The 72,089-nt window shown below is 44.3% G+C and overlaps 2 protein-coding genes across 2 annotated transcripts in view; both read left to right on the top strand.

Annotated features, from left to right (window-relative positions):
- Window positions 1-1,789, top strand: part of LOC134094463 (histidine-rich glycoprotein-like) — a 7,088-nt gene extending 5,299 nt beyond the window's left edge. Inside the window, exon 2 of the mRNA XM_062547987.1 lies at window positions 1,049-1,789. Within this exon, the coding sequence (XP_062403971.1) occupies window positions 1,049-1,789 (741 nt within the window). The remainder of the gene's footprint in view (window positions 1-1,048) is intronic.
- Window positions 1,790-33,820: 32,031 nt separating this feature from the next.
- Window positions 33,821-64,250, top strand: pclob (piccolo presynaptic cytomatrix protein b). Its single transcript, XM_062547985.1, has 22 exons — window positions 33,821-34,922; window positions 35,606-36,939; window positions 37,124-39,248; window positions 44,173-44,255; window positions 44,458-44,533; window positions 44,830-44,955; window positions 47,411-47,519; window positions 49,852-49,919; window positions 50,807-51,018; window positions 52,731-52,781; window positions 52,993-53,123; window positions 54,072-54,098; window positions 54,767-54,860; window positions 56,097-56,168; window positions 56,413-56,510; window positions 56,604-56,686; window positions 57,257-57,451; window positions 59,961-60,087; window positions 61,133-61,188; window positions 62,518-62,652; window positions 63,458-63,603; window positions 64,095-64,250. Exons 1-22 carry the CDS (start codon window positions 33,821-33,823, stop codon window positions 64,233-64,235), a joined length of 6,591 nt encoding a protein of 2,196 aa, XP_062403969.1. The 3' UTR covers window positions 64,236-64,250.
- Window positions 64,251-72,089: the final 7,839 nt, after the last annotated feature.

Below are 72,089 nucleotides of genomic sequence, written 5' to 3'. Positions count from 1 at the left end.
TCTCCTAGTCAGACAGTGCTGAAAGAGAAAGCCCCACCACAAAAACCCAGTCAACAGTCTCCTGCCAAAATGGCATCACAGCCCAAATCTGAAACACCAAAGCAAGAGTCTGGATTTTTGGGATTTGGTTTTGGCAAAGACAAACTTCAGCCTGCCTCAAGTCCGTCCACAGAGTCTGTATCTGGAAAGGTTTTTGGATTTGGATCCTCCATCTTCAGTTCGGCATCAACCTTTGTGACATCAGCTGTGCAGGGTGAATCAGCCACAACACCTAGCTCCCAGAAAGATACTGCATTACAAGCCTCTCCCAAGAAATCAGAGTCAGAACCCAAACCAACCACAGTACAAAAAGAAGACAAGTCAGGTAAACAGAGCATGGCATCAACTTCTACGCCTACAACAAAAGTGCCTGACATGCAGGAACAAATGGAACAGAAATTACTAGACAATAAACAGGGAGACAGAAAACAAATAATTAAGACACAAGAACTCAAGACAGAGGGTGATAGACAAAAACAAGACAATACCAAAGTAGAAGGCATCACTCAGCAACCCTCGGGTATAACACCAACTACTAAACAAAACAAAGACCTTCCAGAAACAGCTCCTGAGAATAACGATTCTTTAACAACTGGCTCTCCACAAAGAAAGGAGATTGCCTCATCAGCACAACCAAGCAAACCAGTTATGACTCAAAAAGCACAGCCAGGTGACAATAAACCTGAGGATAAAAAATCTCAAGATCCAAAGCAGATTCCACCAGAGCCAAAATGTTCACAACAACACCCTCCACAACCTCATGTGCAGGCTGCAAAGTCACAGCAGCCAGTGCCAAAAATGGTTGTCCCGTCTACAAAACCAGCGTCCTCTGCTCAGTCTGAACCTCCAAAACAAGAATCCAGTTTCTTTGGTTTTGGATTTGGAGGCATGAAAGATACATCAAGGTCCCGTTCACCTTCACCTCAACCAGCAGGATCTGTTTCAGGAAAAGTGCTAGGATTTGGCTCTTCAATGTTTAGTTCTGCATCTAATTTTATATCCTCTGCAGTCCAAGATGAACCATCCTCTGTGCAAAAAGGAGCCATTCCACCAACATCTCAGCAAAAAGGAGCAAGTCAAACACCACCTGGGCAAAAGGCAGTTGCTCCACCACCATCTGAACAAAAGGGAGCTGTTCCACCACCATCCCAGCAAAAAGGAGCTGTATTACCACCATCCCAGCAAAAGGGAACTGCTCCACCACCATCAGAAAAAAAGGGAACTATTCCACCACCATCAGAACAACAGGGAACTGTTCCACCACTACCTGGGCAAAAGGGAACTGCCCCACCACCATCAGAGCAAAGGGGAGCTGTTCCAACACTACCTGGCCAAAAGGGAACTGTTCCCCCACCATCAGAGCAAAAGGGAGCTGCTCCACCACTACCTGGGCAAAAGGGAACTGTTCCACCACCATCAGAACAAAAGGGAGCTGTTCCACCACTACCTGTGCAAAAGGGAGCTGTTCCACCACCATCAGAACAAAAGGGAACTGTTCCACCACTACCTGGGCAAAAGGGAACTGTTCCACCACCATCAGAACAAAAGGGAACTGTTCCACCACCATCAGAACAAAAGGGAGCTGTTCCACCACTACCTGGGCAAAAGGGAACTGTTCCACCACCATCAGAACAAAAGGGAACTGTTCCACCACCATCAGAACAAAAGGGAGCTGTTCCGCCACTACCTGGGCAAAAGGGAACTGTTCCACCACCATCAGAACAAAAGGGAACTGTTCCACCACCATTAGAACAAAAGGGAACTGTTCCACTACTACCTGGGCAAAAGGGAGCTGTTCCAACACAAGCCCCTCCAGCACAAACCATTACAGAAAAAACAGTAGAGAAAGCAAGTGAGGTAAAAACAGACGCTAAGAAAGTAATTACCCCTGATAATATTGGATCTGTTAAGAAGCCAGTGGAGGCAACAGTTAAGAATCAAAAGGAAGTTTTAGAAAAAACAGATGATAAGCAAAAAACACCACAAGAACAAAAAATAGTGTCCATGGAAAAGAAGACACAGAAACCAGAGAAGAAAATTGTGGAAGAACAGGAGGACAAAAAGACAACAGAGGACAAAAACGCATCTGGTGTGTCTTCCACCATGACCAAAACAGACAAGGAGCCTCAGGCTAGACCATCATTAACTCCATTAAATAAAGAGTCTACACCATTACAATCTGTAAATAAAGATGTTCCCTCATCTGCTTCACTTGAAAAGAAGGAACCAATCCACATAACACCACGACCGACCAAGAAAGAGCCTGAGAAAACTATCACTCAAGGTAAAACCATTGCAACAGGTGTCAGACAACCCCCACCACAAATGCCTGACCCACAAAAGATTCTTGACAAACCTCAACAGAAAACACCCAGCATTAGTGACTCACCAGTCAAAGCTAAACCACAAACAGGTGCCGGACCGCCGAAACAGGAGTCCAGCTTTTTTGGTTTTGGCTTTGGCGCGGCTAAAGATGCATTAAAATCACAGTCAGCCTCTGCAGGTGCTGTTTCTGGAAAAGTTCTTGGCTTTGGGTCCTCCATGTTCAGCTCAGCATCAAATTTAATCACATCATCTGCACAGGAAGAGCCTTTAGAAAAACAGCCTGTGGTGCAGAGAGGCCCTACACAATCACAAGTCTCACCCAAAACTCCTGTCAGAGAGACAAAAAGACCTGCTGTTGAGACAGTGATTGACAAAACATCTGAAAAGGTTGTGAGTAAGAAGGCAGTGGAGGGGAAGAAACCAGAGAAAAGTGGTGAAGAGCCACGGCAAGAGGAGAAGGTGGAAAATAAATTAGATGAAAGAAAAGTAAATAAAAAGCTAGATGAGACAACACAAGAACAGGAGAAAGCAAACAATGAAGCTGTGGCCAAGAAATTGGCAGAAAACAGAGAGGAGAGAAAGCAAGATGAAAAGAAAGAAGATAAAATAAATTCTGAAGAAATTAAGCCTGAAGCAAATAAAGACATTCAGACAACAGGGAAAGACGATAAATCAGAGGGGAAGAGCACTGAGAAATCTGAGGAAAAGAAAACTGATAAGAGAAATTTAGAAATGACTAAACCTGAGGTTCAGAAGTTAGTAGAGGTCAAGAAACACATAGACAATGCTGTTGACGACAACAGGCAAGTCAGTCAAACAGATAGAGTGAATCCAGTCGATAACACTTCAGATAAACAGAAGGATATACAGGCCAAACCTCCCACTGTTGCCAAAAAGCCCTCAACAACATCACCACAGCCATCACCTCAGAAAATGCCTGTTTCTACAGATGCCCTAGAAAAGACAAAACCACTTCCTGGATCAGCGCAAACTATGAAGTCAGATTCTTCAAAGCCTGTTCCTAGCACTAAAGAAGGCAGTCCTCAGAAATCTACTGAAGTGCCGAAGCCCTCGGAGGCACAAAAAACACAGGTACAAAAGAGCACAGCCATGACTAAAGAGTCTGATGTTAACCAACTCGTTCAAAATCCTCCACCACAAAAATCTCCCCAGCTGCAAGCATCTAGTAAAGCTCCACAGCAAATACCTAAGGGTCCTGCTAAGCCCTTGCCACAGCCACAGCCTGAACCTCCAAAACAGGATTCTGGATTCTTTGGTTTTAGTTTTGGTGGGGCTAAAGAAAAATCTAGATCTCAGTCTCCCTCGACTCAGCCAGCAGATGTGAGTGGGAAGGTGTTAGGTTTTGGCTCATCCATTTTCAATTCAGCATCCAGTTTTATTTCCACAGCCGTTAAGGATGAGCCAATTGTTATACCTGCATCCACTCAAAAAGAACCAGCACCTGAACCTCCACCAGGTCAGCCTGGTAAACAAACTGTGGGAGACACTAAACCAGTCACTGCACATAAGATAGACAGTCTAAGATCAGATGAGGAAAAAGAAAAGCAAAGTCGTCCAGATGAAGTGAAACACGGTCAAGGAAAACTGGATGATAAAAAAACAGAGGTACAAAATGTTGCACAAGGGAAGGTAGAACAGAACCTTGACAAAAGCAACCCTGATCTCAAAGCCTCTGTGGCAAAAGTGACCACTTCAGTCTCACCCCAAAAAAGTGCTGCACTGCCCGCATCTCCACTCAAAGAGCCAGGAACACCGGCAGAACAAACAGGCAAGGCAGGATTAGCCAAGCCCATCACCAAGTCATTAGACAAAAATATAACACAGGCTGAAAATGATAGTAAGATATCCCAAGACACTGCCAGCGCAGTGGCAACCAAAGCACCCATTGTTGCACCTGATACGCAGCCACAACCACAGCCACAACCACAAAATCCAAAACACGTACCAACAAAGCCTCAACAAATACCAAGTGGAACAAAATCCCCTGCCAAAGCTTTGCCACAAGCACAGCAGGTGCCCCCTAAACAGGAAACCAGCTTTTTTGGCTTCGGATTTGGTGGTAAAGAGGCTCCCAAAACCCCTGCTGCTTCAAAGGCTAATGAGTCCATGTCGGGGATGCTGTTTGGTTTTGGTGGGGCTAAAGACACATCTAGATCCAGATCACCATCACCTCAGGCCACAGGGTCTGTGACTGGGAAGATGTTTGGCTTTGGGTCCTCCATTCTCAGCTCAGCTACAAATTTAGTATCTTCAGCTGTCCAGGACGAAGCACCCAGTACTCCTGCGGCCCAAAAGGAGTCTTTGCCAGTCCAGGCCTCTCCTAAAAAAATGGGGGAGAAACCATCTGTAATACAGACGCAAGAGGGAAAGCAAGCTTTGCAACAGCAGAGTCAGACGTCAACGGTACAGACAAAAGCAGGTCTTGTATTAGGGCCCACGTCATCACCAACTCCGAGCAGAACAACAAAATCCTCTTGCCCACTCTGCAAAGTGGATCTCAACATGGGCTCCAAGGACGCACCAAATTACAACACCTGCACTGAATGCAAGAGTGTTGTATGTAACCTCTGTGGATTCAATCCAGTGCCACACCTCACAGAAGTAAGACTATCTGTTCAACCAAGCAACAAAAGACATTATTTTAAGTTTGAAACATTTCATTTCACACAATAGTGCACAAAGACATTCACCTTCCATTGCCATGGTTATCGCTCATTTACAGATGTTTGATATCCTACTAAACTTTTCTTTCTGATTGGACTAATAGTATTGTGATTTACTTTACACTGTGTATGCCTTTTGTGTGCATGTGTTACTCTACATTAATGTTTTATTTATAGTTTTTTAATCTTGATATTGTGTTATTAGTTGTGGAATTTGTGGTACTTAATTCATTTCGTTAAGGCCTACTGCACAAACAAAAGGCAGATCTGTCAATTTTCACATATAGTAGAGGCTGGTTTCTTTTTTGTCCTTGCAAACGTCTATTGGATGAGATTAATGCAGAATTCTTGTAAAAGGATATGTTTTAGTCAGGTCAAAACAAAAGAGCTGGTTGAAGCTGATATACTGTATCTGGACAGATCTGTCTTGAGGTATTCCTACAATGACATACCTGTGTGCAGTCGGCTATTGTTAGTGATATATAAGTTGCTGTATTATGTTGGGTGGATGGTCCTGTTGGGATTTTTCAGCATGCACACCTGTTCACCTGGTTACCTTTTTTTTCTATATGATGCGTTTAAAAAAAAATGTAATTTTAACTTTGAAGTGAATAATGTATAACTTCAAAGACATTTTGCAATATGCTATTCACGAGCACAGTTCTACAAAAGACAGTGGCTATTGACCCAGAGATTGTTAAAATAGTACCATTGCTATTTTATCAAAAATGCTGGCAAAATAATGTAATTTGCTTCGTCACCTTGTTCTAGAAATACAAAACTTGACAATTGACCAGCTGAAGGAAACCATAGTCAAACTATAGGTCACAATGAGTTGGATTCCTTTTAACTTTTTGTCCTACTGAATAATGTGGGTTGTTCGGGATATGTTTTAAACTGCAACCTTATACAGTAGTTGAAATTATCACATTGTACATTACCCGATGACACCTGTAATATTAGTTGCTGCATGTTCTTGTCTTAAAACTGCCTTAGATTAAAACTGCCTTTGAGCCTGGACTTTCAATGCCAGAAATGCATCAAACTGCAAAGCTTAAAGGGATAATCCGGAGTGAAATGCACTTTAGATCAATTTTTCGGACTATTGGGAGTACATACGTTGAGTTGACACCAAAATCATGTCATTCGGATGTATTTTGAGAAAGTTCGAGTTCACCGTTTTTAGCCAAAACTCGTTAGCCTGTAAGTGACCGGGGCAGGTCCTTTCGCCACTACAAAACGCTATTTTTATACCTCTTCTACTGTTCCAAACAACACTACACTTACGTGGTAGTGAGTAGAGGGTCCCTAAAGCCAAACCGAAGTATCCCCACGTCTTTATGTGGTCGGATAGAGAGTCCAGAATGAATTTAATCGAGTCAGTACCTTTCCGGAAATGTTAGTAAAGTGTTGTGGAAGCGTTGCGCAGCTGCCGCAGCGACATTTCCGGAAGGTACTGACTCAATTAAATTCATTCTGGACTCTCTATCCGACCACATAAAGACGTGGGGATACTTCGGTTTGGCTTTAGGGACCCTCTACTCACTACCACGTAAGTGTAGTGTTGTTTGGAACAGTAGAAGAGGTATAAAAATAGCGTTTTGTAGTGGCGAAAGGACCTGCCCCGGTCACTTACAGGCTAACGAGTTTTGGCTAAAAACGGTGAACTCGAACTTTCTCAAAATACATCCGAATGACATGATTTTGGTGTCAACTCAACGTATGTACTCCCAATAGTCCGAAAAATTGATCTAAAGTGCATTTCACTCCGGATTATCCCTTTAAATGGACAGTACCATTTTCTTACACATTCAGAATGTGCTGCAACATAGATGAGCTGGTCAAATACACATATTTTGTTTTCTCAGAACATGGTAAGGTGGGTATTTCATTGTTTTGTCAGAATCTGGTTTTAAGACACTCTCTTTCATAGTCTTACTTATAGGATATATTGGTTTTTTATTATACACGTTCTTGGCAATGCCCTATCCTGACTAACAAACTGTTACAAATGCTAGCACAGTGGCATTTATTACTATATTTCTGTGTGTTCTTCCATTGTTTATAATGAACCATGCATTGAGAAGCTCTTTGAAAGTTACCTGGAAAGTGCTTTATAATGCAGGCTATTATTCTCTTTGTAGATGTATGTTTTGTTTTCTGTTGGTAGTGTGTTGGTGTTTGTGTTTTTGTTCTTATTCTATTGAACTTTCATTTATTTTGTGGCATTCTAAATAAACATCAATATTCAGACACTTACTCAACAACTTTTTTTGTATCATTAGGTACTGTTTATGTTTATACCATTTTGCATCCAAAACTACTCATTTAATATTGTATAAAACATGAGTTGATATTTGCAGGATGCATGCATTTTTCAGTACTAACACAGTGTAACACTGTATTTGAATGGAGTGTATGTGATGGATGGAATAACAGATGCTGATGACATTGTCTCTGTATCATTGCAGGTGCAGGAATGGCTTTGCTTGAACTGCCAGACACAGCGGGCTCTTGGAGGTATGGAGCCTCCAGGGCCTCCTATGATGAAGCCCCAGGGCAGTAAAGTACCAGCACCTTCTCAACCAGCTGGCAAAGACGCAGCTGTACCAGACTCTGCACAGAAGATGGTGGTACCTCCAGCAGGGGTAGAGAAATCGCCCGCCACTGAAAGCAAAGCTCCTACTCAGCAAGGGTCTGGGAAACCTGCACAGCCAGCTGTGAAAGCTGAGGCTTCTCCGGCGAAATCTCCGGCACCAATGCCACAGGCTGAGCCACCCAAGCAGGATTCTGGCTTGTTTGGCTTTGGCTTAGGTGGTCTGACCGACACCTCTAAATCCAGATCTCCCTCACCTCAGCCTGCTGAGTCAGTGTCTGGGAAAGTGATGGGATTTGGCTCCTCCTTCTTCAGCTCAGCATCCAGTCTGATCACCTCTGCTGTTCAGGACGAGCCATCTCCTCCCACAGCCCGTAAGGAGTCTGTGTCAGCTCAGGGTCCTGCAAAGGCTCCTCCCACAGCCCGTAAGGAGTCTGTGTCAGCTCAGGGTCCTGCAAAGGCTTCACCAGCTGCGGAGACAAAACCAGCTGCTGCAGCACAGAAGCCAGAGGAAAAGAAAGTAGAAAATAAGAAGCCTGAGGAGAAGAAGCCACAGGGTGCCCCCCAGGCTAAGGTGACAACTGAACCACAGAAAAAAGAATCTCAGCAAAGTTCTTTTGGTTCATCTTGTCCACTCTGTAAAGTTCCTCTGAATGTAGGGTCTAAGGATCCTCCGAACTTCAACTCTTGCACTCAGTGCAAGGCTACTGTATGCAATCTGTGTGGATTCAATCCCACACCCCATCTGACAGAGGTAAGCCAAATGCAAACACCATTGAATTTGGCTACATATGAAGAGCTCTTTTCCAAAACACTATAAATCCATTTTTGAAAACTTTAACAGGACATGTTATTTAATTGTGTATTGTATGTAATACTGTATCAATACAAGTGCAGTTGTGTTGTTTGATTGAGTAAAGATAAACCTAATAACAGTAAACTGAATACAGTTCCAGTGAAATTACTTGGAAAACAAAATGGAGAAAAAAATAATAATGAAAATGCATTAAAATGGTGGAGATAGCATTTTGGGAAAGAGCTCTTCATATTGCTACTTCATAATTATGTAAATTATGTAAAGTATGTAAATGAGTTGTGTGCACACATATTCAATTTCATTATTTGATATATGCATGCTTTGATATTAGAGCTATTTGCAAAAGCATAAAATTGTGCATCATTAATATGATATACATTATACTGTTACAGGCCAAGGAATGGCTTTGTCTGAACTGCCAGATGCAGCGCGCTCCAGGTCCCCCGATGATGTCACCCCAGCCACTGCCCAACAAAGCCCCAACACCATCACAGCCCCAAACTAAAATGCCATCATCTCCTCAGAAGAAAGAAGAAGCCAAACTACCAGAGCCCACCCAACAGCAAAAACCTCCCCAAAAAGAAGACCCTGGTAAACAGCAAATGCCAAAAGGTGCAACATCTCCAGCCAAAACTGCTCCACAACCAGAGGCTAAACCACCTAAGCAGGAGAGTGGCTTGTTTGGGTTTGGGTTGGGTGGCATCACAGATACAGTTAGGTCGAGATCTCCTTCTCCTCAACCTGCTGAGTTTGTGTCTGGGAAGGTTATGGGCTTTGGCTCTTCCCTGTTCAGTTCAGCATCAAATCTGATCACGTCTGCTGTTCAGGATGAGCCATCTCCAACACCACCCACTGCCCGGAAAGAGTCTGTGTCAGCCCAGGGTCCTGCAAAGGCTCCACCACCCACAGCCCGTAAGGAGTCTGTGTCATCCCAGGGTCCTGCAAAGGCTCCACCACCCACAGCCCGTAAGGAGTCTGTGTCAGCCCAGGGTCCTGCAAAGGCTCCACCAGCTGCAGCAACACAGAGACCAGAAGAGAAGAAGCCTGTGGCACCCCTTCAAGCCACTGCGCCGTCAGCTACAGAGACCAAACCACCTACTGAACAGAAACAAGACAAGAAACCAGAGGACAAGAAGCCAGAAGTAGCTGCACAGGCTAAAGGACCATCTGCTCAAGTTAAAAAGGAAGAACCTCCATCCAAGGCGCAAGAGACTCAACCTGGTGCATCAATGGCAAAATCATCCTGCCCGCTCTGCAAAGTAAACCTCAACGTTGGCTCCAAGGACCCGCCGAACTATAATACCTGCACAGAATGTAAAACTGTTGTGTGCAACCTTTGTGGATTCAATCCTATGCCTCATCTCACTGAAGTGAGTGTTCAGATCTTCTATTGTTTAATATGAAGTACTGTAGTAGTGTAGTTTTGTAATAGTGTAATATATTTATTTTGTGAATTATTTGACAGTGGGTGTAGTATGACATACCACTACACTGAAACCATTGCATGATTACACTGATGTTCCACAACACAGTAACTGTAACCCTTGTACTGTTGCAGGTTAAAGAGTGGTTGTGTTTGAACTGCCAAACTCAACGAGCCCTTCGTGGAGTAGAACCTCCAGGGCCAGCAGCACCACAGGAGAAGAAACCACAGGACAAACCATCAGTAACTGCCACCACTAAAACCCAACAGCAAGACCCAGGGAAACCTCAACAAAAGATCCCAGAAGGACCTCCTGCTGCTGCTAAGCCGGCACCACCAAAAGAAGCAGAGCAACAAAAGCAAGAGGGTGGTTTGTTTGGATTTGGATTTGGAGGCGCAAAAGACAAAGCTCGGTCTCGTTCGCCATCACCTCAACCTGCAGAATCTGTCTCAGGCAAGGTCTTTGGGTTTGGCTCCTCCTTCCTCAGCTCAGCATCAAATTTGATCACCTCTGCAGTTCAAGATGAGACCCCTGGCCCACAATCCCCCTCCCGAAAGGGCTCCATACAAGCCCAACCCCCATCCGAACCAGCTTCCCGAAAGGGATCTGTCCAAGCCCAACCCCCTTCCCAACCAGCTTCCCGAAAGGGATCTGTCCAAGCCCAACCCCCATCCCAACCAGCTTCCCGAAAGGGATCTGTCCAAGCCCAACCGCCATCCCAACCAGCTTCCAGAAAAGGTTCTATCCAGGCTCAACCTCCATCTCAGCCTCCCTCTCGTAAGGGCTCTATCCAGGCCCAACCTCCTGCAACTGATGCCAAGCCATCAGCCACAGCTGGTCAGAAGCCTGTGGAAAAGAAACCGGAAGCAATCAAAACAGAGGAGCCAGCACAAACCAAAGGACCATCGGCAATGCCTAAAACAGATCCTGCCCCCAAAGCAGTTCAGTCATGTCCTCTGTGCAAGGTGGATCTTAACATGGGCTCAAAGGATCCTCCAAACTACAACACCTGCACAGAATGCAAGAATACTGTTTGTAATCTATGTGGCTTTAATCCGATGCCACATCTCACAGAGGTATGTATTTACAGTTCTTACTCATTTTTTGATGAGTTGTTCAGACACAAGTTCAAGTAACAATATTTAGGCTGATTATTTTAGTGTTTTTCTACACCAGATTTGCTTCATCATGTTTTCTGCATATGGGCACCTAAGATGTATCTATTCAATACATTCCTACAATACTTGATTTTATAACATTAATGAACATTCCACCTGATTTTAGGTCAAGGAGTGGCTTTGCTTGACATGCCAGATGCAGAGGGCAACTGCTGGGATGGAACCACCAGGACCACCAATGGTGAAACCTCCATCACAGCTTGCTAAGGCCCCAGCAATGGCACTCCAAAAAGAGACCCCTGTTACTCCTGCACCACAGCCAGCAGAGAAGGCAGCTCCAGGGTCACCTAAAGTCAAGGTTGCTCCTGTGGCACCTTCTCCCAAAACAGCAGAGGCCACAACACCTGCCTCGCCCCAAAAGAAAGAGGCTACACCACCAGCCTCACCTAAAGTCAAACAGGCTCCAACTCCTGGGTCACCAAAAGTCAAGGAAGCACCAGCTCTGCCTTCACCGAAAAAGAAAGAGGTTCCAACTCCATTGTCACCACTAAAGAAAGATATGGTGGAAGCAGGATCTGCACAAAGACGTCAGTCAACTACCGGTGTTTCAACACCTCCCCTTAGAAGGGAGGCTAGTCAAAGTGGTTCTCCAAATAGGAGGCAGTCCTCACCAGCTGCAACAGTAATACAAGGATCTCCTCTTGCAGGTTCTCCCAACAGACGACCATCATCTCCTGCAGTTGTCACACCTTTAGGATCACCTCTGAGGAAAGCAAGTGTGGATGCTGGTCAGATGCAGAGGAGGCTGTCCTCTGCTGGAGCATCTTCACCTCCAGGCTCACCTGTAAAGAAGGAGACTGTGGCAGATAGCTCTCCACTTAGGAGACAGTCATCTGCCACAGGAACACCTCCAGGGTCACCTTCAGCAGGCCCTCAAAGCAGGAGGCAGTCATCCCCTCTGGTGGCTCCCAGTCCAGGTTCACCAAAGAGCAAGCAGGCTCCAACACCAGGGTCTCCAAAGCTGAAAGAGGCTCCAGCACCAGCTTCAGACAAAAAGAAAGAAGCCCCTGCACCTGGGTCATCATTGAAAAAGGGTGAAGTGGATGCAGGTTCTCCAAACAGGAGGCAGTCCTCTCCTGCAGTTCCTGCCACTCCAGACTCAACTGCTGTGAAAGAAAATGTTGCAGCAGCAGCAGCGCTTAGAAGACAGTCCACACCGGCAGTAGCCCAAGGACAGGTCCAGAAGCCTGCTTCACCCAAACCAACTGAACAACCAACCTCTACAGAAACCAAGCCAAGTGCCACCCCACCAAAGCAACCAGTTACCCAGCAGACGCCTGCACAGAAGGGGCCTGCCACACAGCAGGCACCAAAAATGGAAAAGCCAGCACAGGCACCAGCAGCTCCCAAACAGGAATCTGGATTCTTTGGCTTTGGATTTGGAGGTAAAGCAACACCAAAAGATCAGCCTCCAACATCTCCAAAACCAGCTGAGTCTGTGGCTGGGAAAATGTTTGGCTTGGGTGGTCTCACAGACACAGCTCGATCTCGCTCTCCATCACCTCAGCCTGCTGAGTCAGTGTCCGGGAAAGTTATGGGCTTTGGCTCCTCCTTCTTCAGCTCAGCATCCAATCTGATAACCTCTGCTGTTCAGGACGAGCCAACTCCAACACCACCCACTACCCGGAAGGAGTCTGTGTCAGCTCAGGCCTCCACTAAACTACCAGTGGGAGCAGAAACAAAGCCACCTGCTGCTGCACCAAGTCAAGAAAAGGAGAAACCAGGGGAAAAGAAACCAGAAGTAGCTCCGGTGAAGGAACCACCAGCTCCCACAAAGAAGGATGAAACACCATCCAAGCCCCCAGAGGCACAAGTTCCACCAGCGGCTGTGAAAACATCTTGCCCGCTCTGCAAAGTGGACCTTAACATGGGCTCCAAGGATCCTCCCAACTACAACTCTTGCACTGAATGCAAGAATACTGTGTGCAACCAGTGTGGTTTCAACCCCATGCCACATGTAACTGAGGTAAGTTTAGAGAATTCAAGAGAATATGATTGTAAAGGTGAAAATAACCTTTTGTCAAACAAAAATGAGTCTACAGCAAGATATCACACAAAGACAAATCTTTCTAATAATAGTCCATATATGATGGCAAATAATAATTGAATGCAGACGAATATGGGGAACCACAGACTTTAATTTTGTTTCATTTTTGGTCAATAAAATCACTCATAAGAAAGAGTATCCCATAGAGAATTGGAAATGATCTTGAAAAGGACAGTATATTTTTATGGACAATTTATTGTGTCCTGTATGGTTTTATTTTTATCTTCCAAAAAGTGAATAGTGCTAAATAATTGTCTGCATTACATTGTTGCTGACAATGCTCAGATTTGCATCAACTCAACACACTAGACACACTACCTATTCCCAGTTAGTCTAGGATGATACATTTACTGTAAAAACAGATTATACTCATGGGATACTAATACACCGTGTAAATGAGAGGATATGCTTGTGGATTACACTCTCCTTGGAGAGTAATTGACACGCCTCATTGGAAATAAGGCATTCTTATAATCCAAGCCCTATTTATTGATTTCTGTGTCACAGTAAATATTGAAACAACAGCCCATAAATGATGGAAGTGCACTCTTGTTGACCCCAGTTATTTCTGTATTGTTGCAGGTTAAGGAGTGGCTCTGCCTGAACTGTCAGATGCAGCGAGCTCTTGGGGGCGTAGAGCCACCTGGCCCACCTGTGAAGGCACCTCAGAAGCTGCAAAGCAAAGTGTCTGCTCCACCATCACCACAGAAAAAGGAGATCCCTCCCAGTGCGGAGCCTCCTCAAAGCCAGAAACCCGCAGTTGTTGAGAAGCCACCAGATCAACCTCCTGCTGCAGCAGCTAAGACACCTATTTCTGTGGCACCTCAGCAAAAACCAGCTCCACAGCAGGAAGCTGGGAAACCACCACAACAACCATCCAAAGGGGCAGCCCCTCCTCCACAGACCGAACCTCCCAAACAGGAGTCTGGATTCTTTAGCGGCTTTGGTTTCGGTGGAGCAAAAGAGACTGCCAAAGCTCAGCCTGCACCCCCATCTAAGCCAGTGGAATCTGCTACAGGGTTCTTTGGCTTTGGGAGTCGCCCAGACACTGCTCGAGCTCGATCTCCTTCACCTCAACCTACTGAGTCAGTGTCCGGGAAGGTGATGGGATTTGGCTCCTCTTTCTTCAGCTCGGCATCAAATCTGATCACGTCTACTGTTCAGGATGAGACATCTCCTACGCCACCTACTGCCCGCAAGGCTTCTGTATCAGCCCAGGGTCCTGCAAAGGCTGTGGAGATTAAACCACCAGCTGCGGAGACTAAACCACCAGCTGCAGCACAGAAACCAGAGGAGAAGAAGCCTGATGCTCCTCCAAAGGTCACTGCTTCACCTGCTGCAGCTAAAAAGGAGGAACCTCCAGCAAAGCCCTCTGAAGCGCTAGCCACCAAACCATCTGCTCCACCTAAGTCATCGTGCCCGCTCTGCAAAGTGGATCTCAATATAGGCTCCAAGGATACTCCCAACTACAACACCTGCACAGAGTGCAAGAACATGGTGTGCAACCTTTGTGGATTCAATCCCATGCCTCATCTTGGCCAGGTAAGAAAATGTTTTACATTTACTCTGACTAGCTAATTAGCTGTGCATCTTGTCTCATGTTATGCAACGTATGGCTTGGTTTAAAAGGAGTGTAATAGGAAAGCCGTTGTGCTTTGTGGGAACTGTTAGAACGTAATCCTTAGTGTCCTGTGTTTTAAGTGTTATCTAAAGAAGGATTAAGTTGGTGGCATTTATTATCTGATGCACATGTCGTAAGCTGCAAGCCAAGGCTCAAAATAGTGAGATGTGTCTGCTCATTTCTTGTTTCTGCCTGTGGTCAGTGGATGGGACATTGCTCTATCTACCGTATTAATGTTTTACTTAAAGTGAAATCACTGAGACTATGCGCCTGATATCAGTATTGCCCCAAGGTTGCATCTAGAGTTGCATAAATGTAACCAACAATGCCTTTAGCTATTTTTCACCTCATTTCATTACATTATCTACTCTTCTCTGATGCCTCTCTTCAATTTGTATCCCCTTCAGAGTCCCTGTACTGTTTATCATTCTGGCAGGGACAGACAGAATGGTGTGTGTGTGTGTGTGTGTGTGTGTGTGCGCGCACTCTCCTTGGTAGTTCCCTTGAACTCCATTATGGACCCTCATCATTGTGCATTGTCCATATCATTGCATTCTTGCTCTTTGCAAGAGCTGCCCAAGGAGGGAAGGGCCAGCTAAATTCATTTAAATCCAGAGGGAAACAGTAACCGATTGGGAGTCTTTCTCTGTAGACACTTCTGTCTATTGGCCAGACGTTCAATAAAAGCCTTGTTCTGTGGTGAAGTAATTTTACTTTCCGAAGCCAGACGTGCCACTTTCAAACATTGACTCTAGCTTTGCTTGCAGAATTCTGAGGATTTGTATCGGAGGGAAAGAAAAACTTTAAAATGAGATGCATAGTCTATATCTTGAATTTTATTTGGTTAGCTGCCCAGACCGTGACTTAACATTGTGTGTGTGTGTGTGTGTGTGTGTGTGTGTGTGTGTGTGTGTGTGTGTGTGTGTGTGTGTGTGTGTGTGTGTGTGTCTGTCTGTCTGTCTGTCTGTCTGTCTGTCTGTCTATGTGTGTGCACTTGCCTGCTTGTGTGTGTGTGTGTGTGTGTGTGTGTGTGTGTGTGTGTGTGAGAGAGAGAGAGAGAGAGGATGTGTGTAAACTGTCCAAGCTCAGCTTGTATCAGTTATTTCCCTTAGGTAGTTGCATTGTTTTCATGTAATGTGTGTGTGTGTTCGTTGATAGTGAATATGTATGAGTGTGCTGCTGGGACAGCTTCCTGTAATGTGAAATGTGTTAGGCAGCCTTTCGTGCAAGCGGCCTGCCCTCCCTGCAGCCTCAGCGGCGCATATGAAATTACATAATGGTCCATGCCAAGATCCGTCCAGCAGTGGAGGAGGGCAGGAACTCTATTAAAGTGATTGAGGGTTGTGCAACAGCATTAACGCGATGGGATCTTATGGGTTTGTGTGTGTGTGTGTGTGTGTGTGTGTGTGTGTGTGTGTTTGTGTGAGCATGTGTGTGGAAGCTGTGAGCACATGGGCATTTGTGTGATATACCAATAAGTGGTGGTTAGATTGGGTTCATTGTAACCCCTGTGGGTCTGTGTGTATCCTTTTATGTGTTGTACCGATATGCTGTATTCACCATCTGGTCATTGCCTAAAGCAGGGGGAAGATGGCACTGTTCTTGGAAATCACCAAAACCTCACACAACACTCTCACACACACTCTCTGACACCTACAGCCAGTGACCGCAGCTCATTCCCACTGTTCCAGTGTGATCTTGATTCAGCTAAGAGAGTGGCTGAACAAATACTGTATCACATCACACATCACATTTGTCACTGGTTTCTAGTGATGTGCATTCATGTAAGGGAGATTTCATATCACATATAGGAGCAATGTGACATTTTCACTGTCACGCTGTTCCCTCCATGGCACGCCATTGAGAAGAGACACTCTGGGTTTGAGATTAATGTATGTGTACAGAACAGGATCAATTGGCTTCTCAGCCCTGTCATGCCACAGTATAGCCAAACTTCTCTTCAATGTGAAATCACATAACAAATGTCCATAATCTTATTAGGAAATAGCATTAGTATTTCAGCAACTTATACATCTGATAACAGTAATTCAATCATCTCCCTAGTCCCTAGTGATAATAGTTGCTATAATAGTCCATAATAGTTGTCCATATTTCTGTGCCATTATTTCATTGATTCCAAATGTGTTTATTCCAAGTCTGTTTACCAGTTCCCCTAACACAAGCCATGCTAAACTCACAAATCCTTGCAGTACTTTCTGTTGTGGTCTTCAAGCTAAATGATGGGGGTGGCATAAACACTTGAGCCTTTGAAGTTCTAATTGGCAATTTCATCTAGAACTAAATAATGCTAACAATGTTAGAGACTCCGAGAGTGCATCCACTAGCTTGTATGAGCCGCTCTTATTCTAGAAACAGTGGGTAAAATCCACACATAGACATGAATCTATTAGACAAATATTGAGAGAATTTCATATGCCATATTTTAGCATACTCAGATGGTATCTAAAGCGAGAAGGAAATACTGTTACCTTCAGAGAGAAGACATTTAAATCATTATGTGGCTCTCCAGGTAGGGCTTGTATTAAAATGGCTAAAATGGTTCAAATGTGTTGAAATAGAATATTTGATGTAAATACGTAGCCCTGGAGAAGATAATTTTTTTTATCCACCTTTATCTGTAAATGTAAGCCATGCTCCTTTTAGGCCCATTTAAATCCCAAAGGTAGAGAAAATGTCAAGCCTTGCAGGGGCTGCAGTGGAAATCTTGTCCAAGATGTGTACACAGACAGAACATAATGGAGAAATGGAGAGAGGATGAAAAGGGGAGGACAGAACAAGGGAGACAGAGAGAGAGAGAGAGAGGGACAGAGAGAGAGAGAGAAAGAGGGGGAGAGAGAGAGAGGGGGGAACAGAGAGAGAGAGAGAAAGAGAGGGACGGGGAGAGAGAGAGAGGGATGGAGAGAGAGAGCATTAAACCAGGACAATAAGGCACAACTGATGAGAAAATCACTCTCCACTCAGAGACGTGACCTCAGCACCAGACAAGCATCAGTCTTTTCAGCTCAAGGCTTCTTTTTTTCAGCCCTCAACCACTGTGATGCGTGCTCTTTTGACTGACAGGCATGGCCTATTCTTTGGGAATCATTGAAGCAGCATTAGTGGTATTTTTAGTGAAAACCAGAAGAGAGAGAAAAGGGAGAGAGAGAAAGAGAGAGTATGAGAGCAATGGGGCGATGGAGGAGAAGAGAGTAATGAAAAAGAAACAGTGGAAGGAAGATGTCAAGAGGCAATACATTAAGGAGCGACGGGAAACACAGAGAGCACTATACTGATGTTAAGATGGAAGGTTAAAAACGAGAGAGAGATGGAGAGAGAGAGATGGAGAGAGAGAATAAGAATGGAGAGAGGAGAAAGAGAGATGAAAATAGAGGGAGATAATGGCACTCGGTTCATGTCATGACCGGCAGCAATTTTAGCCATTTGTCTCACACCTCCCCCTTCCATTTCTGCCGAGGCGATCATAGCCGGTTAGTGGACATGCCTTATCGCTGTCATTAGCAGGGCTGCATGCGTTTTGTATTAGCACTGGCTGAAATGTGAGCATCCCCTGACAGTTGAGCTGGGATATGCCGTGCCGGCTCTAGCCTACCTGTAATGAGGGGAGAGTGTGGAAAGACCTAAGGGTTGTGAGTGCTAGCTGCTCATTAATAATGCAGCTGTTAGCTTTAGCCAATGTCGGAGACAGGTAAAGCAGGTTAATCTAATGTAATTATGCCAGGAACCATAACGTTACCCTGGGGTGCCAGAGACCATTAGAGTCATGCATTTGCCATGATGTGGGCCATGAAATCTCTGTTCAGGTGAAACATGCTAGTGTAGTGCACTAGCATTTGCCCACAGGAATACGGCTGGCTTATTGTGTGCCACCGGGCCAAACTGTTGATCATTTGATGTTGTTTTCAAGAATTCAAGAATTCAAGAAATGACATGTCCTCATTGAAAATGGGCAGTTGTTTTTTCGAATATTTTAAATATTATTAATTGTTTTTAATTCATGTCCATTGCATTATCTTGTACAACTGGTTCTCAGCTTCATTTTCAGTCAATGAAATCAACAAAATCATGACCCACTAACAAGAGTGGCATGATGCTGAAAATAGCTGTTAATGACTTGAGGGGCGGATTAGATTCTCCTATCATATTTTAGCAGCAATCCTCTGAGGAGCGATGCCTGCAAACGTTTTAGGCGTGACTGTGCTCGCTCTCTCTCTCATCTTTGACTGGCAGCTGTTCTCTGCATCCCCCGCCAGTCCACATTCATAATGACATTAGTAGGTCTCTCCGATGCAACAGTATATCTGTGCAGCATTCTGCGTGAATTCCCGAGCTGTCTCAGTGCTGTGCAAAATAGCCGGGGGTGAGCTAGAGGCGGAGGCGCTCGCCTCAGCCCTCGCTCACTCTCAGACGCTCGCTCTCGAGCGGCTTTTGAAGGAGTGAGCTCACAGCACCGCCCCTAGCCGCTCAGCCACTTAGCATGTTTTCGGTCGTTTAAAAAAGCACCATTAGGCGAAAAGAGCACTGGGATGCTGAAGCCCAGGCCTGGCTTTGCTGTGAGACGACGTGTTGGATGGCAGCCAGTGTTTGGCTAAACATAACCTTGTTTTTATTTCGGACCGCATTCAAATCTAACTGCCATAGTGTCGCTGAGATACCGTAATTAATTCAGCAGCTATCTGAGGGAAATAATTGACAAAAGTAGCGCTATGACCCTCTCCAAACACACAAACATGCGCGCGCGCGCACACACACACACACACACACACTCTCTCTCTCTGTCTCACACACACAGACACACAAGGTGCCACCTTCAACCTCCTCCAACAAGTACATGTTAACATCACCTCAACCAGCAGCAATTCTCAGCAGCAATTCTCTGGATAGCACTTTCCTCTTTCTATATTCCTGTAATCTTTTCTTTTTCATCTCTCTCTGTATCTCTCGCTCCCCATTTCTGGCACCCCCTCTCTCTCTCTCTCTCTGGGTTTCTCTCTCACCCCTCCAGCCCCCTCCCCTCCCCTGCCCATGCAGTGCTGTTTGTCAGATTGCCGGGCCCATGGGCCTGCACTCCATCCTCAGTACAGAGCACTCAAGCTTATTACAGATTAGTGGGTCAAGATTCTCCATTATCATACTGGCTGATTTATCTGGCGTGAGGCACTGCGGGGGCTGTTGAAAATGCAGTATATTAGCCAGCAACATCTGTTGCCAAAGGCATCTGCCAGGAAATCGATAAGGTGCCAGAGCAGGTTCCGCTGTAGTGGCGCCGCACCAAGGCTCTGATATACAGTGCCGGCTCTTATTCAATTCCCCTCTCAAATTATATTCCATGCCGTCTCCTTAAGCCTCAAAGGCCTGCCGGAGCCCCTGAAAAACCCTGGGAAGATGTAGACAGGAATATTATTATGACCTGTAGGATGTTATTCAGTGACAGCATGGTCACAGGAAATGACCTTGAGCGTGTGTGTGAGATATTTAGTTGCTAAAGACCTGAGGATGGGTAATATATTTGGTCAGTCACCCAGGGCAAATGACATGCTATTGTTAAGGAGATGATTGAGCCCATTAATCTTGAATGCTCTGCTCTGTCTTATTTTACCAGCTAGCATATCAGGCAAGATAGTTAAGGTGTATTCATGTGAATGACGGAAAGAAAGAACGTTAGGTGGGCATGGAAAATATATGCAAGTCTTCTTAATTATATTAATTTGTGTGTGTGTGTGTGTGTGTGTGTGTGTGTGCATGCGTGCATGCGTGTGTACATTTGTGTGTGCGTTTGTGTGTGAGTTTGTTAGCATGTTGTATGCCACAATCACCCGGTCCGTGGCTGCTCATCTAGCAGCAGGGGTTGGCATTACAGTATGGTCTATCACAGGAAACGTGCTGCCCTGTGTGGCCTTTTCCAGCCCTGACTGTGGGAGCTCAATTAAAGCGAAGGGGGCTGGCAGGCTTCCAGTGAGCCACGTGACTCAGCCACTACTGCTTCAGTCGGCTGCCATCCCCACCCCAAGAGACAGGCACCCTGGGCGAGAGATCCAGCCTGACGGGGCTAGTTAGCGCTGCTCACAGCATGCCAACAGCATAAAGCCTGTACAGCTACACAGATTAGACACCTTCCTTTGGTAGTGTTCATTCTGTGTGTCTTTATAAGGCTCTGTCCAATTACAGAATAGATTTGTTTGTATTGAAGAGGGATAATGGTCAGACTCATTGAGCTTTAGATATAGCAGTGATAGGCTGATTTCCATGCCAAATAGTGACTGTCAAACATCTTCAGCTATTATTTTCCGCAAGATGTTGGATCCTGGTCCAGACCTATCAACATCAATTTGAGATAGACAGGTTGTGTAACTGCAGTTACTAGTATCTTTAGAAAATCTGAATTCCTGGGAAAATCACAATGAATCCACAATTTAAAAATCAGTAAAACAAAAAAGGTTTCTGATTCTGATATGATTTCTGTAGTCGACTTCTGGCTTTACAGAAGAGTGAGGAGCATTATAGTCATCTTTGAGGATACACTCAAAGCCTGCCTCTACTACACCAAACATTTTCACCTGCCTGTGACCTTTTTCAGAATACAAAACGATATGCTGTGGGCAGCGGGTGCACATTAATTGCACAGCACAGCAGAAAGACATAGGAGGAGTGGCGTATCACCAACTGCCGTTAACACTCACTCACCACCCAGTCCCTGGGATGATTAATTCACGCACGCTTTTGAGATACTTCATGTACATTTTTAACTGTTAGTGTAAATCATTTTTTGTGGTTATTATACATTTAGTAGTACCATCTGTGAGTAGGAGGCCATTGGAGAGAGAGGGGAAAAAAGCCAAAGAATGAATGCAAGGGCACCGTCTTTCTTCCTCTGATTACTAATTAAGGGCTTGATTGGCCCTGCAGTGACAGGCTGTAGCGGCACAGCTCCTGTGATTAGCCTAGGTGTGCTGTGGAGGCAGATAGCTCACCCCACGTGCGCAGACCCCTGGCGTCATCAAGCCCACCACCACAACTCCCACTGAATTCATAAACAAAGCAGATAATCCACGCTAGTGCCAAGGAGCAATCAGGCAATTAGTATGAGGTTTGGACTCCGTGAGCAGGATAATATTAAGATTCAATTTGGGTTTAGCATACATTTTAATTTTCATCATAATCACCACAGTTGCACATAACACGTCAAAATGTTTGTGTAGAGATGTTTGTCTTCTTGCAGGATGAGTGTGGATGTGTGAATGGAACCTGGCCGTGGAGCCTTGGTGATCAAAAGCTTAGTAGCTCAGTCTTGCTCCTGATTGTAGATTAGACCCCAGCTGGATGCCTTTATAAAGGGCAGAGGCAGGAATTCTCTAGGCAGTGTGATCGTGTCTGTAATTTATTTTCATAAAGGCGGCTTTGAGCGGATGTCGAGGGGAGCTGTGCACCACACATACCACTGTGCACTCTTGGTTGCCAGTTGATTAGCATTTCAGTGGAGTGGAGCTACATTATGATTCTGCGTTTGTCTCAGGCATTTCTACCCCCGCATTGCAAGCCGTTCACTCGAAACCTTCAGAGAGACGCATCACCCCAGATTCACCTAATCTCCATAGGGCTGCCTGCGTGCACAGCGCTTCACATGGATTTGAAGGAAAGGCGGCTTCGTGTTTCAGACTGATGCAATAATCACCAAATTTGAAAATCAATGAATACACATTCTTGCCAAAAAATATCACAGTAAAGATGTCAGTCAAGAAAGTTGGAGTCATTAGTGCTACAGTACATATTATTATACAAACTTCTGAAACAAAACAATACACTTTTTGGATGCCACCATCTAAATACATAGACACAGCCTTGTTAACTGAGAAATGTAGTGGGTTATTGTAGCCTCTAGTATTCCTTGGCTGTTGTGTGTTTTGTCCCAGTGTAATTACACTGTCATGTTGTGTTACAGAGAACTGTGCTATTGCTTCCTCCAGACTCTCCTGATTACAGCCAGAAGCTTAGCCACATTATTTTTGCATGGTGTTGTTCTGTGCAGTCTTTCTTAGAAGGCGATCTCTGTATCTATAAGATGTTAGTTGCACATTCATTCATTTAAACTAATCCTATGTTATTGGTCACACTGCATTTTTCTTGATAATTGTTGCCGCCTTCATTCATGCAGTATATGGAAAGAAAGGCGATGGCATTCACATTAATCAGATAATCTTTCATGGACTGGCTATTTCACTGAAAATATTTGATACCGTGTCCTTTGAGAATACTTGTTGCAGTCCATAAAGGACAGCATGTCAAGGCTCTGCAAATTACATCTATTATGATATGAGATCTGCTGCTGTGACTTGTGTTATGATTCATAGATCAGAGAAAGAAATAAGTTGCCAGTAGTAGTCTTCTGTCAAAACTGTCAATGTGCTGCAATAATAATCGGAAAGAACATCATTCGCGTAAATGTGGCAGCTCCCTCCAGTGACAAACACGATCGCTTTTCTTTCTGGGAGAACGAAGAGTAGAAAACGTTTTTCACCCGCTCTTTGTAGCCAATAATGAAATGTCAGCCTTTGACGAAGAGGACTCCATTAGAATGGCTGTGAATACAAATGAAGAGATTTGAGAGTGTTTCTGAGTCAGAGCAGTGATGTGTGAAAAGAGGTCTCCTAGCTTCTCAACCCAGAGGTTTAGGTCAGGGCTGGAGCTCGTTATGTCCTCCTTGTCCCCTTCTGTCGTGGTCTGTACAAGCTGTCAGCCTGCTCATATTCTTTGGCGTGCTATTTCTGGGAGTGATTAGGGTTCTGCAGCTACACATCTGGCATTAAAATAAGCCTGTCTGTGAGGGGAAAAACACTGGACAGAGAGGAGGTTACATCACAGCCCAGGAGTGTAAAAGCACATGAAATATTATTTTGTTTGCGTCACCAGGCACAGCATCTTTAATCTCCCCGGGAAAACATGGCCTCTGTGTTTGTGCACGTGTGTGTGGAAGGGATTTTCTTTTCTTACTCCCTCATTTTTTTTCTCTCTCCCTCTCTCTCTCTCTCTCTCTCTCACTCACTCAATCACTCTCCCTCTTTATATGCAATCATACACGCTCTCTGCAAACGCATTGCTCATAGTAGTCCCATATCCTCACATCTAGTCATCCTGTCTCATTCTACAGTACATATTTACATATTCCATGTTTCACTATCCTAGTGTCAGCAAGTGAAATCAGGAGAGGCTTAAGACAAAATGAGTCAGAAGGGAATGAAATTATTTTTCTATGAATGTTCCACGACCAAATCTGCACATCTGCTGAGTCCTGCTGAGCACTGGCTGGCTAAACTGTTTGGCTGACTCATGTACAGCCATGTGTTTCAATGTCTTTTTTTAGCACTAAACACACATAAATTGTATGAAAATATCGCTGGTATCACACAGAGTTATATTTTCTTGGTTTTTAAAAAGTATGAAAGCTGGCTTGGTGGATAAGAAAGCAAGGGGGTAAAATGCATGTGTGGAGTAATCCAGCGAGTAATGAGGATTCTTGTTGTCATAATTACATGTTTACATAATACCACAGATATCCTCTAATTTGAATTAAAGTACTTTTAAAAGACAGCCAACCCGTTTAATACTGGGCCTATGTTGTCACCATAGGTGCAATATTTAGAAAATTAATGAAATGATAATTGGAACAGATTCCAGAGCATGAGGCTTCAGAAATGTTTTTTGAGGTGCCATAATATAGTTTTAAAGTCTAGTAATTACTGAAAACCTCCCTATAATATTGAGTAATCTTTTGAACTGTTTGTGTCCACAGAACGAGTGGCTCTGTTTGAACTGTCAGACCCAAAGGGCTCTCTCTGGACAGCTGGGTGACATGGAAAAGATGCCAGCACCAAAGCCACTGCCGGCTAAAGCAGACAAGCAGCAGCCCACAGCGCCTCCCAAAGTGCAGCCTGCAGCGCCCAAAGAGGCCATGGAGCCTATTGCATCTCCAGCTGCCTCCAAACCGGCACCTCCTAAAGAGGAAGTAGTATCCACCAAGGCTGGAGAACTTCCAGTTTCACCTGCTCCTGCTGCACCTACAATATTGCCCGCTGCAGCCACTGTCTCTACCAAAGCACCTGCAGTGCCACCTGCCTCAGCTGCTCCATCTGCAGGTGCTGCAGTGCCACCCAAAGAGCAGGCTGAGGCTGTGGCACCACAGAAGAAGGAGGCAGAGAAGGCAGTGGCACCTGCCCAGGCAGTCGAACCAGAGAAGGTTCTTGCTGTGCCAGCTCAAACTAACATTCCCACTGCAGAGCTTAAACAGGCAGTGGCTGTTCCACAGGTTGAACAGGTAGCGCATGCTATGTCTGGTGATGTTGTAGTCGATGTTAATGTTGATGTCTGTGCCGTCCATGTCCTTGATGTTGTTGATGTCCTTGTCAGAGAGGATGACACAGACAAGGAGGTTCTCACAGAGGAACTTCCTGACAGAAAGGGGGAAATCATGGAGCCTGTAGATAGATCTACAGGAGACTTGGCAATCACAGAGGGCATAGACGAGGGACAGCAGGAGACAGTGGACAAAAGCACAGAATCGATGGACACCTCTTCAGAGTCAACGTCTCTAGAGCTTTCTATAGAGGAGCAGTCTGAACCAGAAGCTGATCTAGTTTCTGATGCAGGGGAAGATGCTGAATTGTATGATAATACTGAACATGTTTCTGAGTTCCAAAGTGAGGAACTCCCTGAAACCCTTGAAACTGTTGATATTGCATCTGGAGTAGAAGATGTAGAGATTTGTGATGAAAAACCTGACATGCTTTCAGTTGTTGAGTCTGCTGTGCAAAATGTACAACTGAGTCCTGAGGCATTAGAAAGAGAGATACCTGAAACAATTGACAGACAGTCAGATGTGACCTCAGCTCTCCTGCCAGAACAGGAGTGTGAATCATATGAAGACATTGTTGAGCAGGTTGCTGAGGTGTTATTTGATGAGTCAGAAATGAATGATGCATCACAGATCATGGACAGGTCTGAAATAGATGATGATGATGCAGAACTAGCAAAGGTCAAAGAGAAGTCTGAATCGTATGATGAAAGCGTAGAGCCAGTTTCTGAGGTCTGTGTAGAAGAGTTAGAAAAATATACTGACACAAGCAACCTTGTTTCCACTGACCTTACACAGGATTCTGAAATATTTGAAGAAAATGAGGAAGGATCACATGTGTGCAATGGAAATACAGAGCACAGTTCTGAGCTCTTGGTTCAGGAATCTGAAGTAAATGTGGAAGATAAAGAAATAATGTTAGAAAGCCTAGAAGAGAAGAATGAAATTCATGTTGAAAATACAGAAATAGGTGGAGTAGGCTCTGAGGTTCCAGTTGAGCAGGCAGAAGTATGCATTGCTGATGTTGAACAGGCCTCTGAAGTTTCAGTAGAAGAGAATGAAATAGATACAGAAAAGACCGAATTTCTTTCCGAGGACCCAGTCTTAGTTACTGATGTGTGTACAGAGGAGTCCAACATTATTCCCGAGGCTTATGTGAAAGAATCTGATATGTATGCTGAATGCACAGACTTGAAGTCTGAGCATCTTGTACAAAAAGACGATGCATGTATTGAAACTAAAGAAAAGGCCTCTGATATTCTAGTTGAATCTGAAATACAAGCTGACAAATCAGAAATGCTGTCAGAAGTCCTGGTCCAAGAGCCTGCCATAAAAGGCATTATTGTAGAAGCAGATACAACTATTTGTGATACCACAGTAGATATGCTATCTGATAAGAATGACATTATTACAGAGCATGTGATATATACAAAAGACTATGAATTTACACACAGCATAGTAAATGATCCACAAGAGGACAAGGCACAGTGTGTGTTGGAATCCTCTGTCACATCTCCCTCAGCTGAGAATAATGTAGATGCTTTTTCAGACAAAGTGGATGAAAAAATCAAACCTCTGGAAGCTCTTACTGGAGACTCTACTGCAGTTAATGTAGATGAACTGCTTGACACACAAAATGCAGAGGGGACTCCGGATATCTCTGTAGAGCAACCACCATATGCACCAGAGAACAGTGTGACATTTGTGGAAGTATCCACAGGTGACATTGTGTGCACAGAGGTCCTAGTAGAGGAAGCATCTGACACAATGGACAAAACAACTGAAGTTATGTGTCACACAATATCAAATGAACAAAAAGAAAATAAAGAGCCTGTGGAAATATCTGTAGAGGACTCTTTGTCTTTAGAGATCTTAGAAGAAAAAACATCAGACATGAAAGTGAACGTGACACATCCTGTGGAAATATGTACACAACAGCCCATGTCCACAGAGGTATTCCTTGAGGAAGTGCCTAACACTCAAGAGGAGAAAACTGAATGGGCAAAAATACCTCCAAGCGAATCTGTATCTGTAGAGGTCTCAATAGAGGAACTATCTGACACACAAGAAGAACAAGCAGTGTCTGTGGAACCATCCACAGAGGAGTCTGATGTAAAGGTAAACCTCATATACAGTAGACTTATAACAGTTCTTGAATGCATTGATGACATAGTTAGGCATTCATGTAAAAAGAGACTTAATATGCCAAAATGCTACCATGAGGCATATCCAGAGAGCTGTTTTACATTTCATTCACAGTTACCTTTCTTTGTTACATACCAAGAAAGGTTCTTAGATCCAAGCCACTGAAAACTGTTCTTCATGATCCCCCTTCTGTAACCCTCCATCACAAACACTGTTTGAGTTAGAGGGGCTGTTGTGTTTGTCATCATTCCTTGTCTTGTTCCTGTCATTTTTGTTGTTTTTGTTGTTTTTGTTGTTCTTGTTAGTTCTCTTATGTTGTTTTTGTATCTACAATGGCTTTATAAGTTGCATTGTAACTTAGTGTAATCTGCTCTCTGTTACTATAGGCGCAGCCAAGTGGACCCACATCTCAGATTCAACCACAATTGACCCAAGAGGAGAAGAAGAATGACATCAAGGTTGTAGTAGAGAGCAGCCCTACCACAGAGATCCCCAAATCTGATGAAGACAAGCTATATGTAAAGGATGTCAAAGACATACAAGGTAAAGAGCAGGACCTAATGGGACAGGACATTATGCGGATCTCACCAGAGTCTTATAGTTCGGCAGAGGAAGAGCTAAAGGCCATCCAGAAAGCAAGCGAGTTGGCTACAAAGGCTGCACCCACTGAGAAGTTGGCAACTCATACACCTGACACTAAAGAGCCATTAGACTCCATAGAAGAAAGTAGTGGGAGTGAGCCTTCACCTCTGTTGCAGAGGGAGAAAGCCAGTTCTGTATCCTCCAACAGTGAAGACTACAAAGTGGAAAGTCCTGAGTCAATGGATGATGAGGAATTTATTCGTAGGCAGCTCATGGAAATGGGTGCAGATGAGGACGTATCGCCATCTGAAGAAGATAGCAGTGCAAAGAAAGAAATCCCTGTAGACACAGCTGAGGCTGCCACAGAGAAGCCAAAACGTGTCTTGAAAAAACTTAGTGTTGAACTTGATGTCAGTCCAGATCATAGCCAATCATCAGACGATCTTGATTCGGACAAAATCCACATAGTCCCTCTTTCTCAAACAGTCAGCAAAGAGGATATGGATGTCTCTAATGAAGCTGCAAAGCATGCTAAGACCATTGACACAGCTGCTGCCATGATGGAGCACAGAGGTCCTCGGCGCCAAAGCACTGAAGACGCTGATGCATCAATGGAGAGTCTGGTTGATTCAGTCGATGACCGGTCTAAGGGTGATGCGTCATCTAGCCTTCATGCTTCTAGCTTTACACCAGGTACAGCATCACCCACATCTGTATCATCCCTTGATGAAGACAGTGACAGCAGTCCAAGAAACAGACGAAAAAGTGGTGAGGGCAAGCTCAAAAAGGCCAAGCATCGACAGCACGGTCAAGGACTTCCCACTATTGAGGACTCCTCTGAAGAAGATGTTCCTGGAGAGGGTGACCAGCTCAGAGATCAAGAAAAACAGACTGATGTTGATCAGCAGCAGAGCAAGAAGGTCCCCAGGAGAGAAAAGATAAGGATAAAGGTAGATAAAGAAGAATTTCTCAGGACATCTGGATCAGAGCTCTCACCAAGCATTGAATCTGAAGCTGAAGGTGTTTCCCCCAAGGAGACACCTCCAGTGATGGAAAGAGAATCCTCCTTGCCATCTATCTCTCCCTACATTCCATCTGGAGAGACGTTGCCAGAGAAACCTCTAAAGAGTGCAGATCAAGCTTATGAGGAAATGATGCAGAAAGCTGAAGCTATGAAGCCGAAAATGGATGTCACACCACCTGCTGTGGAGTCTTTGTATGGTGGGATGTCAATTGAGGACTATGCATATGAGTCATTAGTTGAAGGGCCATCACATACCGATCAGGAGTCAGATGCAAGCAGACTTGCAGTACAAGAGTCAATGATAAAGCTCAGAACACCTGAGGAAGTGTATGAGGAAATGCTGAAAAATGGAAAATTAACACCAGATGAACAGCTGTCTCAGCCAGAGATAACACCATCCACAGCAGCTGAGACTTGTTATGTGACAATTATAGGTAGTGATGGAAAGCCGCACTTAGAGGTACAGCAAGAATCATTGACACCTGGAACAAGCCCTTCGCAGACAAGTCCAGTATCTCCTTTAACAGATTCACTGTCATATGATTCACCTGAGGTAATACTTATTCCCTCGAGTGGAGAAGAGGAAGAGATAAAAGAAGAAGTGCTGCCGCCTCCACCACCAGATTCCACTTCAGTTCGAAGATCTCTCTATCCAATTCCAGATCTAAAGATCATTCAGTGCTCTTCTGGTGAGGAAGAACCTGAGGAAGGTGACAGTAGTAGTTATGAGCCTCAGATTGCTGGCAGCGCAGAAAGTTCTGAAGCTGAAATTGAACTTGAGAAGCCAGTGGCCGTGGCTGCGCCAACACCAGCCAAGGCATCAGCAGATACAGAGCCTATCTCTGTTGTTTGTGAAGTTCCTCAAGCCAAGCCTGGATCAATCATCCCAGTACAAGACACAGTTCTGTCACCAGAAGTATCACCCTCATCCTCATCTCCTGATTCAAGTTTATCAATGACCACTGCAGTCTCGTCCTCACCACTATCTGATCAGACTCCAGTATCTGCTCCTGTTTCTCCTGCTGTTGTTGAAACCCAGGCTCCAGTTATTATTCCAATCCCAGACATTGTCTCTGAACCAAGTGTCTCAGACCAGAAAGAGCCCTTACCTGCTGCAACATCTTTTGCCGTGTCAAAGAAGGGAGTTCCATCAACTATTCCGCCACAGGTTTCTGCACCAACTCCAGCTGTAGCAGCTGCGGTCCCAGCTCCTGTCAAAGTTCCAGTTCCTGCCTCAGCTCCACCCAAAGTTTCAAAGGTACCTCCTGTACCACTTCCCAAGCCAGTAATAGTTTCCATCCCAGATATAGTGTCTGCTCCAGCTCCAGTTTCAACACCATCTTCTATTACCAAGCCAGTTGTAAGACCTAAGCCAGTTGTGCAGTTACCTCCAGCTCAAGCACCCCCAAGTGCAGTATCAGTGTCAGATCAGACACGCCCACCAGTCTTACCTCCAGCTCAAAGTCAGGCTGCTGTTCTGCCACCAGGTCCAGCCCCACCCCAGGTCCCAGCTTCTGCTCAAAAGCAAGCATCATCAATTCAAGCACCGGTCCCAGGTCCCGTCATTGTCCAAATGCCTGATCTTGTGTCATCACCAACCTCAGCTCCAACTGAAGAACCTCTTCCTCACCCACCTTCTGCTCCAGTACCTCAGGTAGCACGTGTCCAATCAGTTCAATCAGCAGCACCAATCCAGGCTGCTGTTCCATCACCAATTCCTATGCCAGTCCACAGAGCAGTAGCAACTCCAGTAGTTGTACAGATGCCAGATTTGGTTTCTTCCTCATCACAAGCTGTAGTTCCAACACCAGCCCCTACCACTGCTATTGCCTCAGCATCAACATCAGCCCCAACTGTCCTGCCAGCTAAGGTGGCAGTGGCAGCTCCAACAGCACCTGCATTAGTGTCGGAACCAGTCACTGCTCCACCTGCAGCTGTGGCAGTTCCCACTGCCCCTCCTCCTCGCCCTCCTCCTCCCTCTCTGCCTACAACACAACCACCTGCCTCAGTTTCAATCCAAATGCCAGCCCACAGTCCATCTGCAGAGGAATTAAATGCAGCTATCCCAATAGCTCAAAGGCTGCCACAACCCCCTCCACCCCCATTACCTGCTACTGTCTCACAACCCCAGACCCCCCCAGTGGCCGTGGCTACAACAGTTATGCCAGCTGCACTTCCAACAGCTGTCCCAGTAGTGTCTCCAACTATAACTACTACAGTAGCTTTTGGAACACACCCAATGCAGTCTGTGGTAGTGGACATACAATCAGGAATCCAAGGTATGCAACCACAACAAGAGGCTAGAGCAATGGAACTTTCTCCCACACAGATTTTGCCCACTGTCCAGACTAGACAAGGGCATGTGGTCATCATTGTGCCCCGTGGTGCCTCATTTGAAAACATATCAGTGATCAATCAGTCAGCACAGGAGATTGTGGCAAATTCAATTGCATTAGCAGCTGCTGGTCCTGGTGAAGAAGTCACTGCTCAGATACCTACTACTTCAATGCCATCTGCTCAAGCTCCAGGTACTACTGCTGCACTGTCTGCTACACCAGTAGCTCCCAAGCCACTGACTGCAGTGAATATTGTCTCTCAGGACAAAAGAGTGGTTTCAGAGCCACCACTGGCTCCTTCAGTACAACCCATCTCAGCAGCAGCAGAGATCACGGCACCACCTACTCCTGTCATAGTAGCTACTCCACCAGAACCCCCTGTAGTGAAACAAACAGTCACTCCTACTCCCAAACCCACTGCGCCACCGCCAGTTCCTCCAAAGCCAACCTGCATTCCAGCAGGGCTAAAGTTCACTCACAGGCCAGGGGAAATTGTCCGCCCTCCACTGTCTCCTCAGCCTGTTCCTGTGCAAAGGGTATTGCCTGATCTACCTAAAGCTGCCACATTACCAAGAACCAGAGAACCACCTAATGCTCTCTCATTTAGTCTGACAACCCCTGTCCAGGCTAAGCTCAGTGCAACGTCTCCTAAGTCTCCTTTGTCACCCAGGTTTGCAAGATGCCTGGAGACTTATGTGGTGATAACTTTGCCGTCGGAGCCAGGATCACCTGTTGAAGGGATAACCACTCAGGCCCCATTGCGGCGCGGATCTCTTCCATTCTCAAGTTTAACAGGGTCAGTGTCAGCAGCACCACTACCAAAATCACAGCACGCCCCCTTCACTCCTGCACCAGTACCCAGAACAGAACAGATTGTGGCTACATCCATAGATGTGCAAGTACCAAAACATGAGGTAATGGTTGCATCAGCTCCTCCACCACCACCTCCACCACCAAGACCTGTAGTGGCAGTACCGCCTCCACCAGTGGCAGTACAAATGGAACCGGTGGCAGGAGTAACTACCGCACAACAAGCAGACCCAAGAGTTTGCATAATGACCACGCCAACACAAGCAGAACTAACACGCATATTTGTACCTGCTCAACCAGTAACCATAGAAATGGAACAATTGGTGACAGCTTCGCCTGCATCACAGCCCCAACCTGAAGAAGCTGCTCCACCTTTGGCAGATATAGCTGCTCAGCCTCAACCAATGCCCTCTGTGGCATCGGAGCCTGTAATACCACCTCCAGCACCAATGGTACCTGTGGCTGCTCAATCTCAATCACAGACAACTGAAATTGCTTCTGGCACAATACTGCAGCAACAACCGCAACAAACAGCTGCATTTATTGCTACTCAGGCCATATTGCAGGAACAGCCTGTGGTCTCTGTGCCTGTGGAAGTTACATCCATCCCACAGACAAATCAACCTCTGGCTGCTCCACTTGCAGCACAGCAAATGATGCCTGTGGATGTTCAGCCTGTATCACCACAACCAGTTCCCCCTGTGTTTGCTCAGACTATATCACCACAACCAGTTCAGCCTGTATTACCACAGCCAGTTCCATCTCCAGCTGTTCAGTCCATCTCACCACAACCAGTTTTACCTGTAGCAGTTCAGCCTATATCACCACAACCAGTTTCACCTGTGGTTGTGCAGACTATATTACCACAGCCAGTTCCGCATGCAGTTATTCAGCCGATAGCGCCACAACCAGTTCAACATGTGGCTGTTCAGCCCATATCGCCACAACCAGCTGTACCGGTGGCTGTTCAGCTGATATCACCACAACCAGTTGTACCGGTGGCTGTTCAACTGATATCACCACAACCAGTTGCACCTGTGGCTGCACAGCCGATATCGCCACAACCAGTTCAACCTGTGGCTGTTCAACCGATATCACCACAACCAGTTGTACCGGTGGCTGTTCAACCTGTAGCAGAAAAACAAATCACGTATGTGGCTGTCGAGCCCGTATCACATCAACAACCAATGTCAGCTCTTCAGTCTGCGCCACCACAACCAGTTCAGACCATCCCAGCTCAGCTGATATCACAACAATACCCAGTAGCAACTTTGGTTGCTCAACCCATAACACAACAGCTTATGGGACATGTTGCTGCTCAACCAATGGTGCAACAACAATCAGCTGTCCCTGTGGCTGCTCCACCTTTTACTCAAGAGCAAATTATCACATTTGTTGATGGTCAACCTGTATTGCAGCAACAACAACAACCTGAAACAGTTCCACCAATGCAACAGATACCTCTACACACAGCTACAGTTCTTCCCCCATCACAACAAGAGCAACCAACTGCTTACCCAGCACAAGTTCCATTCCAGTACGCTACCGTGGGAGAGAATGAAGCTGTTCCTCCTGGTGCATTCCCTCAATTTGCACGAACAGTAGAAGATCAAGAACCACCCATGCCTGAACCACCTACTGCTCCTGCAGCACCAGTTACATATACTCAATTCACACAATCAATAGCAAGTGAAGAAATAATAGGGCCAGAAAAAGTTGTTTCAAGTGTCAGTCAAATGTACTCTGCAATTTCAACTACAGAGCAGCAGCCTGAAACAATGCCCAAGGTAGTGACCCAAGTTGTTACAACTGAAGTGCAGAGAACTACGATGGTTTCAGTTGTTCAAGAAATAATGCCTGAAGAATCTGCCCCAGTATCACCCAGTGCTAGTGTTGTCATGGAACCAGAGATCTCTCCCATCAAAGTTCAATCAAAGCCAAAACAGAATGGAAGGATTCACTACCCAGGAGATGTCATTGATCTTTGCACTTCAAAAGTCAGTGTCACCATGACTGACAAAGGCATGGACTTGACAGCTCCTGATTCCAGCCGGCAGTCTTTCTCAAGTGATTCCAGTGGGCGGCATTCAGCAACAGCTGTTCAGCCAGAGGTGGTAAATCTGAGTGCAGAGATTTCACCTGCTACAACGCTCTCTGTTGTAACGGATAGCATCACAATAGTCACTTGCTCCGCCACCATTGCTTCGTATAACACCACTGCTGAAAAACCACTGGATTTGGGCAATGCTACTTCTATGCCTCTCCCACTCACAACCTACACACCATGCAAACCTGTTGCACAGATAGTATATCGACCTGTAAATGCTCAGCCTCCCAAAGTCACAACAGGCATGGAAATTCCTGTTAATCTATCCTATGGGACTGTGGAGAGCATGTCAAGTGCAACCACACCTGTAACAATTGCCCCTGGGAGCATAATGAGTGACTCTACTGGTGTTCCACCACTTATTCCAGCGCACACAGAAGCATACGCTTCAGCCGTTGATCTCACCACATCCAAGCCTGTTATGGTGGCTCTGACCACCTCTTCAGGTGTGGTGACCACAATAGTGGAGGATGCTGGGACGCCTGTGGATCTCACAGCTGGACGAAGGGCCATCTGCTGTGATGTCATCTACAAACTTCCATTCACAGGGAGTTGCAGAACACAGCAGCCCGCCACCACAATGCCTGACAATCGGTTTGGCTACAGAGATGATCATTACCAGTATGGCACTGCTACAACCCTTGGCATCACAGACCTTAGTAACATGAAAAGCTCAGTTTCAGATAGCAATTTCTCTGAGGCCGGACTGTTCTACCACGAAGGTAAAAATGGATTAGGTTACCACAATGGAGCTTCAGACGGTGCCATAGACTTGACTTCAGCAAAAATGTCTGCTGGTGAGTATGATTTTGTTTTCCTAATATGTCATCTTTTGCATGTTGTTCCTTTTTGTTCCTTTCCCATTTTCTCATATATATTCATTTCTATTAATAAATATTGATTTCTGTTCTGTTTTGCTTAATTTTTGTCTTTTTTTCTTTTTCACACAGATGCTTGCATGTGCCTGCGTGTTTTCCCACAATGTTTTGGCTTTGCTTCATGCTAATGAATAAGCATGAAAAACTTGCATGCATTACTTCTCTACTAGTACTCTCATTCTTTTTTTCTTTTTGATATATTGCATGCCAATATTTTTGTTTCATTTTTTAATCACTGATGAAGAATGAGCTTAAGATCATATATATTTTTGATTATACAACAGATGAAGCTTTGGACTACTCAAGCAAAGGCACCAGAGCGATTACCATCATCACCACTGCACATCAGAGTGTGCTAAGGTCAACAAATGGAATTGTTTACTCATCTATTGCTGAGCCTGTCCCTTCCACTTATGCAGTAACCACTCAGCCAGGGTCAATATTCACGACAACATACAATGAGTTGGTCGAATTACAACCAAGTAGCACTATAGAGGCATACTCAACTTTACAAAACGTCCCTACCCCATATGGGTTCATACCAGTAACAGCTGCTGGTCAGATCATTTCACAAGAGACTGGACTTTCCAAAGAGATTTTGCCTGCAGTCCTTGCCAACCTCTTCCCAGGTATGGCTCCATACCCTGAAATATATTCTGATGCAACCCTTGAAGCCATAGCAGCCTCGCTGGACACTTTGCTCTCCCCGAACTTCCCTGGTTTTGATGATGGCAAGGATCAACAGTATTACGCTGAGCGTGAGTTCCTTGAGTTGGAGAAGTTGAAGCAGCTGTGCCTTGCTGAGGAGCTTGAGTGGGAGAGGCAAGAAATCCAGAGGTTCCGGGAGCAGGAGCAGATGATTGTCCAGAAGGAGATTGAAGAGTTGCAGAACATGAAGCATCAGCTGCTGTTACAGCAGGAAGAAGAGCGTCAAGCCCACTTGATCCTGCAACAGGAGACCTTCGCTCAGCAGGCAGTGCAGCTTGAGCAGATCCAACAACTTCAGCACCAGCTGCAACAACAACTGGATGAACAGAAAATATATCCATATGGTCGAGACACGCTGGATGGCAGGTCCCCTGCAATCAATACAGACACACGCTTCCTGCATCAACAATACATTGGCAGAGGTGATGGCCAGTATTGGCCTGTTAAGGATGATACTTCAACCTCCTTAGCACCTGGTCAGGACCAACACATGATGGGCACTGCTCCCACTGAAGGCATTCCTGAATCAGCAAGAGTTACTAGAGATGGCAAAACTGAGTCCGCACTTGTGGTGAGTGGCAAGAAGATTGTTGACAGTGGTGTGCAGACTGATGATGAAGATGGTAATGACAAGCCATATCCTGGCAGGAGGAGAAGAAATAGGAGAAGTGTGGACAGTTGCGTCCAGACTGACGATGAAGACCAGGATGAATGGGACACTCCCATCAGAAGCAGGCGGAAGTCTCGATCGAGTAAATATGGAGATTCTGAGAAGGGCAAGTCTTCTAAGGTCTCTAGCATTGCCATACAGACCGTAGCTGAGATATCAGTTCAGACAGATCATTCTGGAACCATTAGGCGCTCACCTGTGCGAGCACACCTTGACACCAAGATCGATTTCCCTGGGACCGGAAGACAGCTCAGAGGAGATGAGTCTGACTCTGATGAATCGTCACACACAGGTCCCATAGAGATTGGCATAACCACCCATCTCAAAGCAGATGGCACTAGCTCCACTTCAAAGTCCCCAAAAGTTCTATATTCTCCCGTCTCACCTATGTCTCCAAGTAAGTCCATAGAGTATAGCAAGTCAGGCAAAGGTGGACAGAAGATGCTCACTGTTGACCATTCAAGGCATTCCCCGAGCAGTCCCAGATCACTAAAGCCCTCGCAAAGATCCCTGTCTGACAAGTCTCTGAGCCCAACGACTGAAGACAGAATGACATCTACCTACCATTACCCTGAGAGCTACGCAGTGAGTAAATCTTAAATTATTGAAGAAAAAAAACTTTTAGCCAAATTTGTAATCATTATTTTGCATTGTAAATATTTCAGTCTAATGTCCCTCTATCATATGCTGTATTCATTTGTGTAGCCTCATATTGCATTGAGTAGAAATGGTTGTATTTAACAGTGCTGTTTATTTTGTGATCTTGCAGAGCAAAGGTTCACAGAGTGGCACATCATATGGTTCTCAGAAAAAAGTCAAGCGTACCCTGCCACACCCTCCACCAGAGGAAGACAACATTGTTGGACCATCTGGATATAGCACTGGCTCAGCTCGAAGGAGGATGTGTAGGAATACCACTATGGCTCGTGCTAAAATCCTGCAGGACATCGACAAGGAGCTCGACCTGGTGGAGAGGGAATCCTCCAAGCTCCGCAAGAAACAGGCAGAACTTGATGAGGAGGAAAAAGAAATTGATGCCAAATTGAGGTACCTAGAGATGGGCATCAATCGTAGGAAAGATGCTTTGTTGAAAGAGAGGGAGAAGAGAGAGAGGGCTTATTTGCAAGGGGTGGCAGAGGAAAGAGACTACATGTCAGATAGTGAGGTTAGCAATATCAGGGAGGCGAGGCGTAATGGCCGGGGACTTGAAAGACCACGAACTGCTCCGCAATCCGAATTCAACCAGTTTATGCCAGCACAGACTGACAACGAGTCCCAATATGGAGAATACTATCAGTATGCCCCTCAGACCCAGGCAGACAGCCACTACCCCCAGCAAACGCTGTATCAGCAGCAGTCTGTGTACCATCAGCAGGTGTCCCCCTATCAGACCCAGTCCGTGTACTCCTCAGTGCCGAGCCTTCAGCAGTCCCAGCAGACAGGCTACCAGCATGCCTCTCAGCTGATGATGATGCAGCAAAAGCCAAGGCAGTCCACCATTTCAGATCTAGAGCCGAAGATCACCACCAACTATGAGGTGATTCACAACCAGCCGCTCCTGATGGTCCCCTCCTCCACTGATAGCACATATGGTGTTTCTCAGCACGGGGGGAAGTACAGTAACCTAGACCTTAGGATGGCCCTGGAGGAGAGGGGCAGCATGGCTAGCAGCCCCATGTCCAGTATCTCAGCTGAGTCCTTCTACACAGACATTGACCACCACAATGCTAGGAACTATGTTTTGATTGATGACATTGGTGAGCTCACAAAGGGCTCCTCGGGACTTAGTTCCAGCTTCACCATCCCAGATAAAGACATGACCAAGGCTGACCGCCTGCTCCGGGCAGCGGAGGTGCGGCGCACAGCAGAGGTGGCTGACTTCCTGGGCTCCGGGAGGCTCTCCTATGGAAAGACTGAGGAGGACTCCATGGAGGAGCCATATGAACTCAAACTTCTGAAGCAACAGATTAAGCAAGAGTTCCGACGGGGTACAGAGGGTCTGGATCCCCTCACAGGCTTGCCACATTACTTGCCAAGTGACAGCAGCTACAGACACTTCCCTAAGTCAGAGAAATACAGCATCAGCAGGCTCACCTTGGAGAAGCAAGCTGCTAAACAACTCCCTGCCTCTGTCCTATATCAGAAGCAGTTAAAGCAGAAAAAAGCAGCGCTAATGGACCCAAAAATTACAAAATTTTCCCCCATTCAGGAGAGCAGGGATCTTGAACCAGACTACAGTCATTTTTTAGCGTCAACCGGGTCCTCGGTGGGTGGGCTGGCCACCAGGGCTCGGCTTCTTCAAGACGAGATTACCTTTGGGTTGAGGAAGAACGTAGCAGAGCAGCAGAAATATCTGGGCTCTACTTTAGGCGCTAACCTGGCGCAGTCTTTAAACTTGGGACAGTCTCTCAACCTCAGCCCAGGGTTGAGATCATCATTGCAAGACGACGGCACCTACCCTAGTGGTACTCGCTCTAGACCTTCGTCCCGGCCATCCTCTGTGTACGGACTTGACCTTTCCATAAAAAGAGACCTGTCCAGTTCCTCGCTCAGGCTAAAGACTGAAGGTGAGGGCATGGACACATCGTTTGGCGCTGCCAGAGCCAAACCAACCAGCCTTCCCATCAGCCAGAGCAGAGGACGCATCCCAATAGTGGCTCAGAACTCTGAGGAGGAGAGCCCATTGAGTCCAGTCGGTCAGCCCATGGGTATGGCTCGAGCATCAGCCGGCCCCCTCCCCCCAATTTCGGCTGACTCCCGGGACCAGTATGGCTCAAGCCACTCCCTCCCTGAGGTCCAGCAGCACATGAGGGAGGAGTCCAGGACTCGCGGGTACGACCGCGACATAGCCTTCATCATGGACGACCTGCAGGGTGCCATGTCTGACAGTGAAGGTAAATTTGCTCTAAGCCTGTCTCCAAATCCTGTGGATATGCGCTTCATGCATGGACCTAATTGTGTTCATATCTGTGTGTGTCCGCTTTAAGTGCATGCTGATTCACTTCCTGTTTGCCATGCTTTCATCCTGCTTCTGTAAGACATTGCATTTAGATTGTCAAGTGTGTCTAGAGTGATGTATATATTGTACTTCTTTTCTCTTCTGTGACACAAATATTTATTTGTGAATCTGTTCTGTGTCTGTGTTCTTCTCTTAATCAAACTGTCTTTATGCTTTATGTGAGTCATCCTTGTGTGTGTTTTTCAAACATAATGTCTGTACATTTTACTGGTCATTGTAATTCACTAATGATTTGTAGCTTGATGCTTAAATCAAAATTAGGTTGAGGGTGTAACAGTTTAGCTGAGGGTGCCGTTCAGAACAGACAATATATTAGTTTGAAGGGAATCCTTTTCTCCTAAAATAAGATATATTGTTACATCTTGTATATATGTAGATTAATGTCAAATACTCTCCAGATAATATTAGTCATGACCCCATCGTTCGAACATTATCCAGCATTGTACCAAAAATGATTATTCATGTTATATTATTTCAATTTGTGTCATCTGAAAGTCGGTCAATAGTCTGATAAAGAAATATGTGCTCAGTGCATTCCTCAGGCAGTTGTGGGCTGCTGACCACGGAGGATTTTACGCTGAGTCACGGAGACTTAAGGCCAGTGCCTTGGCATAAAGGTCACAGATTTGATTGTGTATTTACTGGACTGTCTTGCTCACTTTGAGTGAATGTCATTAATTCCCTTAACTACTGCTCCAGCTGAATTGTAAAACTGTGCTGACACAACCTTTGTGTAAATTTATCTAGGCATTCAAAACCCCTTCCTTTTGTGTACTAGCTCAGGATTTGATTATGTGGTAGCCTACTGTATGTGGAATATTTGATTTGCTTAAATCACCCACAGATCTGTGTACATAGGCTATTGTCTGTCTCTAAGGCTATATCTAAGGCTACGTTTTTTGTTTGTTTGTTTGTTTTTTACAAAAAACTCTTCTTCCTTTATTACTGTCTTTTCAGTTGTCATTTAATCATTCTGCATTGTTGCATGTCATTATATCTTCTGTTTATGTGTGCGTCTGTATGTGTGTGCATGTGAAGGAGGAAGAGAGGGAGAGAGAGAGAGTGAACGTGTGAGAGAGAAATAAAGCAGAAATGAACTTGCATGCATTTGTTTGATGTCTAATTTGCTCATTTGCATGTTTGCTGTTGGTTGTGATTGATTCTGAAATATTTTATCATTTTTTCATATCATAAGATTGTCAGCCTTGTTTTACACTTCTTCTGAGCACACTTCAAACTTCCCACTTGACTGTTTCTGGGATTCAAATAGTTTGATTAAATATGCAAAGGACACTTTGTGCAAGAAACATGATAAATATGTAGAGAACAGGAAATATTCTCCAGGTCATGAATTGAGGGAATGAAACACTGAGATTTAATGTAAATATTGTTTTATCGGTCAACCCAAGATACCATCAGGTCAGTTTTCAACAGTGGCTTATTCTTTGCTCAGTTGATGCCACTGATATAAAATTGCACTAGTAGGCCATCGTTACTCAGTCAATGTCATAGATATAAAAGTCTGCGTATGCCTTGGTTTTCAGCACTAAGTGACCCCCTGCTGATTTTGAGCAGAGACGATCCCACACTCTTTCATGAGTATCTTTCGAGTATCACACACGGTACAGTATTAGTATCACGTTTTTAAATCCTAAGACCCACACCGACCCACCTTCTGAATGGTCACAGGCACAATGCAGCCCTATTTTCTCACTTCTGGTGTTGACAAATATGCATTAGTCATCGTGATATTTACACAGCTAGTGCAATGCCTTTAGAATCCAAGAATGTTATCACAACCCTTCCAGGTATGTTAACATGCTCTAATGCTTAGTATTGCTCAACTGTATTTCCCTCGAGAAATTAACTTCTTTGAAAGACCTCGGCTATGAGTCAGACGCGGATATACAGCAAATGTAGGGGACTGCAGGTCTTTCAAAGAAGTTGTAACTGGATCTGGTGCTCTGCCCTGTGTCTTGTATGCATAGTCGTTAGAGTAAGTTGTTGACCACTGCATTTTTCCAATGTATGCGTAGCACAATACAAACATGCCAGTACATTCACCTATAATCAGGTGTGCATGGTTACTCTGAAAAAGTGCATCAATTGAGACATAAGGACAGAGCACAACAATATTAGAAATTTACCAGATCAGAATGTTTTAGAAGTAAAATACCTGTGTTTGCATCAAGACCCATAAAGCATGTTTCACAAAAATAGAGAGTGCATGTCAATCAGCTGCATTGGTCACTACAGTTGAATGTTCACAAAATGAGCATTTATAGCAGTAGAAGCCTTACAGGACCACCAGACACAGTCAGCACTGGATCTAGAAACGTTTTGTCATGGATACTGCCTAACAAAAACCTCTAAAATATAACTTTCATCACCGCAGGAGTTCCTAGCTGGAATATAGAAGGTGAGAAAACACTGAAAACTGCACAATGACATTCAAAGTCAAGTCCCCCATTGAACATACAGCACATTTATGCCACACCCATACTGTACATGTCATGGTCAGTGCTGGGCATTTCCCCTGTGGTATTTTCAGACCCATGCATTCTGGCATTCATATTCATGCACTCTTGCGTGTATACTGTAGGTATGTCTCTGAAGACCTGGTCATGCATAACATGCATACATACTGTACATAAATACATAAATGCATATGTGTGTGTTAAACCACTTCCACAATGTGTCTGAATGCCAGATGTGCTTGTGTTGAGGCCTTCTTCCTCTTCTGGTGCCCCTATACATTGCAGGGCCGTTCACTTATACATAGATCACCTGTTGCCCCTATACATCAGGGCTGTTCACTTACACATACTGTAGATCGCCTGGTGCCCCATATACTTATGCAGGACCGTTCACTTACCTGGTGCCCCTATACATCATATACAGGGCTGTTCACTTACACATAGATCACCTGGTGCCCCTATACATCATATGCAGGACCGTTCACTTACACATAGATCACCTGGTGCCCCATACATGCAGGGCCGTTCGCTTACACATAGATCACCTGGTGCCCCCTATACATCGCAGGGCAGTTCACTTACACATACTGTAGATCGCCTGGTGCCCCCTATACATCGCAGAGCCGTTCACTTACACATAGATCACCTGGTGCCCCTATACATCATATGCAGGGCTGTTCACTTACATGTACACATAGATCACCTGGTGCCCCTATACGTCACATGCAGGACCGTTCACTTACACATAGATCACCTGGTGCCCCCTATACATTGCAGGGCCGTTCACTTATAGATCACCTGGTGCCCCATACATGCAGGGCCGTTCGCTTACACATAGAGCGCCTGGTGCCCCTATACATTGCAGGGCCGTTCACTTACACATAGAGGGCCTGGTGCTCATCATGGCGGATGCTTTCTGGCGGCCTTCAAATGGATGGAGAGGAGAGTGTGAGATTTAATGTGACACTTGCAGATGTAGGGAACATAAAGTCCTCGGCGTGATTCAGCCAAACAAGCTCCCACTGCCAGCTTCCATCTCACTCTCTCAGGACCGACATTAAAGAATCAGGAGAGAAATGTGCTTGCACAGAGAGGCTCTCCATCCTGATTTTCAATGAGAGTGCTGGTTGAGGGGGTGTGCTACCTCCAGAGCAAGGATGAATACAAAAGCAATTTCTTTTTATTTCTTCCAGAAATATATTCTAGTCAATTTGAATGTTTTTTTTTTTTTCTTGTAATCAACATCACATAATAATTCCTCCCTTTGGGAAGTCAAAGCCTATTGCACGGCTCATCCTGAATTATAAGAATGTTCCAGTGATAATGGAATTGTAATTCCAAGCACAACAGGAAGCCTCAACAAAATGATATCAAATGATTTCTGTTGTTTAATCAGCTATTTATACATAAATAGTGTAATTTCAAACAACAGTTGTCAAAGTTATATCATAGCAAAGTATTCCAAACCACTTTCAATTTAATCAATGTCTGGTAGAATGGCAGATACTGTGAAGAGGCAATAGTTCGTTATTAAGTCAGGTTTATGTAGGATTGAAGCAAAACACTTTCCTTGAACCCACTGTCATGAGAGTGATACAACCGTGTCATAAACGTCATGGACTATGTCATATCCTGCTGTTCATCATGACGGTCAATATGTAATGACGTGACAGTGTGGTGTTGCCATCCTCAGTAATTATCATGGCAGAATGTATGGATACCATATAAGAATTTCACGTCATCATGTTGAAAGCTTTCATGGCAGTCTTTGATAATGATCTGCTAAATCATTGAACAATGACTTTCATAACAACTTATGACAAGATAGGAACATCTGTCATGACATGGTTCTAACATGGTTATGTGATTATCATGACAAAGTATGGTAGGTGTAAAGTCAATCCCCAGGGTAAACACTGTAGAGTAGTAATGTTCTGACCATTACAATATACCAATATAACACTCGAGTGAGTGTTTCTTAATATTCAGAATATTCAAGCAGAAGTGTGGAAGGCGTCTTTTCTCTGACTTCCAGAGAGAAAAACAAACTGTGTGTGTGTGTGTGTGTGTGTATACATGTGCATAATGCATAGGGGTGTGTGTCTATTTTGGTGTGTATGTGGTGGTGATGTGAGTGAGTGTTCTGGGTGTCAGTTCTATGCGGGAGAGTTCCGTTTCACGTCTAAAGCATGTTGACCAGTACTCAGGGGTGGTGGTGTGTGTGCATGACCAGACAAGCATGTGGTGTGCACAGAGGAGATGGTCTGTTTGTGTGTGTGATGAAGGATAAAGAATATAGCACTTCATCTCCTACCCCAACAGCTTACCACCTCAGGCAGGAGGAGAGCGACTGGTTCGAGAAGCCACGTGGTGGACGGCCTGGTCAGCAACTGGATAGTAGACAGGTAGAAAGGCATACATCCATCTAAACAAAATAAATACTCTCTCTCTCTCTCTCTCTTTCTCTCTCTCTCTCTCTCTCTCTCACACACACACACACACACACACACATACCGAACCACCAGCTGATTCACAATGTTGTTTTTGTTGTTGTAATTTGATGATTTGATCTGCCAAATGTACTGTACGCTGGTTTTACTGTTTCAGATGAAATCGATGCATTACCCATTTCCCCACACTCGTCTGAAACTTCAGAGGGACCCTAAAGATAACAGTGTGTCGGGTAAAAGAGTATCTCTTTATTTTTTTTTCTCTCCAGTAAGATTATTTTCAAAGAAAGGTTTTAGTTGTAAACAAAATGGTGTGTAATACTGAGAAGGCATGACCCAAATAATATAAGAACAGCCACTGATCTATGTTTAATGAAGGCTGTTATGGTAGAAGATCAGGCAGAGTTTCTTTTACATATTTAACATGCAAGTCCTTAATGATTAAAATCACATTGAAAAAAAAGCTAAATATTCTTTTTTTTTTCTGTTGACAAAAAATAACCAGCAGTTTTCTCTGCTTCTTGGTCAGGAAATGGATTGGGAATCCGAGTGGTTGGTGGCAAGGAGATTCCTGGGTCAAACGGTGATATCGGTGCCTACATTGCCAAAGTCACCCCTGGTGGACATGCCGAACAGTCAGGGAAAGTGGTGGAAGGTAAGACGTCCAGTGATCTCATGTGTCTGATCAAGATACAATATCTCCATGCATTTTCTTCTCTGCAGGCACGCAAGAGCTTGATTAGCGGTCTGATGATCCAGTATCACAACGAAGAGGCTCATATGCCACTGTGCTATTTCAAGATAGATGCCAACCCCAGCTCTGAGTGGATGTGTGTTGCCACAGTCTGTTTCTCTCTTTTGATGCCACTTCAATGAAGTTGCAGAATGTGGCTGCAGCGAGGCCACAGTGGGTGTGTTTCCCTGGCGCTTGCGTCTAATTTGAGAAGCCATTCTTTACCCCCAGACTGAACTGCTGTCCTCGCAGCCGAAGGCCGCGCGTTCGCATCTAGCGCCCGGGGGCCACGGCGCCAGTCAACGCCTGCCTGGCGTCTCGCCACTCGCCAGAACTGAGTCTGAATCTCAAAGGATGTAAGAAAAGCCAGAAATCTCTCCAAAAAATGCTTTTGAGCCAGAAATGTCAAGAGTGCAGAGACCCAGTGTGAGGGAGGTGAGGAGGGAGACGACAGGGCCTTTGGTTCTAATCCTAAGCCCTCTGGGAGAGACGATAAGGGGACAGCCATTGGTGTAAGCTCACTGGAGCCGTCATTATGCGAGGTTCACTGGGGACCGAGATGGCCTTTCTCTCAGTAATGGTAATGCTTTCAGTAATTGACTGCAGATATGTAGTATTGTGCATAGATCAAAAAGTTATTACATCAATTGTACCAGTTTTTGTTTTAAGCAAAGATTGTTTTGTTGCTATTCAAATCATATTGATTTTCAGCAAACTCCTGTTTTCAAAACATGTACTTATAGACAACATACAGTGGTTATGTGCTGCTATTTTGATCAAAACTATTATTGAGTTGTAAACGCAGCCAACTTAATTCACTGTCCTAAAAATAACAGTAGCGTATACACTGATGTGATTACACTGAACTCAGATCCCTTGCATAGCATAGCATAGCTAATCATTTTCTCAGGAAGACTGGAACCAGCGCTGAATTCCTTAGAGCCTTCATAAGGTGTGGCTTCCTGTCTGGCTTCGGTGTCTATCTACAGCTTGCTTTATCTTGTTGGGTTTTTATTTGCTGTGATATTGGGTGCGGTGATCTGGAATCAGATTAAGAGAGCATCACTAGTGCATCTTGAGCAGTGATTTCCGGAGCCTTCCTGATCCAGCACCTGCAGTTTACATGCCTGTGGCAGTTGATGGACCCTGTGATTGCAGCTGCTATGGAGTGTCACGAGCAAACATCAAACATCATTACTCGTGTGTGTGCTCGCGCACGAGCACGTGTCTATACATGTGCTCGCCTCACGCAGACACACGAGCACACACTCTCTCTACACACACACACACACACACGCACACACACACACACACACACACACACACACACTACCTCTCACACATAGGAAGAGCGCAAGAGAGTCAGATAGACAGAAAGAGAGAAAGGGAGAGAGACTGAAACAGACACTGAAATCCATTAGAGTCTGAAATGATTTAATTGCACCCTGCCTTGCCAGGAAGGCCTCCTGTTGACAGAGTGAATGTTGCTTCTTGGTTCTTCAAACAGCTGAATACACTCTATTGTCGCCACACAGCTCGTGAACTGCTCCGTAAGCAAAAGGCCTATCTGAAGACTCGCTTTCATTTGTGTAAGTGGCGAGGAGCAGCTCTCGTGTGCCTCTGGGTTTGCTGTGCCGTTTTTAAAAGCCTGTTTCTTCCCCCTCTCTGCCTCTCTATCATTCTCTACGCTCGGCTCGCTTTATTGGCATGCAGCTTTTCCTCTCACTCTCGCTCTTTCTCTCTCTCTCTCTCTCTCTCTCTGCGTGTGGATAGCATTCTGAGACAGACTGTAATTTAAAGGAATCTAAATGCGTGGAAGCTAAATGAAATCTTCAATTTTCCTTTCGTTTTTGTGTGTGTGTGTGTGTGTGTGTGTGTGTGTGTGTGTGTGTGTGAATACTCTGATTGCACTTTGGTAGGATAAAGCCATAACTTTTCCTCTCTTTTTAAGGTCATGGCAGATAACCTCCATTTGGTAAATGAATGTGCTTCGCTATTATGGTGATAGGTGCAGTTTGATAGAGGTTCTAAATGGAGAATGTTTAGCCAGTGTCTATGAGATTTTCCCATCTGTCTGCTGTGACGTCTGTGTGACGTAGCTGACCAACTGCCAAGCACTTACAGATAATTCCAGTCTTTGAGATAAATCCCGCAGACTAATTTGATAACGCTGTTGTCACGTTTTGGAACACACCATTCAAATTCAACATATCACAGCATGTGAGAATATAATTGTTAACATAATTCTCATATATTTGGATAAGCAAAATCACCCCCCAAGAATAGCCCTCATAAGACTGTTTCTCTGAAGTCTTCCGCCTATTCATTGTTGTGGTTGACATCAATCTGAAGCTTGCTGTCCACTGTCCATGCACAGGAATGCAGGTCCTGGAGTGGAATGGAATTGCCCTGACCGGCAAGACCTATGAGGAGGTGCAGACCATCGTGGGTCCACAGAGCGGGGAGACAGAGTTATGTGTGCGACTGTAAGTCAGATTTCCATCTCACTCCAGCACAAGTATTTATTTTAGTGCCAATCTATGAAATTGTATCTTATTTTTAGTATAGTTTTGTATAGCAGTACAATTCAACACAGATAATATAATGACCATTACCTACAAATTGTCAGATAAACTTCAGAAGTTATTTCATTGTATGTGTGCATGTAGTTATTTCACAGATTAATAGCAAGTTATGTAACTGATAACAAGCAATGGCTTGATAATTAATACATGTATACAAATGATCACTAATGTTGAATATTTTATTGTACAGAAATTCGTTTGTGCAAAGGCAGCGCTTTAAAATATATCATCACTTATAAATGGAAAGTTGTGATTTATTGATGTTTAATTAAAACTTGACACTTGAAAAGGTTACAAACTTGAAAACCATCCATAAGCATGTTTTTGATTGCTATTGTAAAGTTGCAACAGATGATTATAATACCTTGTATAAATATTAATGAGTAGTTTGTAAACCATCTAGAAACATTATTTGGATGGCTATCGTAAAATTGCAACCAGTGATTATAATCATACATGTTAATGAGTAGTTTGTTAGCCATCTATGAATTTTATATGGGTGGTTATTGTAAAGTTGTAACCAATGTTTACAATGCTTTTACAATGGTAATGCATTCTGTGTAGTGCATCAATAAATATGATTTGGATGGCCATTATAAAGACTGCGGCTGGTGTTGTTAATAAACACTTTGCAGAACATACATAAACATTATTAGCATGGCCATTAAAAAGTTGCAAGTGATATATACAATTTTTAGCCACTGCTTAGTAAATTCTTTCTAAGTTCTTTGTTAAAGCATCACTACCCCCACCCTAGCCATCATGCATATTGGTTATTGGTGCGCTATTCATAGAATTGTAATTGAGTTTTGTAATCAAGTACAAACCTTTCAGCCAATATTGCAGTCATTTATCACAAATGAACAGAGTGGGATATGAGAAAGATTAGTGAATAAGTGAAGACAACAGAGCAGTAATATTTTTTTATTACACAAATAATGGCATACTACATTAAAGTAAGCTGGTTATCAGGACCTGTTCCCTATGCAGATACAGGGCAAATTATAAGCATATGAGAAAACACACACACACACACGCACGGACGCACGCACGCACACACACACACACACACACACACACACACACACACACACACACACACACACTTTATCATCCAGCTAGGATAGCAAATTAACTATTTTTCAGGCTTTAGAAGACATTCTTCACAATATTCTTGGATGCCAACCCCCCTGTGAAGTTGACCAGTTTACATTTATGAAGCATACAAGAACATAAGAACAAACACAGCTTACACTTTCCAAGGGTTTTTAGACAAAAGGTAGTTAATAAGACCTATTAGCAATCCATCACCAACAAATAGGTGGACCAAGGACATGGTAAGAGGTCACCGGGTTGTGATTCAGTGGAATAAATGGGGTCATCCCTATGTTCCCCAAGTCCTATGTTCCCCGGGTTTTCGTCCAAAAGAGTCCTATGTTCCCCTGTATGTATTGCGAACATAGGACCCTTTTTGGGAAAAGTGAGGAACATAGGACCCTTTTTAAAATGTACCAAAAAAAAGGGTCTATGTTCCCCGGTCCCATACAAAGTGGGGAACATAGGACCCGGGGAACATAGGTACGCTCCTGAATAAATGGCTAGGGCTATCATTTGCTAACATGGTTAATTTGCTAACAAGCCTGTAGAGTACCTATTTATAGTATATACTGTACCTGTGAAGTGTCATAACTGTTTCATTTGACTGTTTTCATTGTGTTGTTAGGTTAGCTTATTCTCATGTCTCACACTGCTTATCATGGTGCCATGCTGCATAGGCTATTAGCATTAAGTGTCTGTTGATCAATCTCTCATTAATCTTATACTCTAAATAGATGCTCTCAATTGAACTTGATACTTTCAGTCATAAGCTAATTATTTAATGAAGAACTGCAACTTTACAATCGCCATGCAAATCATGCTTAGAGATCGTATATAATTGTTATACACCAAATTGACAATCATGTAACACTTGCAATACTGTAATACTTTTGGTGAAATATTCCAAATACTGTAGGCTACTCATTAAGAGTAAACATTATAAAGTATAATCACTTTATTATTAGTTAATAGACGAAATAACTATATAAACCACAATTTACCATCTGTATGAAATGGTTATCATCAAGTGTATCCCCGCCAATTCTTTTACCGTAAACACAAAAACACAAATCCTAGTTTGCATGTCTCATGTTTTCCCTCTGTGTGTCTCCTCCTGCCGTTGTGTCTTTCTCAGGGATCTGAACATGCTAGCTGACGCTGAGCATCCACAACACCTGGAGCTCCACACGCAGATGAAGGCTGGTGAGGGTGCCATTTTGTGATCGGTTTCACCTTACTAGCTCAGTTTGTCTCTGTATTTGTTGTTGATTCATAGGGTATTATATCCTGTTTCTAATTTAATGTTTCTTATATTAGCAGAAGCTTTTGTCCAAAGAGATTTACAATGACATTGTTACATTAGCATTAACATTAAAAGATGTAGGCTACTGTAGGTCATACAGCCTAAATAATAAGGTAAACCAATGAGTTCTCAGACTCCCAACACTATTCCTAGGACAAAGATCAGTAGGTAAATAATACTTCCAATGAGGGGTCACAAAAGAAAAGAGTGTTGACTGTGACCTCTTTATGTTGATGAAAGTCATACAGTACCTAGCAGATGCTCCTCTGAAGGCCACAGTGCTCGAGAGGGGAGTTAGAGATGGATCATGGAATTAAAGGAGAGATCTGCCGGCTCTTCGTAGATCTCCGTTTTCAAGGTCAACGAGTACTGTCAACTGCTTTAGCTGTTAGTTGTAGTGTAGAGCTGGGTAAGACTATTTTGAGCTCGGTAGAACTGATTTGAGCTTTTTGGTATCTTTGTGTTCGCAGCACCTGGGCCTGAAAAGAATGCTCTGTGATATTAAGTATGACGCTTGGGTGTTATTGATCACCGCGGCGCAGTCTGTGCTGCGTGTGTGCTGTTCAGGGGACCGACTGAACAGAACGCTCTGTGATATTAAGTATGACATGTTGCATGGATGTGTGTGCTGTGCAGGGGACAGACTAAACAGAACGCTCTGTGATATTAAGTATGACATGTTGCCTGGATGTGTGTGCTGTGCAGGGGACAGACTGAACAGAACACTCTGTGACATTAAGTATGACGTGTTGCCTGGATGTGTGTGCTGTGTGTGTGTGCTGTGCAGGGGACAGGCAGCGCTCCCCCGGCGTGGACCCCAAGCAGCTGGCTGCGGAGCTGCAGAAGGTGTCCCAGCAGCAGGCCCCCGCCGCCGTGCTGGCTGCCCTGGAGAGGGCCGGACACCTGCACTCCGCCACCGCCTCCGCCACCTCCAGCGCCGCGCCCAGCCCCGGCCAGCCCGGCTCCCCCTCCGTCAACAAGAAGCGGCACAGCAGCAAGGTAGGGGGGCACAGCAGCAAGGTAGGGGGGCACAGCAGCAAGGTAGGGTGGCGCAGCAGCAAGGAAGGGTGGCGCAGCAGCAAGGAAGGGTGGCGCAGCAGCAAGGAAGGGTGGCGCAGCAGCAAGGTAGGGGGGCACAGCAGCAAGGTAGGGGGGCACAGGAGCAAGGTAGGGTGGCGCAGCAGCAAGGTAGGGGGGCACAGCAGCAAGGTAGGGGGCACAGCAGCAAGGTAGGGGGGCACAGCAGCAAGGTAGGGGGCACAGCAGCAAGGTAGGGTGGCGCAGCAGCAAGGTAGGGGGCACATCAGAAAGGTAGGGTGGTGCAGCAGCAAGGCACAGCAGCAAGGTAGACGGGCACACTGTCCCTCTGGACCTGGTGCGGGTTAAAGGTGCAGTCCATGATTCCAGTTGCCAGGCTAGCGCCTACCACTTCTCAAATGAGACGTGGTCTGGCAACCAGACGTTCATTTTCTCGTATTTGAAAAAATACCCAGATCCGTTCATTGGGCGCCACGGATGTCTATCAAATGCGTCTGTGCATAGCTTATCATAGTCTTGCTTTCCCCTCTGTTCTGTGATTGGTACCCTATCTCAGGCAAAAATTAGGGCGGTAGTTTCCAGACTGCCTTGTGTGCCCAGTGTGAATGAAATCACCGCGCAAGGCAGGATGGGAACACCCAGGCTATGATTCCAGTGCACTTTGTGTCACGTTCAGAAAATTACCTCTTGTGGACCTCTTGCAATCTTTTCCTTATGTGCACCAACAAAAACGTCATGGCCCCAACAAATGGCTGGTTCTAAAGCAAATCTGACTGATCAATGGTGGTTGGTCTGGAGAATGGAAGGCAGGGGTGTCATTTCATTGGCTGTGGAGCTCAAAGATCAACAACTTTTCATCAGAATTGCTGATTTGCCTTGTTTGAAGAGGTTGGGTAAAATAATATCAGCTGTAAACATTGTGTCTGCTTGAGACATTTCTCCAAATACTGTATGTATAAAGTGTGTGATCATTTGATCTGATCCAAATGTACCTCCAGGTCACGAACCTTGGTACTGTATAATAATCCGTTGACCTTTGAGCAGCAAAAAGCGTAAAAGTGGCAACTTTGAGGTGATTCTAAGGATGCTGGGGGGAGGGAGGCTGGCCTCAAAGATGACCTTGCTCGGAGAAAGATTAGTAGCTGGGCAGGGCTGACTGATGTTGGGGCATTGCAGCTTTGATCGTTTCTTGTTTTCACTTCAAATGAGCACACTCAGAAAGGTTACACCGGGAGGTATCCATCTAAAAAAAACATGACAGTTAATTAAGGACAGGCATGAGATATATATGTGTGTGTCTGTGTGTGTGTGTGTGTGTGTGTGTGTGTGTGTGTGTGTGTGTGTGTGTGTGTGTGTGTGTGTGTGTGTGTGTGTGTGTGTACGTGTGTGTACGTGTGTTTGTGTGTGTGAGTACAAGGAAAGATGGACAGACAGACAAATAGAGAGAGCGAGAGAAAGAAAGAGCAAGAGATGGAGTGAGGGAGAGAGAGATTCAGTTAGAGTAATTGAGATGCTGAAAAAGGAAGAGTGAAAGTATGCAAGAGAGAATGTGTGAGGGAGAGAAAAATCAATAGAGAGTTTGTTTTCAGTGGGAATATGTTGACTTATCCATGCATTATTTGGTGCTGTTGTACTCTACGGAGCTGACGGTTTATTTGTGGTGTTGTGTTCAGTCCACAGAAGCCCTGAAGCCTCAGCCTCACCCTATCACTGGGGAAATCCAGGTACAAACAACATTTACATAGACACTATTGATCAGTTATTTATCAATGTTTCCATATCACGTATCTCTGATTGGTGGCCATATTTGAAATGAGAGCAGTATTACTATCAAGCCCAACGCTTGACCATCATTAGATAGCATTTTCCAAGTAGCAAATACCCTTGTGTGAAATCTAATACGGCACATAATTAAGCATGCATTTCTCTTTCCAGCTTCAAATCAATTATGACAAAAATATGGGTAATCTGATCGTCCACGTCCTGCAAGCCAGAAACCTTGCTCCCAGGGACAACAACGGCTATTCAGACCCCTTCGTTAAAGTCTACCTCCTTCCAGGGAGAGGGTAAGCAGTCACTTTTTAATTTTACTTTGACCTTTCATTCAGTAATGAATACATTTTCAAATACCAGTATATTTGAATTTGAGCCCAGTGCAAGAAAAGACTAAATCTTTACTCTTCTTAACTTGACTCCACTTAATCTGTATAAACAACAGAACCACACAAAACACTCTAATATTCAGTACTGCAGTGTCTGCTTCAGCTGTCAGCTGAAGTGTGCATTCCAAGCACCTTTGTCAATTTCTATCTAACACTTTAGCTTTGTTATCTGTGTGAGAAGCTTGACCTTTACAGTTCTGTTGAGATTACAGCAGAAGTCAGCAGTATGGCTAGTTTCACACCACTACATCTGCTCTGGGCTCTTCACGTGATCGATTCAGAATGCTGCTGTTGAAATTACTGACATTTTCTAAAATCCTCTGTTCAGTCTGTTCGAAACTTGTTATTATCAGAAAATGGCACTCTTAGCATTGCTGCAAGTTCCTAAAATGGAGTGCCTGGTGAGATCAGCTCAAGTGAAGATTTCAGAAGTAACTGATTATTTACCAAGCCTTTCCCAGTGGTCTCTAAATCTGAAATTTAGCTAAAATAGAAACACTAAAGACAGTCCATCTCCTCTCCTATGTTCCTGAAATCAACAAGAGAAGAAGCCACAAAATCAATATGGCCGCCTCACGTATCAGGCAGTGTAATGGTATATCTACTATCTCCTAATGGCCGTATCTGGCTTGTTTATATGATTATAAGGCATTATGTACACCGTGCTGTCTGTATCTGATCCGGCTGCTCAGCAGACTGAACCAGACTCCATTACATGACAGTTTCCAGACGCTGGATGGGCTATGTTTCCTGTTTGTACTCTCCCATCTGTCTGACTGCTTTTTATTTGTTTCTTTGCCTATGCATATTTTGCTCTCCCCCCCACAAAAAAATATCTCTGGATTGTCACAGCCAAGTCATGGTTGTCCAGAATGCAAGGTAGTGTAGAATTATTATACTTTTTTTCTTCAGGCTTGCTGGTGGGTGGTTCATATTGATTTCATTTTGTTTTTACAGCATTCATAAATTCGTCTTTGACTGTGGATCACCTCATAATCACAGCCTTTTATGTTTCTGTTCTGATAAAGGTTTCTTTCAAAAGCATATCAAAAGCAAACTTTTTTTTTTAAGTGTGGCCTTGTTTTTTCCTCACAATGCTATTTTGTACAGTCAGTCACACATTCAGACATCAACCATACATGTAAGGTCTAATTCTGAATATTACATGGCAATCTGTAATCTATTCATAACAAAAGCAGATGATTGACAATCATCTGCTAGACACATTACTGTGAAATGAATAGCCATTGCATTTACAAGCACAGTCTGTGACCATCAATGGATCCAATGTGTTTCAGTGTTTCTGAAGCAAACATGCACCTATTGTTCAACAATAGGATCAAAATAATTGACTGATTTGTATTTGTATTTTTCTATTTTTGCGTGCATCTGTGTGTACACATCTACATAGTCATCCATTGCGCTGTCAGCATTGTCACCTGACCCTTTCTCCATGTGAGCTGCCATATGGACTGCCCAGTGTCTTCCTACCTCCCCCGACTTAGCTCCGTTCTCACTACTTCTGTCTTCTTCTCATGATGTTCTAGTGCTGAGAACAAGCGCAGAACCAAAAGCGTGCAGAAGAGCCAGAATCCGGAGTGGAACCAAACTGTCATCTACAAGAACATCCACCTGGAACAGGTACCCTCACGAGCCCCTCAGTGGCCGTCATTTATCAACCGAGCGTAGAAACAAACGTACGCCTGTCGTACGCCTGTTTTTGGTCGTACGCACGTTTCATAAATGAGGGCCAGTATGTCTTATCATACAGAGCAATGGACCTTGTGTATGAAAGGCTCTTCAGGCTGCTCATTTGTTTCCGGTGGAGCCAGGTATGTTTGAACCTGCCACTGCTGTTAATGTAATTAGTGTCTACAGAAACCTAGTTGGTTGTTGCACCCAGTGAATCAGCACGTTACGATGTAAAATGATTGATGCGTGTGTTAAAATGTTTATTCAAATATTCAGTGGTGGAATGAACATGTAAGGAGTTGAATATAACAGAAGATACCATCACAACAGTGCTAACGCTCCACTGGAAATAAATGAGATGCCTAAAGAGCCTTCCATGCATAAGGGCCATTGAGCCGTGTTAGGAGAGGCTATGCTATTTTAAACTGGTAAGCTAGCAGAAGAGCATGAAGAAGGGAAGGTGTTTAGAAAAGAAGAGAGAAAAACACCACAACAGTGGACGTGATAAACAGTGTAGAAGCATGTCCCAATCGGACATACAGCATTTTAATGAATTATCTTCCGCGTGTGGCGCTTTGGCTATATTTGTTTGTGTGTGTGTGTGTGTGTGTGTGTGTGTGTGTGTGTGTGTGTGTGTGTGTGTGTTTCTGTGTGTGCACGTCACTGTTTTCCCTTGAGGCCCATTCTGTATTGTGCTCAGAGTTTCCACAGATGTCTCCAGTTTAGAGCCGCCTCCCGTCCTCCTCAGCTGAGGAGTGTGGTTTTAATCAGCCCACTCTATCTGTCAGCATTGCTCTGCTTCACCAAGGGAAAGTACCCTTAAATCACCCCAAAACTAACATCCTATGCAGCTAGTTTAGCCCATCCGATATACTAAGTTAATGCTTCCTTTGCTGAAAGGTTGTTTTTCTGTTAAAGCATTCTTATTTAGAGAGGTTGTAGTGTGACAATGCAGAATGAACCTAAACACATTTGGGGCTCCAGATGAAATAAAGGAGGATTGCAAAGACAAGAGGCATAGATGGGACACAGACATGCAATGTTTGTTTGAGTGCAGATTTAGATATTTCTGGAAATCTCATAAGGTTTGAAGTTAAAGAAATGTCTGTTCTTCGTGATATCTTTTCATATCAGTGCTAAACAGATTTCTAATTATTCACTGCTTTTTCCCATCTACCAAATAAGCTTAAAAGGAAAACCCTGGAAGTGACGGTTTGGGATTATGACAGATATTCCTCAAATGACTTCCTCGGAGAAGTAAGTATATTTATATTCAATATTTATTTACGTTTATCACTGAGCTGTCACTCCACAGTTACAGCTATCTTATTTATATCTGTCAATTTCCCCCTTCATCTTCTTAGCCATCAGCACCCCCCCCCCCCCCCCCCCCCCCCCCCCCACACACACACACACACACATACACCACCACCCCAAACCTATCTGCCCCATTGCTATACTTTGGCCCAGTTCCACTGATGGTATGTCTCCATGCCCCTAGGTGCTGATTGACCTCTCCAACACAGCTCAGCTGGACAACACGCCTCGCTGGCTCCCCCTAAAGGAGCAAAGTGAGAGCATCCAGCACGGCAGAGCCCATCCCCCACAGGGCCCGGGCGGGCCAGGCGGGCAGGGAGGACCCGGGTCCGGGGGTCAAGGTGGGCTGGGGGGATCGGGAGGTCCTGGAGGTTCCGGTGGACCGGACGGCCAGCAGTCGCCTAAAACCTCAGTCATCAAGAGTCGGAGCCATGGCATCTTCCCTGACCCAGCTAAAGGTACAGTAGGGTGACCGGCACTTCCCACCACACATGGTCAGGACTTCACATGTGGCAGCGGCTTTAGATTACTGATAGCATCCTCAATATCAGAGTAATGAGGTGAATCATGAATAACAGTGCTACAGTACGTACAGTAAGTACACATTTACTGTTTGTTACTAACCTTAAAATCTGATAATTTCATATCATGATGTACTGTTAGTAACTAAGATGTACATTCAATTCAAATGATCCATTAACTTGAATATACAGTAGTATGTCGTAATTAAAGGCAGCGAATATAATGAGGGACATTAAAATGAGCTGAGATATCCATAGCACTCCTTGGCGCTTTGTGTTTCAGCCAAGCAGCAGCTTGGCTCTTTTGTATGCTTAAATGTTGCCGTATTGCAGTGCTTTACTGCAAACAACACAGTAGATCAGCAAACAGTGCAGGACTAAAAGAACTCTGAAAAGAAAACAGCTGGTGAGGCGTCAACCAATCCAGGTGAGACAGGACATCCCGAGGGAGAGCGCCGCTCCAGCGCAGCATCTGGTCCACACCTGACTCCGTGTTCCCTGTTCCAGATTCCCAGATGCCCACCATGGAGAAATCGCACAGCAGCCCCGGCAGCTCCAAGTCCTCCTCGGAGGGGCACCTGCGTTCCCACGGACCCTCACGCAGCCAGAGCAAGAGCAGCGTCACACAGGCACACCTGGAGGAGGCGGGGAACGCTATCGCCGCTGCAGAGGCGGCCGTGCAGCAAGCGCGCCTCCAACCAAGTAACCCCTTCCCCTACGCATGAGCACACAGCTTATCTGACCTGCTCCTCTCCTCTCTCTCTCTCTCTCTCTGTCTCTCTATCTGACCATCTCCTCTCCTCTCTCTTGCTCTCTCTCTCCCTTCTCTGCTCTCTCTCTTTATCTCTCTCTCTCTCACTCTATCTGACCATCTCCTCTCCTCTCTCTCGCTCTCTCTCTCTGGCCTTCTTTCTCCCTTCTCTGCTCTCTCTCTTTATCTCTCTCTCTCTCTCCCTCTCTCCCTCTCTCTCTCCCTCTCTCTTTGTCTCTCTCCTATCATTTCTCTCAGAATCGTCCTTTGTTTTGCTTTTCTGTCCCTCATGTGCAAGCCCATCTGTCATGTTTTTTGAGTGTTACTTTTTATTTGTTCTTTTGTATTATTTTTATCTCAGTGTTCGTTCTAGAGTGCAAATGCAAGTTCTAATCAAGGCCTGCTCAAATAGCTGAAAGTCATTTCCCTTTAAAGCATTTAGCCGAGCTGGATGGGAGAGGCTTTTAAAAGGATTCTTAAAAATGCATCAGAGTATAATTTAGTGGAATGGTTTCACTTAGCACATTCTCATCATGAATATGCATATTGTCTAGTCAGAGCAGAAAAAAAACATTATTATTCTCTGAGAGACATAGAAAGTTGAAATGTCTGGATAGTCAATAATTTACTCAGAATAATCTTAGAATTAGCCTCATCTGTTTAAACTAGCTGGCAAACCAAGGTTACTGAATCTTTAGCCATAAAAGACCTTTCTTCCTCTGATAAAATGACATTGAAACCTGTAAACGTTACCACTGAGCAATGTGAGGTGTGTGTTTCAACCCCTTGAGATGTCAGTCGCCCAGTTCCTATCCTCATAAGCCTCAGCGACTGCTGGCGACAGACCCTGTATAGTCCGCACACCCCGACCCCGACTGAGAAACTGAAACCCCCCCAGAGTGAAAACCTCTCTACTAACACTTCCTTCAAGTCGCTCTGCCAAAGGATGCCTGCAGTCCTTTGTAAGCTCCAGTTCATTTTACTGGATATACACCCAGACAAAATTCAAGTGTAAGCCATGTTGAATGGCTGAATATCATTAATATCAATTGTTTATAATAGTACAACATGACTTTATTGCTAGTGTTTCCAGTAGCTTTAATGTTAACTAGATGTGTGCATATATTCTTGTGTCAGTGAGCAGAACAGTACGCACCCAACTCAGAGCAATTTAAAGGAAGTGTTACTGAGACCTGTCATCATTAACACGTGTGTTATTGCCTTTGAGTTTCTAAATCCAAAACAAAAAGCATCTCGGTGTGGAGTCGTTCTCTCCTCCCTCCCTATGTGTGGTGCATGCACCTCCTCCCAGTCTGGTCTGTGTAAGAACCCAGTCCCGTTCCACTGGTCAGGCCTCTCCCCTGCAGTGGACCAACCCTGTGTGTGTCTGCATGACTGTGACGTCCATAAGCTGGTTCCATGTGAAGGGAAGCACATACCCTAGACGAGTGTCTTATGTCAGTGCGCATTGGACACTCACCGATATGCTTCAGACAATCACATCACAATAAAAGACATGAAAGAAGACACACAGCCACCCTATGACTGCACACACACACACAGAGACACACACACACACACACACACACACACACACACAGACGCGCACACACACACACTTAAACACATGCGCAGTAGAAGAAGTCCCCTAAGACAGCACCACCCAACTCAATCTGTCAAAGCTGCCTGCATCGGCCAATGAGAGCGCAGCTTCAAGTCAGCTGACCTTCAGCGAAGGACACGCCACAGACTGGAGGAGGTGAGAGACTCATGACTCCACCTGCTATCTCTAAATACACACTGGGTAAAGGTCAAGTTTGGACATGACCTGTGAAGGTTTTTTACGTCTATTTTTTTATTTTGTATTTTTTTTTCCGTCCATCACCATTTGAGTATAAGCATCAATAAAGCATTTGCAGACACTCAGTAATACTTATTTGCTACCAGTAACCTTTGATATACACAGTTAATATTGTTCTGTAAAACATGATAAAATAAAATTCAATAAGGGTAAATTGGCAATGATCCAGTTTGGAGCTAATTATTTAACAAATCCATAAATGATTCTAAATGGATGATAGGCATGTTAGATAAAATAGGCTCAAATAAAATGCCTCAGAATGTATAATAATGCATAAAAGCTCTGATGAACAATGAAGAATTCTTAGAGAAGCCAAGTAAAACAAGAAGAGTAATCCATTCTGTGTGTTGACCATTAGACACATGTATTGATTTAACAGTATGTCCTTACCTCACCTTTTGAGTTAAACTTCATACTGTGTTACACATGACATTGTTTCATGCTCCATGTAAAATCTGAATGCTTTCTTTCACCCACCCACCCACACAACCACACACACACACACACACACACACACACACACACACACACACACACACACACACACACACACACACACACACACACCTCTAACCGACAAGGTTCTCTTGTGTGTTCAGACAGGACAAATCACAGAATAACAGAAAACTCTACCATGCCTGGTCTGAGCGATGACTACCGGCTGGACACAGAAGATGGCACAGGAACCAATGCAGTGGACAGTGCCATCTTTCAGGTCCCGCAGCTGTAAGTCACTTGAAGTCGTCTTTAATAGTTTTCATTACCGCTGAAGAATTTATTATATTGCTTGGTGTGAAGATCTTGTAGGTATTACAGTAGTTTGTATTTGAAGGCACCTGTGTCAAGGGCTTACGGTTTGTCTGGTTATGTTGTTGAATTGAATTTCCCCTTGGGGATCAATAAAGTATCTATCTATCTATCTATCTATCTTGTTGATCACAAATGGTCACAGCAATGAAGAGGAATGGCCAAAGAACAGGGTGGTACTTGGTGCCGTCATCAAGGGTTTGCATTTGGTTTGGATATGTTGCTGATCAGATCATAAACGGCCACAGCAACAAATAGGATTGACTGAAGAATTTGTTGGTATTTGTGAGTGCCTGCAACAAAGGCTTGCTGTTGGTCTAGTTACGTTGCTGATTGTATCATGAACGGACACAGCAATGAATAAGAATGACCAAAGAATTTGTCGGTATTTGTTGGCAGAGCACCCATCATGAGTGTGTGTGTGGGGGGGGCTTCTGATGGTGTTGGGCGCCTAGTTCAATGAATGTGAGGGGGGTGGGCCTTCTGAATGTGTTGTGGGCCTAGTTTAATGAATGTGGAGAGGGGTGGGCCTTCTGAATGTGTTGGGCGCCTAGTTCAATGAAACACTCATGAAGGAAGAAGCCTGCTTCATAACCCCAGTGAAATACTCTGGAGGATGTTTTGATTTTGTTTTTTTGCCTGCAAATGTTCATTTGTTAGTGATTTGTTGTTTTTGACAGTAAGTAGGCCTGGTTGTTGATTGGCCGCTGTGAAATCCCCTACGTATAGCACTAGAAATGTATCATCTCGTAATGTCAAGTGACATTTTCTGTTGGCTTGCAAATGTACAGTATATGGTGATATTTGTCAGAAAGTCATAGCCATATAACTGTTATATTCATATTATTTTTTTCCATTATTTTTTCTATGTAAAGTCACAGCTACTGTTGAAGCTAAAATGTAAAATATTTTTCAAAAAGCAAACTACCTGTGTGTATGTCTCTCTCTATCTGTCTCTGTTTAGGAAGAACATCCCAAATGGCATCGATAAGAGTGGAATGGACACTTTAACATCAGAGGGTAAGAGTTTTGCACCCACACACACACACACACACACACACACACACAGACACACACACACACACACACACACACACACACCCCACACACGCACATACAAATACACATACACACATGCACACATACATTCCCACAACCACCTACAACCCTACACATGCACAAACACACACTTCCAAGTCCACACTCTCCTTTGGGGGAGGGGGGGGGGGGGGGGGGGGTTGGGGGTGGTACTGTTGAGGAAACTCAAACAGGGTTGTAAGCCAATCCGCCACTCCTGTGGCGCACACCTGAGGAACCTGTTGCGGAGGTGTCAGGTGTCCGGGCGGAGGCCTCTCACCTGACCAGCGTGCCTGGCCGCGTGTCTGGTTACAGGTGCTGACTGAGCACTGCTTGGCGTGCGCTCCGCGCTCGCGTCAAACAAAGCCAGCCGGGGGCGCCCATTCAGACCGGGGAGATGGAGCGGCGTGGCCCGGGGCATTGTGTGCGGGCACAGCTGGCAGCCTTTAGCGACTACACCGCTATTCTCTGCTAACAGCCCTGCTGATTGTGGCATGATTATTATCTCAGTAGCCTGTAGCACATCATCTGCTCTCCAGCTCCAGTTGGAATACGTCAGATGTTCATCCATTAGGATAGAGAAGGTGAGAGGAAGACAGAGCTCTTACAGTGGTCATACAAGATGAGTTCTAGTACGCCAAACAACCTTCAGGCCTATTTTCTTATCACATTAAGTCATGAGGCAGCAAAAGAGCCTGCTGATGGATCCATCCTTTTAGCTTCACAAAATGCGTGTGCAGTTTCGAGGGCTGGATTATAAATCTGGCCTTTGTCTATCATGATCATAGGCATAAATATAATCCACGATCAATCACTTTCTTTTTTTTTTAAGGATATGTTATTTTATCCTTGTTCCTCTCATCTTAGAAAACATTTATCTAATGTGAGTCACATTTTAGACACAAGCATGAGCACTGTGTCCAAAGCTGTTACCACATAAATCCACTAGGAGGCAGTGCTCTCTTTCAGTCAGAGCCATAAGCACAAAACAGCAACAATGGCAAAAAAAAATTGCAGCACAAACAGTCTAACATCTTTGTTTTCAGATCTATTAATATTTGAGCAATGATCCTCTAAGAATATCCACTTGTAGCCTAAACTCTGCATTATTTATAATGTATATTTTATAACCTGCTATGTGTTTATGCCCCCTCGTCTCTCTCTCTCTCTCTCTCTCTCTCTCTCTCTCTCTCTCTCTCTCTCTCTCTCTCTCTCTCTCTCTCTCACTCTCTCTCTCTATCTCTCTCTCTCTCTCTCTCTCCGTCCCCCCAGGTAAAACTCAGGTAATGGGGGAGATCAGAGTAGCTCTGAAGAGGGAGATGAAGACTGAGGGAGAACAGCTGGTGCTGGAGATCCTTCAGTGCAGGAACATCACATACAAGTTCAAGTCACCTGATCATCTACCAGGTAAAACTCTCTCTCTCACACACACACACACACACACACACACAAACACACACACATGCGCGGTAGTCCCCTAAGACACCACCATCCAACTTAATCTGTCAAAGCTGCCTGCATCGGCTCGGCGCAGCTCTCATACACTGCATGACTGTAGGCACAGGCTGTGTCTGAATCTTAAGTACACACCTTGGGCAGCGTGCATTTTCCGGAAGTTACGTCAGAATAGACTGTCCGAAAGTCAAGCGCTCTCACTAGATGGGTACTTAGTTTGGCGTGATTTCCAAGTGTGCATCTTTTTTGGCCTCAGATATCCCATAATCCATTGCGCAGCGCAGGTAAAGCTCCACACGTCATGCAAATCATCAAGCAACACACCCCCCTCCCCGAGTCAGGTGACGCCAACTAGTTTGTGCTGTCCAAATGTAGGGACGCATACTGAGGAGCAAGCTAACCGAGACGCTACTGGAAAGAGCAGTACTATCCAGTGTGCGCCCTTGACTTTTGGACACGGCCACAGTCTCCCACGTCCACATCCACATGCACATCCACAGCTGAAGTGGCCTTGAGCAAGGCACCTAAACCCTCACTTCTCCCCGAGCGTCACTGTTGAGCAGGCAGCTCACTGCTCCGGATTAGTGTGTGCTTTACCTCACTGTGTGTTCACTGTGTGCGTTCACTAATTCACGGATAAATAAATGCAGGGACTGAATTTCCCTCACAGGATCCAAAGAGTATATCTACTTATACCTACTTGTCTAATCCCCCTCAGTATAATAGCCATTGCTATGTGTGTGTGTGTGTATTGCAGACCTGTATGTAAAACTGTATGTGGTCAACGTGGCCACACAGAAGCGCATCATTAAGAAGAAGACCCGTGTGTGTCGGCACGACCGGGAGCCCTCCTTCAACGAGACATTCCGCTTCAGCATGAACCCTGCCGGCCACTCCATCCAGGTCAGTGCCAAGGACACTCCGCACCGCCCCGCACCCCCACGGCCACACTGGCGGCAGCCCGTATATGCACGTCCTGTCTGCCCATATTAAGTGAAGTAATCATGATATAATTGACCCTGTAGCTGCAAATAAGGTTACTTCAGATTGCTTCTAATGCATGAAATTCCTTATTTATGATTTCTGACATAGAAATGCTGCAGCTCTGTTGTGTATTGGCCTCCTGTAAAGATACCTCTCCTTTACTAAGTATGCAGCTTGAACGTACATGAAAAGCCATTCCATTTAGCATATATTTCATAAAGACGAAATACAGCTTTTATACCACTATCAGTGATTTTGGATAATGGTCACATCACACATACAGTACCATGCATATTAACTTTGAATATTACTGTAAGTCATTTGTTTAACCCCAACTTTCTCTCTCTCTTTCCCTCACTCCCTTTGTCCCTTTCTCTCTCTCTCTCTCCTTGTCTACTGATACGATGCAGCTCTTCCTTGTGTCCAACGGTGGGAAGTTCATGAAGAAGACTCTGATTGGTGAGGCCTACATCTGGCTGGACAAGGTGGACATGCGTAAGCGGGCTGTCAGCTGGCACAAATTGCTGGTCAGCTCTCAGACGCAGCCATGAGGGAGCAGCGCAGCACCCCCCAAACCCCCCCTCGCCCCCCCTCGCCCCCGCCCCATCCAGAGCTGGTCAGGGAAGAGGAACACAGTGAGGGTGTGGGATGAAAGAGGATGAGATGAACACAGCAGAGGAAGTGGAAGAGGGGGGGAAAGAGGAGGAGGAGGAGGGGGAAGAGGAAGAGGGGGGCCTGTGGAATAAAGATGACAGGACCGAGGCGGACGACTGCCTGTCGGCTGGATCAGAGGAGAACATAAAAGGACGAGATGGAAGGAGGGGAATGGTAATGACGTCATGAAGGGGGGAGATAGACAAATGAAGGAGAAAGAGAGAGAGAGAGAAGACAGGCGCTGAGGAGAGAAAGAAAGAGAGAGAGAGAGAGAAGACAGGCGCTGAGGAGGAAGAGAAAGAGAGAGAGAGAAGACAGGCTCTGAGGAGAGAGAGAAAGAGAGAGAGAGAAGACAGGCTCTGAGAAGGAAGAGAGAAGACAGGCACTGAGGAGGAAGAGATGGGTCAGTAATATGACAGGCACCGTTTCTGAAAGAGTTACTAAAGGCCCCACTTTCTCCCTGTCTGTGTATTTTTATAAGATGTACATGTCAAAAATATATGTCTGCAAAGAACATAAAATAGATAGATACTAAACACATAGAGGAGAAATGAAGAGGAAGACTTTAAAACACTAGTATATCATGAGATCCAAGTGAAGAGTATTTTTAACTGAAAGTAGATCTATGTGATTCACCTTACACATACACATCTATATTTGATATGTTTAGAATATCTCTATAGTACAACAGATACTATAAAGGAAAATGAGACAATCTGCAAACTCTAGCATAAGAAGACAGCTGCCTTAGCAGTGGCTAGTAGAAAAGAGATTTGCACCACAGATAGTTCTGGTTCCATTTTAAGATGCATGTCAGGAGAGACTTGAGATGATCACCTCTGTCATTGTTTCAACGTAGATGAGGTGTGTGTAGACTCCTTATCCCTTTGGACTGATGCTCATCCTCCCCCACCCTAAATGAAAAGAGCGGGATGTCAAAATGGTGAAAGAGTGGCGGCTGCACAGGTCACCGGGACATGTGCACCACCACACAGAGCAGTAGCATGTGTACATGTGCTGTGGTCATCCCATCGTCATATCACTGGAAATGAACTGTGCAATGGTCAATGTCCTTTTGTTTTTGTTGCTGGAATGGTCAGTTCCATGGTACAGTTGTTCATTGATGAACTTTGTTTGTTTTTAAGGGGGAAAGGGGGGTTAATGTTATGTCCCGTAACTGTTGAAATGTTGTCACTGGCTGTCCTTGTTTTATGTCTAAGTTGTATGTGGCAAAGAATTATGCAAAATAGTAACAAAAAAAGAAGAAAAAAATAATAATTAAATGACATTTTTTGTCAACAACAAAAAAAATAGTCACCAGACACTATGTGCAGTGTGGTGGTCCCCCCTGTCCTCATGAGATTGGACTGTGCTGTCACTGTTGCTCATTTGATCTTTCTGTTGTCCATCTCTCTTATCGCGGTGTCTGTGTCATTGGTTGCACGCTCTGTCTGAGATGTCCCTTCCCGTTGGTGTGTGCAGCGTTGTACGGAAGGTCTCGCGGTGACTTTGAAGTGACGTTGTCCCAGTGCTTAGGCATGCCAGCGTGCTGAGGCTGCCTGTTGACCCCTGAGGCAGTTTGGCATGGAGACCATGCTGTTGCTCTTGTGTTGTGTGACTGATGTAACATCAGGAAAAACAAAAAAAGGGAGACTCGAGAGACAGAAGATGACGAAGTCAAAGGCCAACACTTGTTGAGTCAGGCTTTTCAGTGACCTTGAGATGACAGTCTATTCTGATAGAGGATGATTTTGATGTTTTAAATCAGTTGTAAAAGAAATATAATGTAGGTTCCACAGTGAATGGTGGATTTGTGCCAACCTACTTTCATTTATAAACCCATTGATTTTGTTGGGGTAATTCTATGCAACATAGATTATGTGTTTGAATGCATTTTCTTAATATGTGGAATCAGTGAACATTTTGTCTGAAAATATGTCTTTAAAATAAAAAAAAGTTCAATAATTTCCTTTGTATAATACAGAAAAAAAGATTATATATAATGTATTTTCTTTTTTACATTCCTAAATATTTTTCAGTTATTGTATACATGAATCTTATGCACTTTAGTTTAACATTACTGATCCCATTTATGTATTTACGTTAGATTTGTTCAAATCTATATGATGTCAGCTACGGAATCAGTGATGTATGGTGGCTAAAAATCGACATTTTTATGTTTCTGCAACTTAAAGTGTACAAACAGAGAACAGAAATGATCCAAGGAATTTCATACCTGTTGTCATCTGTATGCTGTCCCCTTTGGCTGCTAAACATGGTATTTACTTTGATGGTTTGAGGTCCATTTTAAATCATGTATATGTTGAAGTCAGCTGACATAAAAATGGAGTTCTATATACGATATTCAATGTTCACTACATGTTTCTGTTCTGTTTCTGTGGGGATATTGTCCTTATGGAATCTGTTACATTATTTTGCAGTGAACAGTGCGAATGTGGCTAATTTATTTTTAATTTTGTAAATAGATAGCATATTTTGTATGAGAAAAAGAAGATATTTAAATATTTATTTGGTCTGATGTTGAGCATGTGTGTGTGTGTGCGTGTGTGTGTGTGGATGTGTGTGTGTCACCAAGGTGAAAATCTTTTCCACTGTATATATGTTTCTTGTGCGTTCACTGTCAGTGGGCAGATGGTTCAATTGTTTGACTGACTTGTGTGTGCTGTCAATTCATCTAAATTCACATCGCAATCCTAAAATTTCTCAGTGAATCAAGGCGGAAAAAAACAAACAATTCTTTTCAACTTGAGCAGTTGTGAAAGAATTTATGTGTTTTTATGTGGTTGTTGCATGGTTCGTTAGTTGTCTATTAATAATTTTTCCTCCAGATGCTATTGGAAAAGACAAAGAGAGAGCCTGTGTAAATTTAACTGAAGACGTATGCTGACTGTAAAAAAAGAAAATGCTTGTAAAATGAGTCTTGTTTTTCACTCAATGTAAAAAGTCAAATCAAATGTTCTGGTTTTGTGGTTGTCCACAGGATGTAATGACATTATGCAAACTGTGCTGTATAAGAGAAAAAAAGTACAAAATGACTGTTTCCCTGAGTACATAATAAATATTAAAAGAGATTCTATTCCACACTTCAAACTGATGTGAATGTCTTGACTGACCCGATTTGTTTACCTTTGGTTTATGAGTATAATATACATGCAAAGAGACTCAGCAGCATTCCACAAGTCATGTCAATATTTGCCCAGGATGTCATCACAACACCTCATTGGAGTTGGGCATCATACTCAGGGCACCAGTGCAAACCTTCAGTCTCTTCATCGTGATAATTAGGTTGTGATGGTGAGCATAATTAGGTTGTGATGGTGAGCTCCTCAGCAGTGACCTCGACAAGAGTGTTATGGAATTCATTGATACTATAAATTCCTGATGTTTCAGGATAGTTGAGCTTTTACAGTGAATGGACAGTAGAGGGACCCAAAGGATCATTGCAAAACACTCTTGCCTCTACTCCATGAACACCAATGCTGGGTAAGGTTAAGTGTTTAGATTTGTGCCTAACCCAGCAGATGATTCACAGTACGATACACCAAGGGTTGATTTGGGATATGTTAGGATTTACAAAACAGTTCTCATTCAGTCTATCTTCTGAATATTACTAGGACCCATCATTCCCAAGTGATGTTTTTTTTTTTTGTCATGAAAATCAAATCAATCAAGATTTTCCAGTTTTGAACTTTGGTTTTCATGTTGATAACTACAGTGTTTAAGGCGGAACATTATGCCTCAAAGCTCATCAGTAAAGCTTTCCATAAAGGGCCCTAATTTAAATGGCCTCGTCAATGTTAGCACTTGTTTGTATTGGTGGTGCAAGATTAGCAAATTGATTTTGTCTAGATGTAAATCATCTTTACTTAGATTTAAAATGTTGCACTTTGCTAATCCTTTAGATTAGGGCCCATCATCATGTGTCATGACTGTCATCAAAGCAAACCACTGCTTCACAATGCCAGTTCACTATGCCATTTACTGCAAATTAAGTTATTATGACGTCAACATAAATACTTTAATCAATCAACAACTCCAAGTCTGTAGCGCAAGTCTTACAGATGTGTAATTCTACAGACGGGTTGATTCTCTACTATCACTAGGCTCAGGCATGATGAAGAGGAAACAAGGGTTTTTAGACTGTGCAGTACCCCAGAATCAACAGCAGAGGAGAGCAACTACTAACATATGAAGCCATGTGCAGTCAAGCCTTCCAGCCTTGGATTCAGCTCAGCCCTAGATTACAATAGCATGGTGTGATTTGTCTCACTTGTTGCAAAGCACATAAAGGGACCATCACTCAGTTGTCCTGTATGGGATGACTGGCGTTTGAACCCTCAAGACATACTGTAAATGAATCAAGACATCATCAACCGGTACAATAGTATGTTATTGCGTGTCTTGGCAGTTAATGTCAGCACTATTACAGTGTAATCAGCATTGTACAATGACTTGATTTCTTCTATGCAACTAATATGTGTACATTATACATTAGTGTACAACAAGATTTGCATTAAGCGTCATAGCACATTTATTATGTTTTTATTGAACAGTTTCTCCTTCTTCATCAATAGGTCATTCATTCTTGACAAATCCTTGATAAATAACTAGTCGGCCTTGATGTAAAGTTACTGGTATAAAACATAAAAATTCATAATCAAAATAGAGTTGGTAGATCCCCTATACACTTTCTGAACATGTGACTTATTGACTGAATAGTAAGAAGACAAAGTATTAGAGGGCTATTAAATCTATATTTTAATCCAAACTATGCATCAATAACTTTAAATCAAAACCAGTTGCTTCTGAGGATTTACCAAGATAGGAATAAGTCACCTATTTAGTGAGAATAAGAAATTGTTTAATACGACCTATGTGTAATGACACTTAGTACAGATCCTATTGAGGAGGAATACATACAGTACACATACAGTACGTATTAGTTATGGATAAATGGTTGACATTGTGATCTCTAAAGTGTTACCGTGGAAGTGTTGGCATTCTCTTGCAATGTTTGATGTAACACCTTATTTCATACTAAATATAGCATCAAATGTTTTTGGTACTTCCATTATAATAGGAATAAGGATATTCCACTTAACATCACTGAAAGAAAATGGTCTTAAAAATCTAGGCCAGTATATACAGTAGTATTGACGTGCTAGTTTAAGCCATGATTATTGTCCTGGACATACCCTTCCATTTTCCAGCCACAACAATAATGTCTGTCGGACTGCGTTTTTTCACCCAAAGAACATCTCCAGATTGCGCCCTGCATTTATGCTCTGCTTGAAGTGCTTGTCAACACACTTGTAACATCTCACATTGACTACTGCAATGCAATCCCTACAGGCCTCCCAAACAAACTCATCCATCACCTCCAACTCAATCAAAACTCTTCCAACATGCTCCACCTGTCCTGTCAGAACTACACTGGTCCCCTGGCTGACTCAACAGATCAACTTTAAGATCCTGTTCAAGACATTCAAAGGCCTTTATGACCTTTGCCCTCCATATGTCACAGAACTGCTACATACTGTACTTATACACCCTCCCGTTTACTACGTACATCTGCAGCTGGATTAGCACCAAACATCAGGCTCACCACAATGGGAGCAAAGACCTTCTCCTGTGCTGCACCCCGACAGTGGAACTCGCTGCCCTCCCCTCACACCTCGGCACTCCCGACTCCATCTCACAATACAACACGGCTCTTAAAACCCACCTTTACAAGAGAGCTTATGGACTTTAATGTGCCTTTCACTACCACTGCCACTACATGGATGCTTTGAAAGGCGCTTTGTAAAAAATAAAATGTATAATCATCATATACGCCGTGTATCTGTACCCCTGGTACAAACAATAGCTATTTGCACCCTGTATGATGCATGACACACAAAATGTGCTGTGCACACACAAATCGTGGACATTCATATTTTTTGTTTGCAGAAAGTGAGGAATTCTGAAAGGTTTCACACTAATTTCTGTTTTTTCACACTAAATTATTTTGTTGGGTGTAGCAGTTGATTTAGAAGATAATTTCATAATCTTTATTCAGTGAATACATTAACTGTCAGTTTGTCAGTTACAGTAACAGACATTTTGTGATTATGATGCTCAGGCCTATGGCCTAGGGTAAATGCACAGGGATGCAAATCAGCATACACTGATATTTGTACCAGGTGGGATATTAATAGAACACATTGTTGTGTGCATGGCTAATTGTACCAGGGTATGGATAGCATAGCATACACTGCTAATTGCACCAGGGTATGGATAGCATAGCATACACTGCTAATTGCACCAGGGTATGGATAGCATAGCATACACTGCTAATTACACCAGGGGACTAAATAGCCTCGCCCTTATCATTATTATTATCTCATGACGTAGGACTCCAGCTGCATGGAACATTGTCTCTTAAATTTGTGAAATCTACTGTACATTGGATTTCTTTTAGTTGTGATTTTAAATGGCATAGTTTATTGAACGAACAAGCCTCTCTAAGTCGTGTAGTACATCTGTCTCTTCATTATCATTCTATCAGCCACCACCCCCTCTATCACACACATACACACACACACACACACACACACACACACACACACACACACACACACACACACACACACACACACACACACACAGACACACACACACACACACACACTCACACGCATACACACCATATAAACCAGGCAGCCACCACATTAAAGTCAGAAATCATTATATTGGCCCTAAAGCCATGGATTCCCTTTCATACAAGTTACTGTGCTGCACGAGCCACATGGAAACACAGGACATTTGAATAAAAAAGCTTTCCTGGGATGTGGACCGGCAGGTTCGCCTCTGGTGAAATTCATTGCACTGAATCAGCTTCACTGAATCCCATGCTGAGTCCACTAGCAGAGAGGTCTCCCAAACTACAGCTAGGAAGGGCAGTCATTCTGATTGGAAATTGGTTTGCTCGGAGTATTTCAAAGTACAATCTGTAGCCGAATGAGGATGCACAGGCTTACAAACAACATGACGAGAGAGAGAGAGAGAGAGAGAGAGAGAGAGAGAGAGAGAGAGGGAGGTGGGGGGGGGGAGAGATAGAGAGAGAGAAAGAAAGAGAGACAGAGAAAGGGAGAGAAATGATGTGCTTATGAGACTCTGCCTCACCCTGTGCGTGTGCGGTAGGCTGGTTGCCATGGCGATGTGGTGTGCAAGGGTAGGGAAACCCATGGGACTGGTGTAGCTTGATGATAAGTGGTGTGTGTATATGTGAGCGTTTGTGTACACGCACTGGGTTCTGTATGTGTGTGTGTGTGTGTGTGTACTTCTGTGTGTGCTAGCGTCATGTCTGAGCCCATTTGTGTGAGTGTTTGTGTATGTCTATATGTCTGCAGGAGCGTGCATGAGTGAACACTTGCGTCAACACATGCGCAATAATAAGAGGTGCCAAGCTGACACCGTGGATGAGCCCGAGGTGCAAATAGGGTTTGGCTCTATGGCCGGATGCAGGCTGACAATTCTAAGCTATTGCTCCGGCAGCCACTCTGATGGCAGACCTCATCCACGGACTTGCATCTCCTCAACCACACACTCAATATAATTTTCACCTTACACCAGCAGTGTATCAGCACAGCAGATCCTGAAAACGGCAGAAGGCAGGGACAATGAGACTACATAAGAACAGGAACCAACTTGTCGCAGTGTGCTAGTTGATGGGTGTCAGCAGAGACACT

Source organism: Sardina pilchardus, chromosome 10 (assembly GCF_963854185.1).
Source record: "Sardina pilchardus chromosome 10, fSarPil1.1, whole genome shotgun sequence".
Taxonomy (NCBI): Eukaryota; Metazoa; Chordata; class Actinopteri; order Clupeiformes; family Clupeidae; genus Sardina; species Sardina pilchardus.
This window is presented reverse-complemented; position numbering and strand designations above follow the sequence as displayed.

Excerpts from the sequence above, each read along its gene's own strand:
- pclob (XM_062547985.1), top strand. The coding sequence starts at position 33,821 with ATGGTTTCAGTTGTTCAAGAAATAATGCCTGAAGAATCTGCCCCAGTA. Across the intron at positions 39,249-44,172 it reads TGCCATGTCTGACAGTGAAG|CTTACCACCTCAGGCAGGAG; the intron begins GTAAATTTGCTC and ends CTACCCCAACAG. Across the intron at positions 57,452-59,960 it reads GCAAGCGCGCCTCCAACCAA|ACAGGACAAATCACAGAATA; the intron begins GTAACCCCTTCC and ends TTGTGTGTTCAG.